Source organism: Lathyrus oleraceus, chromosome 1 (genome assembly GCF_024323335.1).
Source record: "Lathyrus oleraceus cultivar Zhongwan6 chromosome 1, CAAS_Psat_ZW6_1.0, whole genome shotgun sequence".
In the NCBI taxonomy this organism is placed as follows: domain Eukaryota; kingdom Viridiplantae; phylum Streptophyta; class Magnoliopsida; order Fabales; family Fabaceae; genus Lathyrus; species Lathyrus oleraceus.
Genome location: NC_066579.1, coordinates 403,242,403 through 403,314,491, shown reverse-complemented (window position 1 = coordinate 403,314,491; position 72,089 = coordinate 403,242,403). Strand labels below are relative to the sequence as shown.

The 72,089-nt window shown below is 38.0% G+C and overlaps 2 protein-coding genes across 3 annotated transcripts; one reads left to right on the top strand and one right to left on the bottom strand.

The window, feature by feature from the left end:
- Positions 1-34,655: 34,655 nt before the first annotated feature.
- On the top strand, positions 34,656-37,893 carry LOC127075516 (U3 snoRNP-associated protein-like EMB2271). Its single transcript, XM_051016980.1, has 7 exons — positions 34,656-35,202; positions 35,302-35,641; positions 36,120-36,344; positions 36,543-36,771; positions 36,990-37,168; positions 37,278-37,343; positions 37,584-37,893. The coding sequence occupies exons 1-7, from the start codon at positions 34,817-34,819 to the stop codon at positions 37,659-37,661; spliced, it is 1,503 nt and encodes a 500-aa protein (XP_050872937.1). The 5' UTR covers positions 34,656-34,816; the 3' UTR covers positions 37,662-37,893.
- Positions 37,894-50,535: 12,642 nt separating this feature from the next.
- LOC127075499 (uncharacterized) lies at positions 50,536-64,895 on the bottom strand. Of its 2 annotated transcripts, XM_051016966.1 has the most exons (19): positions 64,637-64,895; positions 62,434-62,537; positions 61,428-61,514; positions 61,263-61,338; positions 61,108-61,182; positions 60,449-60,502; positions 60,299-60,358; positions 58,856-58,972; positions 57,832-57,926; positions 57,514-57,716; positions 55,158-55,255; positions 54,862-54,965; positions 54,620-54,785; positions 54,351-54,473; positions 54,074-54,156; positions 53,415-53,565; positions 52,661-52,687; positions 51,602-51,672; positions 50,536-51,487 (listed from the first exon to the last, which is right to left on the bottom strand). In XM_051016966.1, exons 1-19 carry the CDS (start codon positions 64,673-64,675, stop codon positions 50,899-50,901), a joined length of 2,322 nt encoding a protein of 773 aa, XP_050872923.1. In that variant the 5' UTR covers positions 64,676-64,895; the 3' UTR covers positions 50,536-50,898. The 2 variants fall into 2 exon arrangements, with proteins under 2 accessions (XP_050872923.1, XP_050872929.1); XM_051016972.1 differs by lacking the exons at positions 60,299-60,358; positions 60,449-60,502; positions 61,108-61,182; ... (2 more) ...; positions 62,434-62,537; positions 64,637-64,895 and adding an exon at positions 59,177-59,264.
- Positions 64,896-72,089: the final 7,194 nt, after the last annotated feature.

Genomic DNA, 72,089 nt, shown 5'->3' with positions numbered 1-72,089 from the left:
GCCCTTTGAGCGTCATGAATTCACCTTGGCCGTTCGCCATGTGGGGTATTGACATGATTAGGAAAATTGAGCCTACTGCTTCTAATGGACATCGCTTCATCCTGGTTGCGATCGATTAGTTCACCAAATGGGTGGAAGCAACTTCCTATTCTAATGTTACCATACAAGTGGTTGCCCCGTTCATTAAGAAGGAAATCATCTGTCGTTATGGGGTTCCCGAGAGAATCATCACTGATAATGGTTCGAATCTCAATAACAAGATGATGAAAGAGCTTTGCAGAGATTTCAAGATTGAACATCACAATTCTTCTCCCTACAGACTGAAGATGAATGGTGCTGTAGAGGCGGCAAACAAAAATATTAAGAAGATTGTGCAGAAGATGGTCGTGACGTACAAGGATTGGCATGAGATGCTGCCTTTCGCTTTGCATGGGTACCGTACCTTAGTACGTACGTCGACCAGGGCAACCCCTTACTCCCTTGTGTATGGTATGGAAGCAGTCCTACCAGTTGAAGTGGAGATTCCTTCTCTGAGAGTCTTGCTGGATGTCAAGCTTGACGAAGCTGAATGGATTCGAACAAGGTTTAATGAGTTGAGCCTTATCGAAGAGAGACGGTTAGCAGCTGTGTGCCATGGGCAGTTGTATCAGAGAAGGATGAAGAGAGCCTTTGATCAGAAAGTGCATCCTCGAAGCTATCAAATTGGTGATCTAGTTCTGAAGAGGATCCTTCCTCCCGGTACAGATAACAGGGGCAAGTGGACTCCTAATTATGAAGGGCCATATGTTGTTAAGAAGGTTTTCTCCGGTGGAGCCTTGATGCTTACAACTATGGATGGTGAAGATTTTCCGTCCCCTGTTAACTCAGATGTAGTCAAAAAATACTTCGCATAATTTGACCCGCTGGACAAAAAGAATAAAAGAGTCCAGGCAAAAAAGGGCATCCCGGCGAACCAAAAAAGAAAAAAAGAAAAGGTTCGGGCAAAAGCTAGGGATAAAAATGAAAAGAATTGGTACACCCGGTAAGTCGAAAACCCGCAAGGGCGGCTTAGGCAAAAATGGGTATCCTGGTAGATTGAAAACCCGAAAGGGCGATCCAGGCAAAAGAGGGATTAGAGCGAAGACTACAGTCTGAGTTATCTATACTTCATCGCGCTTCGTCGTCTACCGTCTCGAAGGATAGGATCGGTCCAGTCATTCTTCTCAGAAAGCAAGGAATTCGGGAGAAAACTGATGATCTGTGAGTTATAACAGAATTGGGAAATAGTGGATGCCGTGTTCACATTGCCTTTAGGATAAATTTTTCCTTTTGTGCGCAATTACCTCTTTCTAGGAATTGCTTCCCGATGTATTCGCCTTTTCAGGCCCATTTTCAATCAATAAAAGTCGTTATTCAGATAAATTGCTCTCTTGTTCTTATTTTTACTGTTTTGTTTGCAAAAACGTCCGAATTTTTGATAGACATTGCATATAAAAACGTGAAGGCTAGACAATAACGTGTAGAAAGATAAAACATTTGAAAATCATTTTTAATGTTGAGGACACTTGAGCGTATCTTGTCCATGCAACCCCCTGAGGCATATATGTCGTGCTGTTTTGCAGGTTGTTACCTTTGATTCTTGGCTGAAGCAGAAAAGCCACGGTTCGTTCAGGGATGTTGTCAGCACTGTCCAGTAGTGTAAGAGGATGGGGATGTTCCCCAGCAGGTGAAGCAAGCTTAGGGCTTGTCTCCAGCATAGTCAAGATCAGGGATTCCCCAGCAAGCTTGTTTGAGGATGTTTCCCCAAGCAAGTCTGAAGGTTATCAGAACTATTCTCCCCTGCAGAGGCGTCCGTGAATGGTGTCCCTCAGTAGCAGGTCCAAAGGATATTCTGTCCCCAGCAGGTCTAAGGATTGTTAACTCCCTCGGAGGCCTGGAAGTGGTTTATCCCCACTGAGTCTGAAGATTTTTTTTATCCCCACCGAGTTGGAAGGATGTTGTATCCCCAGCGAAGGTGTCAGTGGAGTATTTCATTCCGTAGCAGTCGGATTTGAAGTACTGCTACCCCCAGCACGGTCGTGAATGCTTTTCCCCGGCAGGGTCGTGGATGCCATTCCCCAGCTTGGTCTGGTCTATTATTTCCCCAGAGTTATGCCTCTCCCTAGCAGAGGGTTGTGTTGATAGTTTTCCCCAGCAGGTTCCCCGAGTGGATCAGGTTCGGTGAAAATCATCTCCAGCAGAGTTTGTAGCACCTCAAATTTGCACCTATCATTGTACATACATTCTCATATTAGGTCATAACATAACATGGTCCACTGCATAGCATTGCATTGTCCCTTTTGCCCAAGTGCAAGATCATTAGGAGAATTAGGTCAAACTGATCAGGAGATCAGTCAATCAAGCAAGCAAGTGTGTTTTTCATTGAGCCAAGGCCCTAGGGTTGGTCCAACATGTTCACATGACTTGGGGGTCCATTTGAAGTGTTTAGGTCAAAGATTGGAGGCTCAGAGGTCATCAGTCAATGCACAATCAGTCAGAAACCCTAGAAAGTCAAACTTGGTCAATTGTGACTGATTCTATGGTTTTAATGGATAGATTTGGTTTGAGAGAGCTTATTCATGTCCAAATAGGCCTCATGTATCATGGCAAACAACATCATTGAAGAATTTGAAGCCAATCAGAAAATTTCCAAAAATAGAAACTGGACCTGTAATTTTAACTGCCAAAAATGGAAACTTCTTGATCTCAAACTTACATCATGATACAAGCTTCAAATGAATTTTTGCCCAACATGAAAGTTGAAGATCTTGTTCTCCCATTTCCAAAAAGTCCAAGAACTCTCAATTCCCATGTATGGTTGGCAAGATATGATCAATTCATTTTCAAAAATTCTTGAACTTCAAAAGGCCATATCTCTCAAACCATTTGGCCAAATTTGGTGAGGTTTTTTCCAACAAGTCATATTTAACCTCCTCTTTCCAAAAATGTAACTTTCATGCACCAAAACATTACCAATCAAAATGGCATTTTTGAACCTACATGGATTATTTTCAAGTGAGGTGAAAAATTGAACTTTCCAATTAGCCATTTCCAAACACTTTTACCATTCAAATGTGATCTGAAATGATATTTTTGACTTGTTGGAAGGCCCAATTCGTGGTCTTTGCTTATGCATCATCCCATATGGTCAAATTTGGCAACTTAGCAATTTGCTTCATTAAGTAAAACATGCTTAGCATCTCATTAAACAAAACTTAAACAGCACATAAAAACTCATTTTCTGATCATTTGGTAGCCCTAGCAGCCACAAAAACACAGAAAATTCACTCACTCTCTCAAGATCTCATTTTCTTACCATTTTCAAAATCTGCAAAAAACTCCAAAAGGCCACGAGCCAGCTTTGTTGTTTCATCATCCAAACAACATTGTGAACCTATTTCGACCACCATTCCACATCTGTAAGAAGCCTTTGCTCAACTGTTCTTCAAAGCATCTTCCATGGCAGAACTGGTGTCGAGCAAGAACAAGCTTCATTGAGCCAAAGCATCTTCACCATTCATCATTTGGAGCATAAGTCTACATCTGTTTGAGCTCATAACATCAAAACAACCACTGCTGCATTCCTTTCTTCAGAATCAAGTGCTTTTAGTTGCTCAGTTCCTTGTGAACTTTTGCTTTGCTTTGCTTGTATAAGCAATTTGTATTGAGGTATACTTCTAATCTTCATGTAGTCTGGAAGACCTGGCCTGTTACTTGGCCAGGCAACTGTCTGAAGTCCTCCTTAAGAGGCAATGTTTTTGTTTGTTTACAATTTGTCCCTGTACATAGTCAAAGACCTCCTAAGTGAAGAGGCAATTGGCAGAACCCAAGGGATATGCAACCTATCCCCTGCTATTCTGTGTGTCATCTGCTTTGCTCACACCACTGTGTTGATGCATTGCAGATACAAACCCAAGATCTTGTACAATTGTACAGTTGAGTCAGTTTTCAAATGTGTAGAAGGGTTCCCACCTTCTGAACCCACACATTCTTGTCTTAAGCTCTCCCAGGCCAGGGATAAGAGCTGTGAAGTCCTATCTTCACTCGCCTTTCATCTGCTTCACCTTAGCCCCTCAATGGCAAGGTTAAGAGCACCATTCACCCCGTTCCAGAGGTTTGTTTGTTGAGGTTGATATGACCCCTCGACTAAAACCTAACCTTGATGTTTGAGCCCCTTGTTGGTGTGTTTATTTTATGCTGTATGTGCTTGTGTGTGCTTGTGTGGTGTGATTGTATCCCCTAGGTTTGCTAGACTCCGCGTAGTCTCGTTTGCATGTCAATTAAGGTAGCACGGTTCCTTCGTATATGACTTCCTTTCTTGCTTGAGCTTTCCTAAAACACAAACAAACATCATCCCCTCTTAAGGATACGTTAACTCCTTCTACTACAGGTGAGTAAGTCTCCAAAGGTCGAGCATCAGGTAGATTGCGCAGTGACGTTGTCCACTTAAAAAACACAAACCAACGGGAATAGTTTAGCCGAACTACGGCAACTCTGATTCTCATGTCCAGATGAGATACGTAGGCACGAGATGCGATGTCTTGTCGAGTTTGACTAACAACTAACACTAATTCTTTTCTCTCGCCCCTCGTTGCGATTGAGACCTCCCCTTTCTCTTGCCCTAGTTGCAATCGAGACCCTTGCTTCCTGTGCAAGTTAGGTTTGTGTGTGGCTTGCTTCCTGTGCAAGTCATGTTTAGGATAGGCTTGCTTCCTGTGCAAGTTAGCTAGAAACCTTAACTTAGGGACGACTTTGCATGACAACATCTAGGCTCGAGTCGTAGTCTCCCTAGTGTTGTGTCTCCCTCTGTTATCTGGTTAGGCTAGTCCTTCTTTTTTCCCTGCGTAGGGGAACTACGTCGCCCTGATCCTCATACCAGATGAGGTACGTAGGCAGGAGATGAGCTGATCTCTCCGGGCGCCTTTTTTCTTTTTGTGTGTTGTTTGACAGTTGCTAGGCTCGAGTGCCTGACTCCTTAGCAATTTGTTGTCTGTTTGTTTGAGTGTGTGCTTGACAGTTATAGGCTCGAGTCCCCGACTCCCTATTAACTTGTTGTGTTGTTGTGTGCTTGGAAGCTGATGTAAGTCCATATAGTGGCATTCGGGTTCCAATGTGTGTTTGTTTCGGTTCGGATGCTGATGTAAGTCCAGTGATTGGCATTCAGGCTCCACGTTTGCCTTTGCCTGTGTTTGTTTGAGTGCGTGTCAGCCGAGCTACGAATGCTCTGATTCTTCTTCGTCCAAGAAGATACGTATGCATAGGATGCGACATCCTAGCGAGCATGTGTCGTTTCCCCAGTCCGAACTACTTCGGCTCTGATGTCTATGCCTGATAGACTAAGTAGGCCCAGGATGCAATATCCTGCCGAGTCATTTCCTTGTCTGTTTTCTTGTGTCTCTTTCAGCCAGTGTGTGTGTGTGTGAGCAGTGTTTTAGCAACCATTCTCCTTCCTATTGTGCGTGGATCCCGTCGAGTACGACGGATGCGTAGGGGTGCTAATACCTTCCCTTCGCATAACCGACTCCCGAACCCATTATCTTTGGTCGTGAGACCATGTCTTTCCCAGGTTTACTCTGAGCGTTTCCTTTCCCTCTTTTGGGATAAATAACGCACGGTGGCGGCTCTGTTGTTCCTTCTTTTCCCGCCGGTTTTTCGCGTAATGCGACAGCTGGCGACTCTGCTGGGGATCTAGAGAAGTTGACCTGTGCTGGTCCGTCTTCCCTAAGCGAGTCTCTCCTAGCGCTCTCTAGGTTAGGGTTTTTGGTTGCTTTGTGCTGCTTTATTTATTGCATTCATTTGTATATATTTGCATTTACTGTTTGCGTTTATTGTTCGCATTAATGTTTGCATTCATATTCATCTGCTGGCTGTGCTGTGTCTCTCTGTTGGGGTGGGAGTTACTCGAGGTAAAAGGCCCAATACCCAGGCTATGAGTGAAATCTAGGAAACCTAGGAATAGAGTGATTCATGGGAAGCGGGTGGTGTACGCCACTTAGCGGAACATTGATATCACGAGCAGTTCAGACCCTGGTGGGATATTATCGGTGCATACATCGGGTGTGCACAGGATGATATTCTGCGAAAGGTTATTTATGCTGCGTTTCTCTCGACCTTACCCTGGCCTAGATGACACCCGTGAGTGGGGGGGATTGATCATCATTACAGGTACCGTTGGTGACTTTTGGTTCTGATGGTGACTTTGAGTTCCGACAACAGTGTGTTCAGTTGACCTTAAGTTGGATTTGGGTTCTGATTTCGACTGAAGCTTCGACCTAGTGATCAGAATTGCACAACCAGCCAGTCCAGTCTGCATCATTTGCATCATAGCATATTTATTTTTCAAAAGAAACGCGAAAGAAAAAAAAAGAAAAAAAAAGAAAAAAAGAAAAGAAAAAACTAATCCCTGCATGCATATCATTTCTCAGGTACATTCCAGAGTTTGATTCGCCGATAGAGATGGCAGCAGTCCCAGAGCCGAAGCGGAAGACTTGTTTCTACGTTTTTCACCGTGAGCCTTTGACGTCTCTGATTGAGTTGAGCAGTTTTGTGACCGGTGATCATCAGAGGAGGTTCATTGACCAGTATGGGGATCTGTTGACTCTGTTAAGGATGGTAGTTGACCCAGTGCCGTTGCAGACTCTTCTTCAGTTCTATGACCCGGAGCTTAGATGTTTCACTTTCCAAGACTATCAGTTGGCGCCTACTCTCGAGGAGTATTCTATCCTGTTGAGCATCCCGATTCAGCATCAGGTTCCTTTCTTGGACGTACCAAAGGAGGTTGACTTTAAAGCTGTTGCCAGAGCTCTCCGGTTGAGTGTTAAGGAAGTTTGTGATAATTGGAAGCCCAGTGGGGGAGTTGTGGGTCTTCCGTTGAAGTTTCTTTTGAGAGTTGCTAGAAATGAAGCGGAGAAGGGGAATTGGGAAGCTTTTTACACCCAGCTTGCTGTTATGAGCTATGGGATCGTCCTATTCCCAAGCATGCCCAATTTCGTTGACCATGTTGCCATCAGTGTCTTTATTGGAGGGAATCTAGTCCCCACTCTGTTAGCTGACACTTACTATGCCATCCACAGTAGGCATGGTAAGGGTGGAGCTATCAGATGCTGTCTGCCTCTTCTGCTCAGATGGTTCATGTCCCTTCTGCCAGCTAGTGGACCCTTTGTGGATACCCAGAGCACTCTTAAGTGGACTCAAAGGGTCATGTCGCTCACCTCCTACGACATCAGATGGCAATCTTACCGGATGGACGTACGGAATGTTATCATGAGTTGTGGAGAATTCCGGAATGTGCCACTCGTGGGGACCAAGGGTTGTATAAATTATAATCCAGTTCTTTCTCTTCGCCAGTTAGGTTTTGTTTTGAGTAGAAGACCACTTGAAGCTGAGATAGCTGAGAGTGTGTATTTTGAGAAGAAGGATGACCCTGTTAGATTGGAGCGGATAGGAAGAGCTTGGAAGTCTATTGGTGTTAGAGATGGATCTGTCTTAGGGAAGAAGTTTGCCATTGCAATGCCCGATTACACTGATTGGGTAAAGAAGAGAGTGGAAACTTTGTTGCTACCCTACGATAGGATGGAGCCGTTGCAAGAGCAACCACCCTTGATTCTTGCTGATAGTGTGCCTGCTGAGAACTATAAGCAAGCTCTGATGGAAAGTCGCCGTTTGAGGGAGAAGGAGCAGGACACTCAGATGGAGTTGTACAAAGCTAAAGCTGATAGTTTGCACTTGGCCCATCAACTCAGGGAAGTGCAAGGAGAAGATGCTAGCAGAGCAAGGAGCAAGAAGAGATCTTACGAGGAGATGGAGTCCATGTTGGATGCAGAACATAGGGAATGTTTGAGGCTGCAGAGAGCAGAAGCCAACTACCAGAAGAAAATCAGAGACCTAGAGAAGCAACTCAAAGACAGAGACGCCCAGTTGAAGAAAGAGCATGATTTGAGACAGACATCAGAAGATTATCTTGGAGGAGAAGTCTTGGAGCTCAGAAGACAGTTGAAGGAGAAGATCACTCCTCTACCAGAATGTTCAGAATGCACACAGTTGATAGACCAGTGCCATTACCTGAAGACCCTTATTCCGGAAGACCATCTGTCCTAGTTTGTATCTTTGTTTGTATTTGTTGAGAATCACCTCCAGGCTTGTTGGATGGGAGTCATTTGTTTGTAATCCGTCTTTTGGATCTTTGTTGTTGAGAATCACCTCCAGGCTTGTTGGATGGGATTCTTTTCTTTGTACTCTGTTTATTCGAATATGCTGTTGACTTGGTTGTATGACCTTTTTACCCTTATGTATAGATAAGGTTGTCAGTATTTCCTATTGTTCTCGCATTTCCCTGTATCTGTTGTTCTCTTGTTGCTGCAGGTTGCCATCTTCTGAGGATGGGTCAGGCTCTTTGAATGCCTGAGAAACGAGCATATCATGTGCATCATACGCATCATTAACATCATACTCATTTCATTTGCATAGCAGGTGTTCTTGTGCCGTCTTCTCACTTTGGTTCCTGTGTTCAGGCAGGATAGCTGATCAAAGACCGCACCGCTACTCAACGCGACTCAACCATCAACGCAACATGGATCAAGTACAAGCTGAGTTAGCTGAGATGAGGGCTAACATGGCCCAATTTATTCACATGATGCAAGGGGTTGCGCAGGGACAAGAAGAACTCCGAGCTCTAGTTCAGAGGCAAGAAGCTGTAATTCCACCGCCCAACCAGGCTTTGCCAGAAGGAAATCCAGTTCCTGACACTCCTGCTGCTGCTATTCCCGTCAACAACTATGCTGAAGGAGAAGAGTTGAGGGGTATTCGAGTTAACGGTCAACCAATTGCTCCAGATGCTGCTAATGCTAGATTCATCCATGCTCCGGCCCGTAATAGAATTCCGATTGTCGACAGACAAGAGGATATGTTTACTCTACTCAACGAAGACGAAGACATTTTGGGCAGAAATGATGCGAGAGATCGTAAAGTTGAGGCCCTTGCTGAGAAAATCCGGGCAATGGAATGTCAAAACTCCCTCGGTTTTGATGTTACAAACATGGGATTGGTTGAAGGCTTGAGAATCCCGCACAAATTCAAGGCGCCGTCATTTGACAAATATAACGGTACCTCTTGCCCTCGCACCCATGTGCAGGCATACTACAGAAAAATCTCCGCATACACTGACGATGAGAAGATGTGGATGTATTTTTTCCAAGACAGCCTATCTGGGGCGTCTTTGGATTGGTATATGGAGTTGAAGCGGGATTCCATCAGATGCTGGAGGGACCTGGGTGAAGCGTTCCTCAGACAGTACAAGCATAACATGGACATGGCTCCGACCCGGACTCAGCTGCAGAGTCTGTGTCAGAAAAACAATGAGAGCTTTAAAGAGTATGCCCAGAGATGGCGCGAGCTGGCTGCAAGAGTTCAACCCCCTATGCTGGAAAGGGAGTTGACTGACATGTTTATCAGCACTCTTCAGGGCGTGTATATGGACCGGATGGGAAGCTGCCCATTCAGAAGTTTTTCTGATGTCGTCATCTGTGGCGAGAGAACCGAAAGTCTGATCAAGGCCGGTAGGATTCATGATACGGGTTCTCCTTCGTCATCGAAGAAACCCTTCTCTGGGGCACCTCGCCGTAGAGAAGGAGAGACCAATGCTGTACAACACAGAGGGGATGTGTACAGAGGGAATGTGAACAGAGACCAGTATCGTCCGGTAGCTGCAGTGACTATTCCTGCACCTCAGCCTCGTCAACAACAACAACCAAGGGTTCAACAGCCGCAACAACAACAACAACAGCAGCAACGTCCGTATCAACCCAAGCAGAGGATGGCTGATCGACGTTTTGATCCATTGCCAATGTCGTACGCTGAATTATTGCCCGAACTACTCCGGTTAGGGTTTGTTGAGCTGCGTACAATGGCTCCTCCAACAGTGTTGCCTCCTGGTTATGATGCGAACGTCCGCTGTGACTTTCATTCTGGGGCACCAGGCCACCATATCGAGAGATGCCGGGCTCTCCAGCACAAGGTACAAGATTTGATCGATGCTAAAGTGATCAACTTTGCTCCGGTACCAAATGTGGTGAACAATCCTATGCCTCAGCATGGTGGGCATAGGGTGAATAATATTGAAGGGGGAGAAGTTGAAGATTTAGTTGTTGATGTTGAAGATGTTTAGACTTCTTTATCAGTTGTGAAGGACCGTCTGTTGAAGGGGGGTGTTTACCCGGGTTGTGACGAAGGATGTTTGGTTTGTTTTGAAGCTGACAATGGGTGTGACCAGTTGAAGACTGGTATTCAGAGATTGATTGATGAAGGTTGTCTCCAATTCAGTAGGGCTGTCAAAGACAATGGGTCGGTGTCTACTGTCACCATTTATTTTAAGCCGTCTGAAGGACGAGGACGAGGGGTTGTTGGTACATCAGCAGCAAGCAGTGCTCCGGTTACCATTCCTGCTCCGGTAACCATCAGTGCTCCAACTACTATCAGTGTGTCTGGCAGAAGACCGGTTGAAAATAGTAGGGTTGTTCCTTGGAGGTATGACAATGCCTATCGCAGCAATCGGAGGGCTGACAATCAGACAAGGCCCGTTAGTCAAGCGCCTGTGACAATCAGTGCACCGGTAAGAACTCCTGTGGTTGCAAGTCCTGTGGTGGACAATGTCAGTGGACCAGGAGGTTTTACCAGGAGTGGACGACTGTTTGCTCCTCAGCCATTGAGAGATGCTAATGCTGAGGCATCTGCTAGGGCTAAGGGTAAACAAGTTGTGGTTGACGAGGAACCGGTTCAGAAGGAGGCTGAGGGTTCTTTTGAAAAGGACGTCGAGGAATTTATGAAGATCATAAAAAAGAGTGACTACAAGATAGTGGATCAGCTCAACCAGACTCCGTCTAAAATTTCAATACTCTCTTTGCTATTGTGCTCTGAAGCACACCGTGATGCCTTACTGAAGATGTTAAATATGGCATACGTACCGCAAGAGATCTCCGTCAACCAGCTGGAGGGTGTGCTAGCCAACGTGAGCACCAGGCATGGTGTAGGTTTCACTGACCTAGACTTAACGCCTGAGGGTCGTAATCACAACAAAGCCTTGCACATCACTATGGAGTGCAAAGGTGCTGTATTGTCTCACGTGTTGGTAGACACCGGGTCGTCCCTGAATGTCCTACCAAAGCAAATTCTGAAGAAGATTGATGTTGAGGGAGTTGTGCTCACTCCCAGTGACCTTATTGTGCGTGCTTTTGATGGATCCAAACGTTCTGTGTTTGGTGAAGTTACCTTGCCGGTAAAGATAGGTCCGGAGGTATTTGATATAATCTTCTATGTGATGGACATTCAGCCCGCCTATAGCTGTTTGTTGGGGCGTCCGTGGATACACGCAGCTGGGGCAGTCTCGTCGACTCTCCACCAAAAACTCAAATATGTCTGGAACGGTCAGATTGTGACCGTATGCGGCGAAGAAGAGATTCTGGTGAGTCACCTCTCCTCGTTCAAGTATGTCGAGGTAGATGGCGAGATCCATGAGACCTTGTGCCAGGCATTTGAGACTGTGGCGCTTGAGAGAGTAGCTTGTGCTGAGCAGAGGAAGCCAGGTGCTTCGATTGCATCCTATAAGCAAGCCAAGGAGGTGGTTGATTCCGGTAGAGCCGAGGGCTGGGGCAAGATGGTTGACTTGCTAGTTAAAGAAGACAAGTTTGGAATCGGTTTTGAACCTCTTCAGGCAGAGCAGAATGTGGGTCCGAGCACCTTTACCAGCGCTGGGCTGATGAACCATGGGGATGTCTTTGCTACTGATGGTGAAGACTGTGGTGGTGATGATGATTGGGACATCTGGGTCCGCCCTTGTGCACCAGGGGAGTCTATCAACAATTGGACAGCTGAAGAAGTGGTCCAAGTTACTCTTCTGACAGAGTAATTTTCCTTTGTTTTTTTTCATTTTGCATGAAAACCCTACGTTCTGCCCAAGACGTAGTTGGTTCATTGTAGGGCCTCATCATGTTTTAATGATTATCATAAATAAAGGACGTTTTGCAATCAAATTTTGAGATCTTTGTCTTTCTATTTTTGTTTTCACTTTTTTCAAAATAATAAAAATGGCAATGTTTTTGTTTTTCGTGACTTTATTGAAATCTTTTTCTAAAAACAAAACATTAAACATGCAGAAGTGATATTTTGGCATCCACTGTGAACGACTCTGTTATGGCTCAGTATGATTTTGATAATCCCATCTACCAAGCTGAAGAGGAGAGTGAGGAAGACTGTGAACTCCCTGCAGAATTGGTCAGATTACTGAAGCAAGAGGAAAGGGTCATCCAACCTCATCAGGAGGAGTTGGAGATTGTTAACCTGGGTACTGAGGACGCCAGAAAAGAGATCAAGATTGGGGATGCTTTAGAAGACTCTGTCAAGAGAAGGCTGATTGAGATGCTAAGAGAATATGTGGAAATATTCGCCTGGACATATCAAGACATGCCCGGGCTGGATACAGACATTGTGGTGCATCGATTTCCTCTTAGAGAAGAGTGTCCGTCGGTCAAGCAGAAGCTTCGCAGAACTAGTCCTGATATGGCTGTCAAGATCAAGGAAGAGGTTCAGAAGCAGTGGGATGCAGGTTTTCTGGCTGTTACCAGATATCCACCGTGGGTTGCCAACATTGTTCCCGTGCCGAAGAAGGATGGCAAAGTCAGAATGTGTGTCGACTACCGGGATTTGAACAGGGCGAGTCCGAAAGATGATTTCCCATTACCTCATATTGATGTATTGGTGGATAATACGGCTCAATCCTCGGTATTCTCTTTCATGGACGGTTTCTCAGGCTATAACCAGATCAAGATGGCGCCAGAGGACATGGAAAAGACGACATTCATTACACCTTGGGGCACGTTCTGCTACAAAGTGATGCCATTTGGGCTGAAGAATGCTGGTGCTACCTATCAGAGGGCAATGACGACTCTCTTTCATGACATGATGCACAAAGAAATTGAAGTGTACGTGGATGATATGATTGCGAAGTCGCAGACAGAAGAGGAGCACTTGGTAAATTTGCAGAAGTTGTTTGATAGACTGGTCAAGTTCAAGCTGAGGCTGAATCCGAACAAGTGTACGTTTGGGGTGAGATCAGGGAAGCTGTTAGGCTTCATTGTCAGTGAGAAAGGGATTGAGGTCGATCCAGCAAAAGTCAAAGCTATTCAAGAGATGCCTGAACCGAAGACGGAAAAGCAAGTCCGTGGGTTTTTAGGGAGGTTGAACTACATTGCAAGGTTCATATCTCATCTAACTGCTACATGTGAACCAATTTTCAAACTACTCAGAAAGAACCAGGCTATCAAATGGAATGACGATTGTCAGAAAGCTTTTGACAAAATCAAAGAATATCTACAGAACCCTCCAATCCTGATCCCTCCAGTTCCAGGGAGGCCATTGATAATGTACCTGTCGGTTACCGAGACTTCGATGGGGTGTGTATTGGGTCAGCATGACGAGTCTGGTCGAAAAGAGCATGCCATATACTACCTAAGCAAAAAGTTTACCGACTGTGAAACAAGATATTCACTGCTCGAGAAAACTTGTTGTGCTTTGGCCTGGGCTGCTCGCCGACTAAGACAGTATATGTTGAACCATACTACTCTGTTGATTTCTAAGATGGATCCAGTAAAGTACATCTTTGAGAAGCCGACTCTCACCGGACGTGTTGCTCGTTGGCAAATGATCTTAACAGAGTATGACATTCAGTACACGTCACAGAAGGCCATCAAAGGTAGTATTATGTCAGACTACCTTGCCGAGCAACCGATCGACGACTATCAGCCTATGATGTTTGAATTCCCCGATGAAGACATCATGTATCTGAAGATGAAAGATTGTGAAGAGCCGCTTGTCGAGGAAGGACCGGATCCTGATGGCAAATGGACACTGATGTTTGATGGGGCTGTGAATATGAACGGTAACGGTGTTGGTGCAGTGTTGATCAATCCCAAAGGCGCTCATATACCTTTCTCTGCCAGATTGACTTTTGATGTCACCAACAATGAAGCTGAGTACGAGGCTTGTATCATGGGGATAGAAGAAGCCATTGATCTGAGGATCAAAACACTTGACATATTTGGAGATTCAGCTCTAGTGATCAATCAGGTCAATGGAGATTGGAATACGAACCAGCCGCATTTGATTCCATATAGAGATTACACCAGAAGAATACTGACGTTCTTCAAGAAGGTGAAGTTGTATCATGTCCCCCGGGACGAGAATCAAATGGCTGATGCTCTGGCCACTTTATCCTCCATGATAAAGGTTCATTGGTGGAATCATGTACCACATGTTGCGGTGAACCGACTCGAGAGGCCTGCGTATGTGTTTGCAGCCGAGTCTGTTGCGATTGATGAGAAACCGTGGTACTATGATATCAAGAACTTCCTCAAGACTCAAGAGTATCCTGAAGGTGCGTCAAAGAATGACAAGAAGACCCTGAGAAGGCTAGCTGGAAGCTTTTACTTGAATCAGGATGACGTGTTGTACAAGAGGAACTTTGACATGGTCTTGCTCAGATGCGTGGATAGACACGAAGCAGGCATGTTAATGCAAGAAGTGCACGAGGGTTCATTTGGTACCCACGCTGGTGGTCATGCAATGTCGAAGAAATTGCTGAGAGCCGGATATTACTGGATGACCATGGAATCCGATTGTTTCAAATACGCTCGGAAATGCCATAAGTGTCAAATCTATGCTGATAAGATGCATGTACCACCAAGCCCGTTGAATGTCATGAACTCGCCTTGGCCGTTTGCCATGTGGGGCATTGACATGATTGGGAAGATTGAGCCTACTGCTTCGAATGGACATCGCTTCATCTTGGTTGCGATTGATTACTTCACCAAATGGGTAGAAGCAACTTCTTATGCCAACGTCACCAAACAAGTGGTTGCCCGGTTCATCAAGAAAGAAATCATCTGTCGTTATGGAGTCCCTGAGAGAATCATCACTGACAATGGTTCAAATCTCAACAACAAGATGATGAAGGAGCTTTGCAGAGATTTCAAGATTGAACATCACAATTCTTCTCCTTACAGACCTAAGATGAATGGTGCTGTAGAGGCAACAAACAAGAATATCAAGAAGATTGTGCAAAAGATGGTCGTAAAGTACAAGGATTGGCATGAGATGTTGCCTTTCGCTTTGCATGGATACCGTACCTCAGTGCGTACGTCGACCGGGGCAACCCCTTACTCCCTTGTGTATGGTATGGAAGCAGTCCTACCAGTTGAAGTGGAGATCCCTTCTCTGAGGGTATTATTGGATGTCAAGCTGGACGAAGCCGAGTGGATTCGTACAAGGTTTAATGAGTTAAGCCTTATCGAAGAGAGACGTTTAGCAGCTGTTTTCCACGGGCAGTTATATCAGAGAAGGATGAAGCGAGCCTTTGACCAGAAAGTGCGTCCTCGGACATTTCAAACTGGCGATCTAGTTTTGAAGAGGATCCTTCCTCCCGGTACAGATAATAGGGGCAAGTGGACTCCTAATTACGAAGGTCCATATGTTGTGAAGAAGGTCTTCTCCGGTGGAGCTTTGATGCTTACAACTATGGACGGTGAAGATTTCCCGTCCCCTGTTAACTCAGATGTAGTCAAAAAATACTTCGCATAAATTGACCCGCTGGACAAAAAGAATAAAAGAGTCCAGGCAAAAATGGGCATCCCGGCGAACCAAAAAACAGAAAGAAAAGGTTCGGGCAAAAATTAGGGATAAAATGAAAAAATTGTACACCCGGTAAGTCGAAAACCCGCAAGGGCGGCTTAGGCAAAAATGGGTATCCCGGTGGATTGAAAACCCGAAAGGGCGATCCAGCCAAAAGAGGGACTAAAGCGAAGACTACAGTCTGAGTTATCTGTACTTCATCGCGCTTCGTCAGCTGCCATCTCGAAAGATGTGATCGGTCCAGTCATTCTTCTCAGAAAGCAAGGAGTTGGGAGGAAACTGAGGATCTATGAGTTATAACAGAGTTGGGAAACAGTGGATGCCGTGTTCACATTGCCATTAGGATAGTTTATTTTCCTTTTGTGCGCAATTACCTCTTTCTAGGAATTGCTTCCCAATGTATTTGCCTTTTCAGGCACATTTTCAATCAATAAAAGTCGTTATTCAGATAAATTGCTCTCCTGTTTTTTACTTTTACTATTTTGTTTGCAAAAAAACGTCCGAATTTTTGATAAACATTGCATATAAAAACATGAAGGCTAAACAATAACGTGCAGAAAGATTAAAACATTTGAAAATCATTTTGAAAGTTGAGGACACTTGAGCGTATCTTGTCCACGTACCCCCTGGGGCATCTGTTGTTCCGTTGTGCAGGGCGTCACCTGTGAACATTCTCCAGCATTTATTTCCCAGAACGAAGTTTTTCTCCCAGCTATGGATTGGTTAAGTCTTCCCCAGCGAAACAATCATTTCTCCAGCAGAATTCATCCTACCAGTGGATTCAACAGATTTCGGTAGCAGGTCGATACCTGCATCCCCAGCTGAGTTGATTTTACTTGTGAGTTATGTGGGTCGTCCCCGGCGGAGTAACAGACATTTCCCAAAGCAGAGTTTTTTCGTATCTGAGGTTTGTATGAGCCTTATCCCCAGAGAGTTACCTGGTTTATCTTCCCCAGCGAAGCAGTTATTTCCCCAAGCGGAGTTCTTGTGAATTGATTGGGATATCTTCAGCAATTTACTTTTGTCTTTAGCAAGTTGTTTGCTTACTCCCCAGCGAGTTGCCTTGTCTTCCCCTAGTGGATTTGTATTGATGGTTCCCCAGCAGTTGTATTGTTTCCCCGGCGGAATTGTATTGAAGATTTCTCAGCACAGTCGTCCTGTGTACTCCCCGACGGAGTTCTCATCATTTTGCATTTTGCATATAGTGATCATTGCATCCTCAAAACTGCGTAGCATTTCCATCCTATATGGAGCATTACGCCATAGAAAAATTCAAACATATGCATTCATGTGTTCGAAACCCCACCAGACCGTATCCCCAGCAGAGGTGGATCTTTTTTGTTCAACATCAGCACAGCAAGTCTGCTACAGTGGCTTCGACAGCCTTCAGAATTGGTTATCCCCACAGAGGTTTATTTCCTCACCCGATGGTGACAGAAAGTTTGTTTCTCCTCAGCAATTTCCCAGCAAGTGATCAATCGTGCCTTGACATATCTAAGATGTCCGTTCTTGTAATACCAGTAAGTATCATGTCAACACCCGCGTGTGTTCTATCTCATTTTTGGTGTCGGTAAACACCATTGTTTCGGTGTCAGTAAACATCGAGTCTCACCCAGTCATCGGTAAATGTCTGGTCATTTTTGGTGTCGGTAAACACCATTGTTTCGGTGTCAGTAAACATCGAGTCTCACCCAGTCATTGGTAAATGTCTGGTCATTTTTGGTGTCGGTAAACACCATTGTTTCGGTGTCAGTAAACATCGAGTCTCACCCAGTCATTGGTAAATGTCTGGTCATTTTTTGGTGTCGGTAAACACCATTGTTTCGGTGTCGGTAAACATCGAGTCTCACCCCAGTCATCGGTAAATGTCTGGTCATTTTTGGTGTCGGTAAACACCACTGTTTCGGTGTCGGTAAACATCGAGTCCCACTCCAGTCATCGGTAAATGTCTGGTTATTTTTGGTGTCGGTAAACACCATTGTTTCGGCCTCGGTAAACATCGAGTCCCACCCCAGTCATCGGTAAATGTCTGGTCATCTTTTTTGATGTCGGTAAACATCATCTTTCGATGTCGGTAAACATCGAGTCTCACCCCAGTCATCGGTAAATGTCTGGTCATTTTGATGTCGGTAAACATCATCTTTCGATGTCGGTAAACATCGAGTCTTTCCCTCAGTCATCGGTAAATGTCTGATAACTCCCCAGCTAGAAATCCCCAGTAGAGTCATCGGTAAATGTCCTACCTGGTTTTCAGTTGCGAATATTTGTTTGTATCTCCCCAATAAATTTCTCATTCCCAGTCATCGGTAAATGTCTGGTCATTCTTTTGATGTCGGTAAACATCATCTTTCGATGTCGGTAAACATCGAGTCTCATCCCAGTCATCGGTAAATGTCTGGTCATGCTTTGTTTTCTTGTTAATAAAATCAAGACCCCAGAAGTCGTCGGTAAACGTCTTGTCTGGTTTCACCACAAAGATTTTGTTCCTCCCCAAGCAGAGATGCCATCGGTAAATGGCCCAGTTTTCTTCGATATCGGTAAATATCGAATTCCCAGTTGCAGCAGCCATCGGTAAATGGCCTTGTTGAAGTTGATATCGGTAAATATCAAGTTGCTTTGAAGCCACCATCGGTAAATGGTCTTGCTTCCTTTCTACATCAAATTATTTCCCAGCAACCATCAGTAAATGGTCTTGCTGAAGTTGATATCGGTAAATATCAAGTCTCCAGTTTCTAACCATCGGTAAATGGTTTTGTTTTTCAGAAGTTGTTTTCCCAGCAGCCATCGGTAAATGGTCTTGCTGAAGTTGATATCGGTAAATATCAAGTTTCAAGTTTTTAACCATCGGTAAATGGTTCTGTTTTTCTCAAGTTGTTTTCCCAGCAGCCATCGGTAAATGGTCTGGCTGAAGTTGATATCGGTAAATATCAAGTTTTAACCATCGGTAAATGGTTTCGCTTTTCAAAGTTTGTTTTCCCAGCAGCCATCGGTAAATGGTCTGGCTGAAGTTGATATCGGTAAATATCAAGTTTCCAGTTTTTAACCATCGGTAAATGGTTTTGCTTTTCTGAAGTTGTCATGCAGTTGTCATCGGTAAATGACATGGTTCTCCCTGTATTATATCCAGTCGGTGCAAATTTCTACGGTTCTTTGGTATTCAATCCCTGTTTACCCTGAAAGTCTGACAGCCATTGCTATCATCCGTTCGGGTTCCCAGCTGATTGAATAGGGGCAGCTGTAGCACCTCAAATTTGCACCTATCATTGTACATACATTCTCATATTAGGTCATAACATAACATGGTCCACTGCATAGCATTGCATTGTCCCTTTTGCCCAAGTGCAAGATCATCAGGAGAATTAGGTCAAACTGATCAGGAGATCAGTCAATCAAGCAAGCAAGTGTGTTTTTCATTGAGCCAAGGCCTTAGGGTTGGTCCAACATGTTCACATGACTTGGGGGTCCATTTGAAGTGTTTAGGTCAAAGATTGGAGGCTCAGAGGTCATCAGTCAATGCACAATCAGTCAGAAACCCTAAAAAGTCAAACTTGGTCAATTGTGACTGATTTTATGGTTTTAATGGATAGATTTGGTTTGAGAGAGCTTATTCATGTCCAAATAGGCCTCATGTATCATGGCAAACAACATCATTGAAGAATTTGAAGCCAATCAGAAAATTTCCAAAAATAGAAACTGGACCTGTAATTTTAACTGCCAAAAATGGAAACTTCTTGATCCCAAACTTACATCATGATACAAGCTTCAAATGAATTTTTTCCCAACATGAAAGTTGAAGATCTTGTTCTCCCATTTCCAAAAAGTCCAAGAACTCTCAATTCCCATGTATGGTTGGCAAGATATGATCAATTCATTTTCAAAAATTCTTGAACTTCAAAAGGCCATATCTCTCAAACCATTTGGCCAAATTTGGTGAGGTTTTTTCCAACAAGTCATATTTAACCTCCTATTTCCAAAAATGTAACTTTCATGCACCAAAACATTACCAATCAAAATGGCATTTTTGAACCTACATGGATTATTTTCAAGTGAGGTGAAAAATTGAACTTTCCAATTAGCCATTTCCAAACATTTTTACCATTCAAATGTGATCTGAAATGATATTTTTGACTTGTTGGAAGGCCCAATTCGTGGTCTTTGCTTATGCATCATCCCATATGGTCAAATTTGGCAACTTAGCAATTTGCTTCATTAAGTAAAACATGCTTAGCATCTCATTAAACAAAACTTAAACAGCACATAAAAACTCATTTTCTGATCATTTGGTAGCCCTAGCAGCCACAAAAACACAGAAAATTCACTCACTCTCTCAAGATCTCATTTTCTTACCATTTTCAAAATCTGCAAAAAACTCCAAAAGGCCACGAGCCAGCTTTGTTGTTTCATCATCCAAACAACATTGTGAACCTATTTCGACCACCATTCCACATCTGTAAGAAGCCTTTGCTCAACTGTTCTTCAAAGCATCTTCCATGGCAGAACTGGTGTCGAGCAAGAACAAGCTTCATTGAGCCAAAGCATCTTCACCATTCATCATTTGGAGCATAAGTCTACATCTGTTTGAGCTCATAACATCAAAACAACCACTGCTGCATTCCTTTCTTCAGAATCAAGTGCTTTTAGTTGCTCAGTTCCTTGTGAACTTTTGCTTTGCTTTGCTTGTATAAGCAATTTGCATTGAGGTATACTTCTAATCTTCATGTAGTCTGGAAGACCTGGCCTGTTACTTGGCCAGGCAACTGTCTGAAGTCCTCCTTAAGAGGCAATGTTTTTGTTTGTTTACAATTTGTCCCTGTACATAGTCAAAGACCTCCTAAGTGAAGAGGCAATTGGCAGAACCCAAGGGATATGCAACCTATCCCCTTCTATTCTGTGTGTCATCTGCTTTGCTCACACCACTGTGTTGATGCATTGCAGATACAAACCCAAGATCTTGTACAATTGTACAGTTGAGTCAGTTTTCAAATGTGTAGAAGGGTTCCCACCTTCTGAACCCACACATTCTTGTCTTAAGCTCTCCCAGGCCAGGGATAAGAGCTGTGAAGTCCTATCTTCACTCGCCTTTCATCTGCTTCACCTTAGCCCCTCAATGGCAAGGTTAAGAGCACCATTCACCCCGTTCCAGAGGTTTGTTTGTTGAGGTTGATATGACCCCTCGACTAAAACCTAACCTTGATGTTTGAGCCCCTTGTTGGTGTGTTTATTTTATGCTGTATGTGCTTGTGTGTGCTTGTGTGGTGTGATTGTATCCCCTAGGTTTGCTAGACTCCGCGTAGTCTCGTTTGCATGTCAATTAAGGTAGCACGGTTCCTTCGTATAGGACTTCCTTTCTTGCTTGAGCTTTCCTAAAACACAAACAAACATCATCCCCTCTTAAGGATACGTTAACTCCTTCTACTACAGGTGAGTAAGTCTCCAAAGGTCGAGCATCAGGTAGATTGCGCAGTGACGTTGTCCACTTAAAAAACACAAACCAACGGGAATAGTTTAGCCGAACTACGGCAACTCTGATTCTCATGTCCAGATGAGATACGTAGGCACGAGATGCGATGTCTTGTCGAGTTTGACTAACAACTAACACTAATTCTTTTCTCTCGCCCCTCGTTGCGATTGAGACCTCCCCTTTCTCTTGCCCTAGTTGCAATCGAGACCCTTGCTTCCTGTGCAAGTTAGGTTTGTGTGTGGCTTGCTTCCTGTGCAAGTCATGTTTAGGATAGGCTTGCTTCCTGTGCAAGTTAGCTAGAAACCTTAACTTAGGGACGACTTTGCATGACAACATCTAGGCTCGAGTCGTAGTCTCCCTAGTGTTGTGTCTCCCTCTGTTATCTGGTTAGGCTAGTCCTTCTTTTTTCCCTGCGTAGGGGAACTACGTCGCCCTGATCCTCATACCAGATGAGGTACGTAGGCAGGAGATGAGCTGATCTCTCCGGGCGCCTTTTTTCTTTTTGTGTGTTGTTTGACAGTTGCTAGGCTCGAGTGCCTGACTCCTTAGCAATTTGTTGTCTGTTTGTTTGAGTGTGTGCTTGACAGTTATAGGCTCGAGTCCCTGACTCCCTATTAACTTGTTGTGTTGTTGTGTGCTTGGAAGCTGATGTAAGTCCATATAGTGGCATTCGGGTTCCAGTGTGTGTTTGTTTCGGTTCGGATGCTGATGTAAGTCCAGTGATTGGCATTCAGGCTCCACGTTTGCCTTTGCCTGTGTTTGTTTGAGTGCGTGTCAGCCGAGCTACGAATGCTCTGATTCTTCTTCGTCCAAGAAGATACGTATGCATAGGATGTGACATCCTAGCGAGCATGTGTCGTTTCCCCAGTCCGAACTACTTCGGCTCTAATGTCTATGCCTGATAGACTAAGTAGGCCCAGGATGCAATATCCTGCCGAGTCATTTCCTTGTCTGTTTTCTTGTGTCTCTTTCAGCCAGTGTGTGTGTGTGTGAGCAGTGTTTTAGCAACCATTCTCCTTCCTATTGTGCGTGGATCCCGTCGAGTACGACGGATGCGTAGGGGTGCTAATACCTTCCCTTCGCATAACCGACTCCCGAACCCATTATCTTTGGTCGCGAGACCATGTCTTTCCCAGGTTTACTCTGAGCGTTTCCTTTCCCTCTTTTGGGATAAATAACGCACGGTGGCGGCTCTGTTGTTCCTTCTTTTCCCGCCGGTTTTTCGCGTAATGCGACAGAGTTCATCCTACTTGTGGATTGGCAGCTCTCCCCAGTAAAGTCGCCATTGGCTATTTCCCTAGCAAAATCCCCGAGTGAATTGTAATCGGTGAAGGTTGTCCCCGTTGGGATCCTTTCCCCAGCAGCAACGCTATTCCCCAGCATGAGTGAGAAGTTGGTACTTTTCCCCCGCAGAGCATATTCCTCAGACAGAGTCTCCCCGCAGAGTTGGAGAATTCATCAGTTTGTGTGCTCGGCAGAGCAATTCAGTTGCTCCCCAGCAGGAGTTTTTCATCATTTCTGCATCTTGCATGTAGTGATCATTGCATCATCAAATCGCGTAGCATTTCCATTTAATATGGAGCATTACGCCATAGAAAAATTCAAACATATGCATTCATGTGTTAAATCTAATCAGACCATATCCCCGGCAGAGGCGGATTGTTGTTCAAACATCTGTACGGCACATTTGCTACAGTTGCTCCTGACAGCATTCAGAACTGATACTCCCCAGAGAGATTTATTTCCTCACCCGTCCGTGAAAGGGAAGCTTGATTCTCCCCAGTGAGATCCCCAGCAAGTGTTTAGCCTTGCCTTGACGTATTGAAGATGTCGTTCCTGTGATACCGATAAGTGTCATGTTTGCGCCCGTGTGCGTTCTTTCTTTGGTGTCGGTAAACACCATTGTTTCGGTGTCGGTAAACATCGAGTCCCACCCCAGTCATCGGTAAATGTCTGGTCATCTTTGTTTGATGTCGGTAAACATCATCTTTCGATGTTCGTAATATCTGTTCTTTCCTTCCCCAGTGAAGTGTTCACCTCTCCGTTGGTGTCGATAAACGTCGAGTTTTTCCTATTCGTCCGTTGACGTATAGTTGTATCCCCTTCCCATTCATCCGTTGATGTCTGGTCACCTCTCCGTTGGTGTCGATAAACGTCGAGTTTTTCCTATTCGTCCGTTGACGTATAGTTGTATCCCTTTCCCATTCATCTATTGATGTTTGTTCACCTCTCCGTTGGTGTCGATAAACGTTGAGTTTTTCCCAATCGTCCGTTGGCGTTTGGTTGTATTAGCTTTTTCCCCCAGTAAGTTCACCTCTCCGTTGGTTTCGATAAACGTTGAGTTTTTCCCATTCGTCCGTTGACGTCTGGTTGTATCTCTTGTTCCCCAGTCATCGGTAAATGTCTGGTCATCTTTTGTTGGTGTCGGTAAACATCATCTTTCGATGTCGGTAAACATTGAGTCTCATCCCAGTCATCGGTAAATGTCTGATTGTTCCCCAGCCAGAGATCCCCAGTAGAGTCGTCGGTAAACGTCATGTCTGGTTTCCGGTTGCAAGTACCTTTTTTCCTTCCCCAGTGAAGTGTTCACCTCTCCGTTGGTGTAGATAAACGTTGAATTTTTTCCATTCGTCCGTTGACGTTTGGTTGTATCGCTTCCCTTCCTAGTCTTTCGTTGATGTCTGGTCACCTCTCCGTTGGTGTTGATAAACGTCGAGCTTCTCCCGTTCGTCCGTTGACGTCTGGTCGAGTCTTTCCCAGTCATTCGTTAATGGTTGGTCACCTCTCCGTTGGTGTCGATAAACGTCGAGCTTCTCCCGTTCGTCCGTTGACGTCTGGTCGAGTCTTTCCCAATCATTCGTTGATGTCTGGTCACCTCTCCGTTGGTGTCGATAAACGTCGAGCTTCTCCCGTTCGTCCGTTGACGTCTGGTCGAGTCTTTCCTTTGATAAAAATCAAAATCCCAGTAGAGTCGTCGGTAAACGTCTTGTCTGGTTACTGTTGCAAATGTCTTGTATCATATCCCGTAGTGTGCAAATTTCTACGGTTCTTTGGTATTCAATCCCTGTTTACCTTGAAGGTCTGACAGCCGTTGCTCTCATCCGTTCAGGTTCCCAGTTGATTGAATAGGGGCAGCTGTAGCACCTCAAATTTGCACCTCCCATTTGTATATACATTACATGTTTAGGTCATTAACATTGCATTATCATTTGCATAAGTCCATTGCATTGCATCAGTCAAGACTGGTCAGGAGATTCAGCTATGCAAGGCAACAAGAGCATTGTCCATGAGATCAAAGCCCTGGGGTGGTTCCCATGAGTTCATATGATTCAAGGATCATTTTGAAGTGATTTGGCCAAGTGTTGAAGGCTCAGAATTCATCAGTCCATGTACAAATCATCTGAGGCCCTAAAAAGTCAACAAAAGTCAACTGCACAGTCCACTGTGGATTTGAAGGTGGGAAGTGGTTAGAGATGCTTCATTCATGATCAAACAAGTCTCATTTGACATTTCAAACATCAACATTGAAGAATTTGAAGTCAGATCAAGACTTTCTAAAAATAGCAAGTGACCTGTAATTTGAACTTTCCAAAAATGGAAAGATTTTGGACCAACTTCAACTCAAGATTACATCATCAAGAAAGCTTCAAATGAAATTTTGTCCAACATGAAAGTTGAATATCTTTCTCTCCCATTTCCAAAAAGTCCAAGATCATGGATTTCTCATGTGTGGTTGAGGAGATATGGTCCAATCATGGCAAAGTGTGTTTTAAACTTCAAATGAGCATAACTTTCAAACCAAAACTCCAATTTGAGTGGTTCTTTTTGCACTTTGATCCTTGTAACATGTATTTTCCAAGCATACCATCATTTGACATGAATTTCATTTGCATAGGCATTGGTGCATTCATGAAGTTTTGGGAAGAAAATGGCATAACATCTTTTTGAATGATCATGAGCATACCAAATCAATTTCAAACCTTGCATGGGTTGTTTTTAAGTGGATTTTGGGCCAGAACATGTACTGTTCACATGCATGGGGGTGCATGAAGTGGAAAATGCATTTTTACACTTACACCACAAAATGGATTAAACTCTTTTGCATTGGTCCTAAACATTTCCTAAACATGATTAGCATAGAGTATAAGTGCTTAATCCTAACTGTTTCACATCATTAGCAGATTTCAGATCTAGATTTCACAAATTCTCCAAATTTTTCTCTCACATTTTTTCCAAAATTCTTCAAACCTAAGCATTTTTTATTGATCAATTCATCATTCTGAAGTACTGTTGAGAGGATTTGGACAAAAATTCAAGAGAAATCGTGACTGGTGGAGCTAGGTTCAAAGCTTGAAGGTGCCATGGTGATTTCAAAACCTGTTGGATTCGTGCATGTTTAAGCTCCACATTCAGCACCAATCACATCAACAAGCATTATAGAAGAACTCTGAAGCATTGCCAGGCCTTGAAGCAAGCTGAATCGACTTCTGTTCTTCAACAGGTCAGAATTCGAGTTCCTTATTTTTGCAAATCTTTGTGATATTCGTGTAGATCATAGTTTGTTGATGATGCTGATGTAAAATTCGAGTGATTTAGTGCAGTATTCACTGAGTTAGGCTTGGTTGAAGTTTTGTAGATCTACTTTATTTTCTTCGATTCTCTTAATATGTGATGAATTAGAGCAAATTAATGTTGGATTTGGAACGTGTGCACGATAACGAGTTGATTGGTGTTAGCCTTGTTGAATTCTGGAACGATTTTTGGAATTCTGGAAATTCCAGATGAAGATCTTCATGATCTTCATCGTGCATGCATGGTGTTCTTCGTTTTCCAGATTGCTTAGGATTTTCCTGCGGATTTGGTTAGGAAACGCATGTGTTTTGCTACGGATTTAGCTAGGAGTTCATGCATTACCTGCGAATTCTGGAGATGTGCAGCGCTTAGGGTTTATGACCAATACACGGTCGTTTTGAGCGCGCGCCACAATTCAAATGTGCGCCAGGTTCGATCATGGCCGAGTCCATATTTTCAAACTGCAAGGCATTTATCCACTTTCCCTCCAATTTTCCATGCTTGCTCCATTTCATTTTTTTATTTCTTTCATGAACTTCAAAAATTCACCATAAATTGAAAATTGATCCAAATGACCTCTAATTTTTTGCATTATGATCCTCATGTTGTCTACTTTTTTGTGACTATTAAAATGCAAGTTGTGCTTGGCTGGATATTTTTTGGTGCTAGGATGTTTGAGAACATGTCCATATTTGACCTTGCCTTGGTTATCATGTTGTGAAATGCTGGTCTTTGATCCAATGAATGTGAAATTTTTCATGCTATAACTAGACATATTGCTTGACATTTTGGTGTTGATTTGGTATTTTTATCACTTGTCATTTCTGTTTTATGAATGTGCTAAGTTGGTGTGACAATTTGTGTCACACCTTGTGATGTTCAACTTGAATGATGTGTTCACCATGCCAAATGATCTCCAATTGCCCTGATTTTTTGTGTGATGCATGTTATAGATGTTGTGATTGCTCATGAATTTTGTTGGAATTATTTGAATCATTTCTGATTTAATTGAGATTTTTCATTCTGGTTGATCACATTTGAGCTTTGAAATTGCCTTGAACTTCAATTGATCATGAAATGCTTTTGGTTAATGATTTTTATATGGGACCTTTTGAGGTTTGTTCTTGATTGAATGAAGATGATTCATGTTAAATTTCATGTTCTGTTTTGAATGTTTGACCCTCTTTTGACCCTAGGCTTTGACCTAGTGGTTTGGACTCACTGTTTGGATTGTGAATTTCAGGTTCAAAGGCACATTGCCATGAATGGAGTGGCTCATTCATTTGAGTTTGACTAATTGGTTGATGATTGGCTAACCTTGTGTTGTTTTGTAGGCTGATGCTAACTCATTTGAGTTTGCCTTGTGGCTTGCACATTGTGAACATTGTTTGTCTGCTTGTTATTGCTTGTTGATTGTTTGTCTGTACAGTTGAACTGATTAGTTTAGATTTTTCACAGGTACCTAAGTTGCTTTGAGTTCTTTTGAACTTGCTTTTGCTTTGCTTGGTTGCTTAACCATTGAGGTATAATTTCTCTGACTTCATGTAGTCTGGAAGACCTGTCCTGTTATGTGGGCAGGCACCTGTCTGAAGCCCTCCTTAAGAGGCAATGCTTGTGAATGTTTACTTTTGTGCCAAGCAGGTAAAGACCTCTTAAGAGGCAATTGGCAGATAAAAGGGATGTGCAATCCATCCCCTGCTATTCAGTTGAGTCATTCATCCTGCTCACACCATTGTGTTGATGCATTTTGAATCAAAACCCAAGATCCATGTTGTGTCAGTCATACGTGGAGAAGAGTTCCTACATTCTGAATTCCCACACTTTCATTTGTCTGAAGCTCTCCCAGGCCAGGGATAAGAGCTGTGAGGTCTTACCTTCACTTCCCATTTCCTCTGCTTCACCCTAACTCTCAATGTTAGGGTTAAGAGCCAATTACACCCCCTTCCAGTTGGCTTGTGTTTCACAGCCTAACCTTGTATGAGCCCAATCGTTTGCATATAGTGTGTATGCTTGCTTTTTGTGCTTGTATGACTTTGCTTGTGTTGTTTAGGATAGCTTGCTCCCTGTGCAAGTTAGATAGAAACCTTAACATAGGGATCGTATGCATGATAACTTCTAGGCTCGAGTTGTAGTCTCCCTAGTAGTTTGTGTCTCCCTTTGTATCTGGTTAGGATAGAAGTTCTTCCCCTGTTAAGGGGAACTACGTCGCCTTGATCCTCATACCAGATGAGGTACGTAGGCAGGAGATTGAGCTGATCTCTCTGGGCACTTTCTTTCCTTTTTGTGTGTGTTTGTTATCCCCTTTCTTTGTTTGGAGTCTGACGTAAGCCCATCGATTGACAGTTGGTTTCCTGTGTGTGTTTCTTGGTTCGGAGTCTGATGTAAGTCCAGCGATTGGCATTCGATTTCCATGTTTGCCTGTTTGTGTGGAGTCTGACGTAAGTCCAGCGATTGGCAGTCGGTTTCCTGTTTGTGTTCTGTTTGGCGTGCGTTAGCCGAGCTACGAGTGCTCTGATTCTTCTCTGGTTAGAGAAGATACATATGCATAGGATGCGACATCCTAGCGAGCACGTTTCCCCTGTCCCTGAACTACGTCGACTCTGATGTCTGTGTATGACAGACTACGTAGGCCCAGGATGCGATATCCTGCCGAGTTACCTTCTTCCGTCTTTCATCTGTGTCTGTTTCCAGCGTATGTGCAGTTTTGAGCAAGTTCTTTAGTAACCTTCTTTCTATCCTTTCGAGCGTGGATCCCGTCGAGTACGACGGATGCGTAGGGGTGCTAATACCTTCCCTTCGCATAACCGACTCCCGATCCCATCTTTCTCTGGTCGTGAGACCATGTCTTTTCCAGGTTTACTTCGAGCGTTTCCTTTCCCTCTTTTGGGATAAATAACGCACGGTGGCGGCTCTGTTGTTTCGTTTTCCCGCCGGTTTTTCGCGTAATGCGACAACTATATACCAAAACCTTCCTTTTGGAGCCACAGTAACCGATTATTTAATGCATCTAATTGATTAGCCTAATCGATTAGGCTATTAATTTGACCCATGAATTGTTTCCCTTTTGAGACAAAATTTCTCTTATATGAAGGAGGCATCTCTTCATTTCATTTCACACCAAAATTTAGAGTTTTCTTAACTCGTTACGTTTTATTACTCTCCTTTATCTATTTAAATATTTTCTTCACCAAAGTTGCCTTAGTGTATTGCGAGTGAAAATTACTTGTGATGATGTTTTTGTACCGGTGGTGATGCCTTGAAGTTTCTATCTCTAGGAATGTGTTCGACATTAACCTTATAAAATTTTATTACTACCTTTTTCATAATGGTCAAGTATTTATACACAATCACATCCATAACTTCATATTCCCTTTTAGTTTAGGATACCACCAAGTGGGAATCCAATTTCAATACCATGACTTCTACCCCCATCTCCATGGCCACGTAGAGTCTTATGACATAAGCTACGTATTATGGTTGGATGTTAGAAGTGGAAAAATAAATTTTCAATAACCATCGAAAAACACTACCCACCTCGAGGGTGCATTTGGTACGCCTAACATTGTTTAGGCTATGAAGTCAGCCAAATCTTAAGCCTTAAGAGCTTTACATAACTCATATATGATGTAAAATTCTGAGAGGTTTACATGTTACTTCATCATTCTCCCATGCAATTCGGGTTTAAATTGTATTTAGTGGATCGTGTAATCATCCATTGCTATGATGATATGTGCCAAGAAATGTCATATTAACTTGTGGGCAGTTGTAACCAAAGCGGATGCCACCTTCTCTATCTTATGATATATTGTTTATGAAAATTTAAATACTTAACTAATAAGATAAATTATCCTCTATGACTCTTCTTATTCTTATACTAAAATGTCTTTGAGGGGTTTTGAGAAAACCTATTAGTAAACATGTAGGGTTTCACCTTCCATGGCATGGTTAACACAAGTGGTTTGGAAACTACTTATTTTAGCATGGTGATTACGTTTATGAATTATAATGTCCATCAAAATTGTCTCCTTTCTCAAGAGCTTGTAAAATGGTAACATGTAATGGGTTAACTTGATGATAAACTTAGAAAGGGAAGTTCACATCATATGCAATACCTTACATAACCCGACGATAAACTTAGGAATGGCAGTTTTCATCATATGCAATACCTTACATTTATAATGTTAACTTCAATGGCTCTTTCTATTTGGTAATACCCTGAAAATTTCTCAGTTCAAACTCTACATCTACACTTCTTTGGGGTTAACCTCTTATTATGTTTTCAGACCTCTTGAAATAGAGTCCTTATGTGGGCCACATGGGCCAGTTCTTGTCCAGACTTGACTATCATTTCATCCATGTAGAATTCTAACATATCTACAATCTAGTATTTGACGATTTTTTTATCATTATTTTGTAGTTTGTGTCATTATTCTTAAGCTTGAAAGATATTACCTTGCAATAAACATTGATGTTTTCATCTACAAAGATTGTTTGTTCACAATCCTTAAGGTACACATGTATTTAGTTATAACTAGAATATACATTAATGAGATATAGGATTCTAAACCCGAATGGATTATTTACTAACTTGTCATTATTAGGGTGAGGGTGGGTGTGTAACACCCTACTTCCCGAGTCAACAAATAATTAAATATAACATGTATAACATGTATAACACGTAAATCCCTTAAGTAGGATGTTACTCATACAACAACAAAACATTCATGAACCATATAATTGAAAATTAGATCATTTGATAAGCAGCGGAATTTATAAAATAGTTGGCATAAAAAGCCTCAACAATAATAAGTTTGAAAAATGGTTCAACATCAAAATTAAAGGAAATATATGAAATATAAATCAAATAAAATAACACCTCTTTCCCCCTCGTGTTACATATCAGAGTGACTCCAACTATAGATTCGATCGACAATCAACTAAAGACGCACAACACCATCCTTTACTTCAAACTCCTACTGAGGTACCTAATTGCATGTACTACATAGGAGCACGGATGAAACAACATAAAAAGTGGGTGCAAATATGTTCAAATAATACTCGACATACAAAACAATCAAGGTATATTTACACGTCACAAATCATACGCGTATCAAACATGCACCATAATATCACATATTCATATTTCACCCACATTACAATCAATATTCAATCACAATGTTATTTATCACATTCAAAATCACACAAATCTATATGATCGCATTCAACAACACTCAAACATCTCATATGCACTATCGTTATATAATGCAATGCAACATCAACTCAACTCATGCATGTGGTACCGACTCAACAAATGGTTCTTCATACAAACCGGGTCCCCTCTCTGAACCCCGATCCCCCACTTTGAGCTCCAAGTCTCCAATATGAGCTTTGGACAAATCACTAGTCCTCTTTCTGAACTCGTGACTTTCCTCTTTCACAACACGATAACATATGATGTCTGACATGTAACAATGTAGTGACAATAACACAACAAATGAATACAACCCCACATCTGACTATAAACAATCATGTAACAACAACAAGATAATAATGAATACAATCCCACTTTTGTCTGTAAACAATCATGCATTCAATGCATCACCAGTATTTCTCACTCCGAACTACTCATCTCATCAATTCATCATCAAACATGTACAATAATTCACATAATCACACTTGCATTTCACAACACACATTCACACATTGAACATACATCCAAACGTCACTCAAACATGTCAATTTATCTCAAAATTCACTACCATAAGGTAGCTCTATGCATTAGCTTTCTAACATTTCAAATCACACCTCATTTGGACTTACGGAACTAAACTTATGGCAAAAACAATTGGGTAACAAAATATGATTCATTTCAGTAAATTTTCAAAAATCAACTAGTGTCAATCGATTGACATCAACCCATATTACATTCTGCCTTTTCAATTTTTCACATTTTGGCTGAGAGCAATCGATTGATTTAGAGAATCAATTTATTGATATAGTTCATTTTTTAGATTTTTCCAAAATTACACGCATGCAATCGATTGACACAGGATGTCAATTGATTGACATCAGCCCAAAATCCAAATATCTCAGTTTTTCACATGTAACTTTATCTTCCTCATTCCCTATCTCTCATACATCATCCCAACTCTTATTATAATATTCAAATACATCATATACATATCCTCATATGATCAATACATCAATTGCCGGCTGATTACACATTAATCCATCACTTTTATCATGAATTAACTCAATAATGTTCATACCCTAAAACACCCAATTTTAACACAAATTCATTATTTCATCAATTAACTCATGAATATAAAGCAGCATGATATCAAACACGAATTTTACATCAATTCATGGTATAAAAATAGAATCACAAGCATCACTTATCACATTAACATCAAACAATAGAGAAAAGAGAACCCTATTGGAGGTTAAGGGAAACCTCTCTATCATTTCATGATTAAGGCACCTTTAGATGAATAATCTCCCATACCTTGTAATTTCAGCAAGTAAAACAAGAAATCTTATATGGTCTCCTCTCCCAAAGCCCCAGCTCTCCAAGACTCTTACATTCTTCTCTTTTCATGTTTACCGACAATTGCTCTAAAAATACTTCTCTCTTTTAATTCTCTGAATATATATTATAACTTAATTTAAGTTCTTATAATTAGAATATGGCCCAACTAAACAAGAATCTCTATCTACTAACCATTTAATTTTCTACTATTTACACATCTAGCCCAACTCTTAATATTCTACCAATTTCCTAATATTTAATTAATTAAAATCCATTAAAAATCAAATTAATTATGCACAATTCACAACAAGTGTAGTCACCGTCCAAACACGTCATAAATCCCATAAATCGATATTTAAATTAATTAATTAAATAAATCAAGAAATAAATACATGACTAATTAAATCAGGATATTATAGGGCGTCCTTTGGAAAAGCTCGATTAAGGTCAAATTAATTAACATGTATTTGCCACTTATTATTATATATCTTAACAAGCACAAAATTTAATGGCCAAGTTATATACTTGACTTCTATTCTGAACTCGTCATTAAAAAAGTCTTTTACTGCCTCATTGGTGGCTTCAACCTTCTTAAGAGACTACTTTCTACGATGATGAGCCATACAGGGTGAATTATTCTGAATAGACATGGAATGTCAAAAAATGTCATGGTTAATACTTAACATATCATCAATTGTGCCTCAAAATAAGTTTGTATTCTTCTGAGGCATTGAGTCAATTGGTCTTTTACATCTTTAGGTAAACTTTCCTTAATTTTCACAGTCATGGGCTCTGATCTTTCAATCTTATTTTCTTTCCTCTAGGAACAAGGCCTGCTCGTCCTTACTCTCGTCTTCGACGGATTTCAACTCTAATCGCGCGTCAAAACTAGTAAGGTACATATCTAGAGCCTTAAAGGACTTAGGCTCTCTATCGATTTTTTAAGCATTATGATTCATGTTTCTCCAACCATCTACAACCTCGTTTTAGCTCTCGAATGAAGCAAAGAAACATGAGTGAGAATCTTCCAAATTGACCTCAATAATGGCCACCTTATTCTAATATGTGTTATAGTTCATCTTCAATTGAACTGTTAACGATATCTCCTCTAATTCTGCCAGAGTTGGGAGTCATGTGATACAATTGTGCACATATTTGCAATCAAATACTAGGATCTGAGTTTTAACAACCCTTATAACTTTTTTTATTTCTAAAAGTCATCAACAACTTTACATAACCATGGATCTTGGTTGTTCAACCCCTATATGTCACAATTAGGCATGGCAACAGGGTAGATCGAAATTGTTTGTACCCCCCTCAAACCCAAATCAAACTCCCCAAACAATCTCAATTCCTTGTCCCAAATCCCAATGGGGATGGATAATTAAAACCCAAATATGTCTCAAATGGGTTCGGGTATCCCCATCCCGCCACCATCTATTTAGTGAAATCAATTTTTTTTAATAAAATATTTATTTATTCCAAAAATCAAATTACATTACAAATGATAAAATAAAACAATCTAAAAAAATTCTATAAATACATTTCAAATATTTTAAATAATAAATACAAATCAAAATATTGACCACATTCTTAATATTCTAAACTATCAAAACTAATTAATAAAATAAACAGGGTGATTCGGGGGTGGGTACTAGTGTCCCCATTACCCGACCGTCCCCATGTTTTGTAATCATGTTGACATTCATTGATCCATAACTCCTAAGGCGGAAAGTGTACATGCGAACACTTTGACAATCAATCTAGTAAAGGTCATAAGTGTAAAATTCAGGGTTAAAAATTGTGCTTATTAGAGTCTGAATCATAAGTTAAACTTTATAGCAAAAGGATTAGGATTTTAAATCCTAAAACCTTTTCTTGGAGAATTGTCTTATTAAGACACATGTTAAAAGATCATTTAAATGATGGTCAACAATGATCATTTGTTTCTTATATAGTGTGCCTTTAGGACATACTTATTTATTGGTCTGCCTAAATCCCAATGACTTGTTAGGATAATCCAATCATAATGAAAACGAGTTTAACCTAACTTAGAATAATTTGTTAATTTATCAAAATACATTATCAAAGACAATATATTTTATGCAAAAATAATCACTTAAAGTACACTTTAATAAATCTCTACCTTTTCTTAAAAATCAAATAAGATTAATCTCTCGAATTAGAGAGGACCACAATAGACAATAAAATTCTTCTATTTCAAGGGAGTATATCAGTATTCTTTGAAGAGAATAACAATTTGGTATACTCAACGAGATAAATCTCTATGTTTTATGAATAAATAAAGTTTTTTTTAAGTAAAACATTTTTTAAATTTGGTTAATTATGATTTTAATAAAAATTAAAATATAAGTAAAAAAATTGTGAAAAACATTTGTAAATTCTGCACCGTTCCGCCGATAAACATAAACCCACTCATCTCTAGCGTTGTTGAAACTTAAACCCTAGCAGCAACCTCAGTCCCCATCTCATCAAAAACCCTAAAACTAAAAACCCAACTTCCCAATCTCTGAAAACTCTAACCATTCATTCATTCAATCATGCCCCCAAATAAGAGCCGCAAGAAGAAGTTTCGTGACCCTTTTTTCGATGACGATTCCACTAAACGCCGCAAAGTTGCCGCCGACGAGGATCAAGACGCCGAGATTGACAGTGAATCCGACGAAGACGGTGTAATCTCATCCGGAGATGAATCGGAACAGGAATCTGAGAAGGAAACTGTTGACGAAGCTAGGAAGAGAATCGCTGAGGACTATTTGCGAAAGTTTCGTGAAAGTGCTAAGAAAGAGAAGGAGCAAAGAGATGAAGAAGGTGAAGGAAGTGATGATGAAGATGATGAAGGAGCAAGAGATTCGCTTTTAGCTCAGAAAATGATAAAGGAGCAACAAGAGGAGAGTGGGCGCATCAGAAAAAACATTGCTTCAAGGTCTGAACTTGAGCTTCAATTTTATACATTTTTCATTAATTTCACATGTTTGCGTTTCGTTTTCGATTTAAATGTGACCCTTTTGGTTTAATTGATTAGGGTTGAATTGGGTGGTGATGGTGGATTTGAAAATTTAGTGAAGCATAAGCAATGTGTTACTGCCGTGGCTTTGTCTGAGGATGATGTAAAGGGGTTTTCGGCCTCGAAAGATGGAGGCATTGTGCAATGGGATGTTGAGAGTGGGAAATGTGATAGGTATAAATGGCCTAGTGATTCGGTTCTCAAGTCTCATGGCTTGAAGGATCCTCAAGGTTCTGCAAAAAAGCAAAGTAGACAGATATTGACTTTGGCTGCGAGTTCCGATGGTCGATATTTAGCTACTGGAGGCCTTGATCGCCATGTTCATATTTGGGATACCCGCACTAGGGAGCATCTACAGGTTTTTGCCTCTTCGTTCTCTTAAAATTTGAAATGGACAACCAATGTTATAACGTGAGCATATTCAAGAATAGAATTGTTGGGTGTTTTTCTGGGGATAGGACTGACTAGTACAGCTCTTGGTGCAGTGTGAGATGATTTATTGTTTGTATAAATTGATCAAGGGAATTTTTACACTCTTTTGACTTGTTTGGTGACATTCATTCTTTGATGAAAATTTCACATGGCTGTTGTTATATCTATTGCTATATCGAAGTGCTTCTGATATATTTGTTGTGAATTGTGTGTTTATGGGTGTTGGGTCGATTCAAACTGAGCAATGTAAAGCAATTAACTTACTTTAATTTGTAGATTTTGTATTACTTGGCAGTTGCAATATTACAACCCTATTAATTAATGGCCCAATATTTATGATCTTGAACTGTTTACCTGGAAACTTGCTACTGTTGGTGTTTGACTTTGTCTGATGTCTTTTACAGGCTTTTCCCGGTCATAGAGGCCCTGTTTCTTCTCTGGCTTTTAGGGAAGGAAGTACTGAGCTATTTTCTGGTTCGTTTGATCGAACAGTTAAGATATGGAATGTTGAGGATAGAACTTACATGAACACTCTGTTTGGCCACCAAAGTGAAGTATTAAGTATTGATTGTTTACGCAAAGAAAGGGTATTAGCTGTGGGACGTGATCGTAGTATGCAGTTGTTTAAGGTAATCTAATCAAGGTGAAGTGTCAAGTATTTAGCTACAAAACTACATTGTATATGTCTCACAGTTGCTCTGTTTGTGGAAAACAATCAAGTGTCAATTAATGGGATACTCTATCATCAAAAGCTGTTTCTGGTTAATTCCATTTCCTCAGTAGACTTGTTTCTGACTATTTACTAATGTGTATTCTCTCTATTTTAGGTTCATGAAGAGTCGCGTCTTGTATTTCGTGCTCCTGCATCTTCCTTAGAATGCTGCTGTTTTGTTAATAATGAGGAGTTCTTGTCTGGTTCGGATGATGGAAGCATTGAGCTTTGGGGTGCAGTACGAAAGAAGCCAATTCACATTTTGAGGAATGCTCACGCATTACTTACAGATAGCAAGAAATCTGACCTGAAAGACGATGAAAAACTCCCAAACGGTAACCTAGGTAAACCTTTAAATACTGTGTTTATATAAACCTTTCAAAATGGTGTTTATATATTTTTCTAGCAAGTCTATTGCATCTAAATGTTAATAGTTCCTTCAGATCTTTAAATTTATTAGTTGTAGCCATTACATAAATATATGTAAATTTGTAGCTTGGCTGAGTTAACTGTTAGCACTATGTTAGGATCATAAAAGAATACTGTTATCTTCATTATGCAGAAAATGGTTACCACCATCTCGAGAATCATCATTGTTTGTCAGTACACTCTTGGGTCAGCGCAGTTACTGTTTGTAGGAACAGCGACCTTGCTGCATCTGGTGCTGGTAATGGTTTTGTTAGATTATGGGCGATTGAAAGTGAGACCAAAGACATTAAATCTCTTCATAATGTACCTTTGGTAAGTTAACAGAATAGCAGCGTAACTCAGTTATGGGATTGACATTCATGCTTAGTTTTATTTGCAGTTGAAAACTTCACTGGCATTTAATAAATCTTTTGTTTCACAGGCTGGATTTATTAATTCTCTGGCTTTTGCAAAATCAGCAAAGTTCCTAGTTGCTGGAGTCGGCCAGGTACTTAAAGTGCTATATTCTGCATGTATTACCTGCTTTTTCCTTGGTATACATTTTACTGAATTTTCTCTTAAAGTCTATTGACAGAAAAGCAATATAAGCCTAAATAAATTATACATCTGATTTTTTTTTACAGAATGACTTTGTTTGCGTGACTGAAGCGTCACTTTCAATTAATACCCGATTATTTTTGTTCTTCTTCAAAATTTCCGCACCACTAATAAAAATATCTGTTTACAGGAACCTCGTCTAGGAAGGTGGGGCAGAATACGTGAAGCTCGGAATGGAGTTTCAATCCTTCCACTTAAATTGTCATGAGATGTGAGGCAATGAATATTGTACCTCTTCAATTTTGACTTTAATTCCTAATGCAACATTGAGTTGAAAGATATCTCTGTTCGTGATCCTAATTATTTGTTGCAATTACAGTTGTTATTAGTGCCCGATCGTTTTAGAATTTTGAATCATGAAATACCATTCCTCCTTTGAAAAATTCTGAAGGACTTGTGTTTAATTTATTTGGATACAAAATATCACTCATCTTTACTTAGCCTTCAGGTTTTGTTTGGTTCTAGTGAAAGTCAATGGATGGAAAGTTCATAGATGGAAGAAAACAACAATAGCAAAGTCTTATCCCATTAAGTTGAAAACAACAATAGCAAAGTCTTATCCCATTAAGTTGAAAACAACAATAGCAATGGGTCGGGGTCTGATATACGAATTAACATCTGCCATGATATTTTATCTATTATTATGTGTCTATTCTAAGTGTTAATCTAAAGAGATCTTAGAATAGATTTTCTAGGTCTATTTTTTACCTTTAGTTGTAGGACTCAACTCTATCTAATTTTTTTTTACCATAAAATTTCAAAGTCTTTTATCTACACGTTCAAACAATAAGTTAATTTTCTGCCATCGTATCTATGTTAGAGAAATAAAAAGTGAAATTGGGAATTCTATTTTCATGAAAAAACTTTTTGATTTTTTGAAAAGTTAGTTAAAAAAGGTAGCAACTGTTTGCATTTATAGTAGCTTCAAGCGGGCAACTCTTAGTCTACAATCATACCTATCTATTGTTATCATGTTACATTTTGTGATTTTTAGTTAAGTGAAAAGTCAATAAATTGATGATCAAATTACGCTGTCATTATTAAGTGTCTAAAAACACAAGTCAAAATAGTGGCTCTATTGCTAGTGGCTCTATTGCTCGGTAGGTTCGACAGAGTCTGTAAGAGAAATTGAGAGTAAGAATTGTTTGGAGGAGTCTTAGGAACAAATTCACGAGATTAAAATCACTTTCTCTTTCAAATATGTTTAGAATCTTGAAAAATCACATAACAACCCTTTGACACGAAGTCAAAGTCGACATTTTTGCCCTCGATAAGGGTAGATAACACTTTCAGAAATAATTATTAGTACAATTATCGTCATGTTTGTTTGATTTTTCAGAGTTATATCCTTGAAGACACGTGGAAGCAAGTTAGAGCACGAAGACCTAAATAGTGGGATACGTGTCATATTTATAAAATTTAATTGTGGTCGACAGTTTATCGTCATGTTTGTTTGATTTTTCAGCAGTTATATCCTTGAAGACGCGTGGAAGTAAGTTAGAGCACGAATACCTAAATAGTGGGATACGTGTCATATTTATAAAATTTAATTGTGGTCGACGATTTTCTTTGTAATAGTACATAATGCAGTGTAATCGGAGTCATAAATTTTCACCAATTCTCTATAAAATCAAAGTACCTAAGTCACATAGTGAAACTGATCGTGAGACATGCGAGTATGCGTCTACCATTTAAACTTTTCACAAATCTTTTGTATTCAAAGCATTTACATTAAATGCCATTTACTTCATTTACTTAGATTATTGTTTATTACTTTTATCTAAAGTCTATATTTTGCATTCAATTGGTCATTATCCAAACATATAAATCCAAATCACATACACTTTTCAATATAATTTGTCTTTTCACAAATTGTTTTTGAGATTTCGAGTTAATCTTTTAAGTGAACTAAACTTATGATTGTTTATTAAAATACCGGCAAACAAATCCACACACCCAATGAGACCCTTTTGTGTAAAAAGTTTAAATTTTACAAAAAAGTTGTATTCTTTTGTCCAAAATTTAGTTCTTCGTTTATGAAATGGCTTCGTTGTCGAGTGTGTATGTGTTTGAGGAGTGACAAAATTCTTCTTGAAATGACATGCCCACCATCTAGAAACCTTCCACCTCCCTAGAACAATGCTCTGAATTCAGAAGAACAACCAGTCGAATCGATGACTGATAATATATGAACTTTAACTCCTGTTAGAGAAATGCATACCTAGTATAAGTCAGATAACGATGTCGATTGTATCGCTAGAAATGGTGGTATCCTTACCACAAGTAACGAGTGTGGCCATTACCCTTAGGGCTACGCAAAATATGATAGGAGACCAAAGGCCTCGTTTTCCCTTGAGTTTAACATTACCTTTAAGTGGTAGGGAACAATCTTATGTCATGCCAACTGCGATGATGGCAAGCATGCACCCTAGTAAATTTACGTATGCAGATAATGCAACAACGATTAGCAACTTCGGTCGAATGACACAAATGTGAGTGCAACTTCCCATTAGATGTATTATGTATGATGTCAAAATTCAGATACTTTAGCGTTTATGTATATTTGATTGTATCCTCTGAGTCTTAATGTGCATATTAGCATTAAATGATTCTACATGATTTAGAAAAGGTTATAAATGATTCTGCATGACAAAAATTTGTTTTTATGCAAGAAACAAGCTTATGTGTCGACACATGCTGTTAAGTTTTTAAGTATGTAGCTTCTGATTATGCATGTGCCGACACATGCAGCATACAAGTCAACACATAAAAGAAAATTTTATTCTATGAATCGACACATGCAAGGTATGAGTCGACACATGTTGATGAGTTTTAAAGTATGTAGCGTATGTTTGATCTATCGACTGTGGAGGGGTTTCAGGTCGACACATGGAAGAAAATTTTCTTCTATGAGTCGACACATGCTTCGAAGGTGTCGACACATGATTTACATATGTCGACACTTATGATGCACTTTTCCAAAAATTCATGAATTTTTCAAATCTTTTACATTTCTTTTGCCTCTAACTTGCACACATATATATACCTCATACATGCATCTTTTGAAACATACGAAACCAGGAATATATAAAGAGTTATCTTCATCTTCAACCTATGTTCTATGCATACACACAAACAAATTACACATAATTATTTTTTGTTTGGGTGCCATCTAGAATCAGAGTTGATAACGTACAATTTAGGTTGTTAAATTGTAAATTGGATTGAGAATCTTTGAGGGTTTCAAATAAGAAAACCAAGCTAGGGTTTTCCTTCAAGATCAATTGGTGATTTGAAGGTTTTGGACAAGATTACGCAAGTTGGATTCAGCCGAGTGAAAGCTTCAAAGAACGGTGGCTTCGGTCGAAGGAGTAACAATAACAGGAAGATCATCTTGGTAAATCTTGGGTGACAACAATTTACAATTTGGATTGGATCGAGTGAAAGCTGAACGAGATTTCTTGCAAAGGAGTAGCATGAGACGGTGGATCAAATTGATATTGTTGGGTGACTTGATCAAGCTTAGATAAAAGGAAGAGAAAGTGTTAGAATCAACATCAAACATAGGGTTTGTGGGGGTTGTATTGCTACATTTCTCTTGTAAATTACAATTGCAAATGTTAATTTTCATTATCTCAATTCGAGTTCGAATTGAGGGCGGACGTACCCATAGCGATACCGATTGGGAAACTGCCTACACAAATACTTCTCTCTCTCTCTCTCTCTCTCTCTCTCTCTCTCTCTCTCTCTCTCCCTCTCTATTTTTCATTTGCAAATTGTTGAATTTGTAGATTGTATGACCAATACATTTGGTTAAACTTTTGTAGATAACATTTTGAAAACGGTTTTGTTGTGTTGATTATAATCCATTAGAAAATTCTAAACGAAATTGATTGCATACAAGGTGTTCGATAATTTGCCACAATTACGTTTTTGTGTATTTTGTCATTGGAAATAGACTTCACTTTTATTGTAGCATTCAAGTGATTGTTGTTAAAAGTATATTGATCAATTTGTTCTCATTATCATAACTTGGTTCTATATACACATATCCGGGCTTTTCGATAGCGATTCGGTTTAGACGATTCGATAGCGGTTCGTATAACAACAATTGTCATGAGGTTAAGCATATATTCCTCCAGTTATGACTTCTTTAACTAATAATTCTCTCCAGTTTGTGAGACAACAGACGGACGAGAGTAATCATGAAATGGTTAACATGTTAATACAAAAAATAAGCACAATGTTCAAGCCTTTGATTCATAACACGAACCACAATTACCAACAATTGGCACAATAAATGGGTTGAATTTTTTATTTCTTTGGTTCTCCTCCAGCGCTTATTTAGCAGGTGCCTGATAACCAGATACCACCACAGATAATACCTGGCGAATCACCCATACCCAGGGTAGACGAAGGAAACGTATGCCAAAATGGCCCTGATGTAATAATGGTGCATATAAACCAATATGTTGACTTGGTAGTTAGAAATTTCCAACATAACAGTTTTGCGTGACAAAACGATATAACTAATATGGTCGAACAAATTTTGGCCCAAAATGGCCTCAATGTTGGTCTGTATAGGCCAAATTTTGTCTCTGTACTATCTGATAATGTGTTGCAGACTGAATTACCAAGGGGTTGGGAAATCCCCCAAATTCACTAAGTTTGCGGGGATACTAACGAGTCCATTGTTGAACATGTGGTGCGGTATCAGTCAGAGGCAATAGACATAGCCAATATAGAGAATTTGAAGATGAATTTATTTCCAAATTCTCTCACAAAGAATGCTTTCACATAGGTTACCACCTTACTCTCACGCTCCATATGCAGTTGGAACCAATTAGAAAGGATAACATGAACAATTTTACATGGGTCAATCCAAGATTATCCTAAAAGAGTTACCTAGTGTGAGGCGCAAGATGGCCGAATCAATAAATGACTACCTCAACAGGTTCAGGATATTGAAAGTGCCTGAGCATGAATTAGTCGAATTAGTCGAAGGAGGTCTAGATTATTCCGTTAGGAAGAAATTAGACACCTAATATTTAAGAGACATGACTCAATTAACAGATAGAGTCCAACAAGTCGAACACTTGAAGGCTGAAAAGGCCAGTCAAGCAAATAGCATTAAAAAAAGTAGCCTACGTCAAAATAGAAGAAATTAACCAAAGATATGATATAGATGGTGTTGAAGAAAGTGAGCTTAATCTGGATAAGTTAAATCCACGATCACCTTACGTTTGTAAGTTGTTGAAGCCTTCAAACGGGAAGAATCCCATTGAACCAAGCAAAAACGAGGGATTTGTCACAAAAACATACACATTTGATGTAACTAAGTGCGACAACAATTTTGAATTGTTAGTTTCTGATGGCTAAATCATAATCCCGTAGAGACTTAAAACTCCACCATTAGAATAAAAAAAGAAAAAAGGATTTTGTAAATTCCATAATTTTCTTGGTCATAAAACTTTTCAATGTGTCATTTTCAGGGATTTGGTTCAGAATACGCTGAAGGAAGGGATACACAAGTTTTATGAAAAATAGAAGTCCCAGAATGAAGTTGATTTTGATCCCGAAGTAGAAGAGGCCCTCTTTCTAGAGTTTGTGGAGATAATAATGGTCGATGTAACTGACGACCTAAACACCAGAACTTATGAGGTGAACATGCTCAACTACAACGAGAAAGTAAATATGGTATATCATAGGGTTGAAGATGAGCTGATAGATTTCTTTAACCGGTGTAAGCTAAAATATACTGAGGTTATGCTTTGCCCCTGCTGCAGTTTAGTTTTCAACAAGAAAGCTACCAAAGAGGTGGAAAAAATCATACCTCAGACTTACCAACCAAGGAGGTCTGGTAAGCAAGACAAGCAAGGAACCTTTATCTTAGATAAAAGGGGAATCCCTCATAGAGTACAATAAAGTAAGACCTGCGTCCCAAAACCCAATGTTCCCTTAGGGTAAGTGAGTTAGTCATGCAAAGAAAATTGATAATAATGAATGTAAATGGCAATTAATCGAAGTTGGTACGAGTTAATCATACCAAGATAATTGACAAGTCTCCAAGAAGTATTCTTATACTTCTAAGAATTAGCTAGGCAAGAATTCAATGACTAGGACACAATGGAGGAGACAACAACGTAAAAAGAAAGATGCCTTAGAAGTAGAAGGTTCAACCAAGAGAGGTAGTGTTCAAAACACCAATGAAGTCCAGTCGAGCAGAAGGTATGTGAAGCAAAGGTTATTTCCCCCTTTGTAACCTAAGGTGAAGCCTTGGGAGAAATGAGTTATGCATGACCAAGATGAGGACATATCTACTGACAACTTCAATTCTGATTCAGAGCCTGAGCTAGAGATTATTGTAACATGATATCATTGTTACCGATTAAGTATGATACGATCACTGAAGTTACCGAAGAAGAAGATGATGAGTTGGCAGAAGATATGTCAAATCATAAACCCTTGTGCTATTATGTAATGGAATACGACCTCGTCGAAGAAGAGAAAGCCATATTCGAACGACCTGATATGTCCATGCAACAACATCTAAAGTCCTTATTCATATGAGCTAAAGTCAAGAACATAGGCATACACAAGGTTCTAGTTGATGATGGAGCTTGTATCAACATAATTCCACAATCCTTGCTAAGAAATATTGACAAGTGCGACACAAACTTAAAGCCTCACAACATGGTCATGTCAAAGTATGAAGGAAAGACCAGTAAAACATTTGGGGTCATTCAAGTAGAAGTGATTGTGGGGACAACCCCTACACCTACTTTATCTGTGGTCATCCCCACCAAGGCCAATTACAACTTACTCCTTGACAGGGATCAAATCCATGGGTTGGGGCATTCCATTCAACTATGCATCAGCGAATCTCCATCTAGAAACCTGATGGAATTATCAAACTTATAAAAGATATTTATGGACTCAAACAAGCTCCCAGAGCTTGGTATGAGATATTCACTAAATTTATCACTAAACATTAATATTTTCTTTGAGGAATTGACAAAACTTTTTTTGCGAAGAAGGGCGAAAGGAAGCTTATGATAGCTCAAATTTATGTTAACGAAATTGTGTTTTGAGAGATCTCAAGCAAGATGGTAGAATATTTTGTTTAACAGCTGGAATATGTATTCGAGATGAGCTTGATAAGTGAATTCACCTATTTTCTTGGTTTTCAAGTGAAGCAGATGAAGGATTGCATCTTTATCTCCCAAAGCAAGTATGCTAGAAATATTGTGAAGAAATTTGGGCTAGAGAATGCAAGGCATAAATGTACCCTAATAATTACTCGTGTCAAGCTCTCTAAAGATGATCAATGAGTAAATGTTGATAAAATCCCCCATATAAGTATTATTGATAGTGTCTTATATCTCACTTTCATTCGTCTTGGTATCACATTTCCAGTTTGGGGTGTGTGCTCGCTATCAAGTCAGTCCTAAGATCATTAATATTACTCAAGTAAAGAGAATCATTAAGTACATAAATGACACATCTGATTATGATATTTCGTACTCTTTTGGTACCAACTCCTCTCTACTTGGATATTGTGATGCTGATAGGACAAGAAATGAATATGATAGAAAAAGTACTTTTGATTGATATTTTTTTCTAGGGAACAATTTAATTTCTTGGTTCAGTAAAAAGCATAATTGTGTTTCCTTTTGTGGTTCAGTAAAAAGCACAAAACCCCACTGATGTTGACCCTAAAGTTAGTTGTGAAAATATTGCCAAAGAAGGTAGTAAAGGTGTTACAAGTGATGTCTATAAAGAAAGTGATGATGTTGCCAATAATAACGATGGTCGAGTAAACAATGTAGATGTGATTAACAATTTGAATGCTAATAAGGAAGAAAGTCAAGAAACTGGTAAAAGTACTAGTAGAGATGATAGTGTTGATAACAATAAAGATAATGATGTGGAAGTCAGTTGGGATATAAGTATTGTTGTCAATGACATGGATAGTGTCATTGAAAAGGATGATGATGTATAAGTCATTCAGGATGTTATAGTGACATCGATGACATGGAAGGTATCATTGAGAAGAATGATGAGACTGAAAAAATTGTGAGTGAAGATGTCTAGAATAATGTGAGCAACAATACCAATGACATTGTAGATATGATTGAAGAGATTTAGGAAGTTAGTGAAATATGTAAACAATGATGTTGACAACATAGTTTATCAATCTATTGTTACAAGAAAAACACAAAGAAACATCAAGAAGGTTACTGAAGTGACTACCCATGTTGTTAAGAAGAAAAGTAAGAATAATGCATCTAAGAAAAATGTGTTGTCTGAAAATGAAGAGAAAATCTCTAGAAAGAAGAAATCAATTGTACAGAAGAAGAAGAAGAAGAATGAGAAAAATACAAAATGTTTTGAGAAGAAGATTGACAAAAGCAAATCGCTAAAGTGGAAAAGGACTATTGCTAACATCATGTCACTAACTTTTTAGATTACATTATAGATTAAAATGTTTTTGGTGAAGAATGTGATGGGTGGGAAGAAGCTTCCAAAAAATATTCATGTTGTTCCCTCGGGCAATGTCTCTTTTCACTCTAAAGAGAGTGTGGCCAAGTGGGAATTTTGGAGCGTAAAATAAACATTCATGTTGGTTTCTTCTAGTTTGAGCGTAAAATAAACAATTATGTATAAGATCCGAGTAAAAATTTTGGATTACTCCTCCCACAGAACATGTATTACCCCAAGTCTTGTTAGACTTCTATATCATATAGATACTATGGTTGCCTTTGATTTTGGGGAGTGGATCTTTGAGCAAGTGGTTAAACATGTTGAATCATATGTTGTTAAACTTCCAACTGGATTTTCATTATTAAATTATGGTATTTTAAGTGGTCAGAAAAAAGACCTTATCACTAGTGAAGATGAAGATTTTGTTACTACCGGATGATGAACTTTAACTAAAAATTATTTGGTGTACTGAAACATTCTAGAAAAGAAGTGTGTGAAGGTATCATCAAAATATTGAGCTCTCAAGTTGTTGGTACCTCTTTGTCTTAAGCTATTGTCCTAGATGTTGTACCAATGGATCAATATAAAGGTATGCCAAGTGCTTACAAGGAAGATGAGAGTGAAAATGCGTATGAAACTGCTTCAGAGGATGACTCTTCTACTCCATTTTGTGTGATAGTTTTTAGTTTCCATGAGGATTGTTTTTGTGTGCTGACTTATTTTGGATGATTTGCACGGATTGGTTTTGTTACTTTTGAATAAGTTATCTGACATTTGTCTCTTTTGAGGAAAATAGAGGGAGAATAAACGCATTCTATATTTATTTTTTTGGTGTATGGATGCTTGTTTTTGTTGCGTGAATGTTGTTGTCTTTGATCAGTTTTCTCATCTGCTTTCTGATTTGATTGATCAATTTTATTATTTGTTGTATGCCTTGATCTAGAAGGCGTGTGTTGATCTTTGCATTGTTGTGTTGCCTAAAAAATAGTCATAGAGGAAGTTCGTTATTACAAGATGATTGGCTAATTATTGTAGGCAAATTGTTAAGCAAGATGTCTTGACTTGTTATGAAACATTTTAAATCAAATTAGTCTGAATTAGATTTTATTAAATTCATATATTTTAAGAAGATTTTGATTGGATATGATTTAATAAGATATTTGGATTTCATATTATTAAAGAAGATTTGATTTTTTGTTTTCAAATTCAGCTTGTTTTTCATCAAACTCTATTGGACTTTTCTGCTGGATCGTATTTGCTATTTAAGGATATGATTCTCCTTACTTAAAGACTCATAGATTTTGAATATTTATTTTAAGAGTTGTGCTATGTTTACACCAAATTACCTACACCGTATCTACACACGATATCTTTATCAAAGTATTTTAAGAGTGACACAAAAATCAAGAAAAGGAAAAAATGATTAAGAAAACAAAAGATACATTATAATGGTATATAAATACGGTGTAGTTGTTATTTTAAGTGTCATCATATCATTTCTCTTATTTTAAGTGTCATATTTTTTATCTAGCAAAGTCTTTTGTGTTTACTTGTGTAATACTCTATTTTGAGAGTCTTTCTTATTTTAAAAGGATAAAGTATTTGGTTTATAAATGTGATTTGAATCACTCAATATAATTGTTTTCTTACAAACACTTGGAAAAATATTTAAGTAAAAGTGAGTGGATATTAGATTCAAAAGAAATTTGAATTGAAATTTACTAGTAGTATTAAAAAAAATCATTGAACTTGGGAGAGTTCCATGAATTATAATGTACTATTAATTATTTGAATCAGTGAATTTTCTTGAACTACAACCTTTTATACATAAATGACATTATACGAATTGAATTATCAATTATATATATATTTATCTTGTCTATTTGTTCATGATACTTTTCAATATCATATTGTCGCACACAATGTCTCCAACATTCTGTGTGATATCTAGTAGGTGACCGAACATAAATGAGACATATTGCTCATCTAATTTTTCGTTGGTGTGCGAAAAAAATTAGCACACTCACCATTCCACTTTACATTTGTGCAAACACTTGTTTTATAATGCATAATATCTGAAACCAACTCCCCGAAAATCCCACCCTCATTTAAAGTGTTCAAAATAAAACTCCAATTAAGCATATCATAAGCCTTAATAAAATCTACTTTCATGACAAAATATTTCTCCTCTCCTTACCTACGATTCATATTGTGTACCATTTCTAGAGTCACAATAATACTACGTTCCAGAACAAAACATGTTTGGAACGGCGACATAATAATTGAAACAGTCTCTAAGTCTATGGACAGCCACCTTACTCACTATTTTATATGTGAAATATCAAAGTGAGATAGGACAAAATTGATTCATTTCGGAGTTTTTACCTTAAGACAAATATCAGTGCAGTTTACTTCTTCCAACACACTATGATTACTCCACACTTTTCGAACAAAATTACAAACATCTGTAGGAATCACATCTCAAACTTGCTGATAAACTTGTTTACAATAACTTTCAAGAGCTTTAGATCTTCCACCCAACTACTGTCACCATTTCTAATGCACCTTCTTCTATTGATGGTTTTTAGATCATAATACTTGGCATTTCTATCACAATCTATCCACCATTGAGCTCGAGATCTCTGAAATCACAACAACTTCTCCTGAAAGAGAGAGCATAACTTAACTTCTTTTGAAGTCTTGCCTCAACTTCCAAATAATAATTATTCATGTCTCTCATACACTTTATTTTACTCCACTCTTCTTGACTTCCTCAAATGTATTAGTTTTCCATTCTTTAAGAGCAGTTTACATATAAAATATTATTATTACAAGTATATTTCACCAAAACAACTCAATATTATTACAAGTATATTTCACCAAAACAACTCAATATTATAGAGTCTGTCATTTTATTAACACGTTTTACTTTTCATTTTCTTCTCACTTCCATTCATGTCAAATACTTAAAGTATATTATTATTTAATTTTATTCTGTTAAGTATATATGTTTGACTTGTATATTAAACAAAAATTATTATTATTTTGATTTTTAAGAAACGAAGATTGAAAGAAACAGAACTATATATTTATGCTGTTTCGAATTGAAAGTCCCGGGAAAAGGAAAAAAAAAAGTGTTTGTTAAGGCGAGATGAAAATAAAGACTTTTTTATTCCTTTGTCCTAGTTCTGAAATAAAATTCTCCAACTGTTCCGACTTTGAAAGTGAAATCTCAAATTATCTCGACTTACATTGAATTTTTTTTAATTTTAAGCTCAACCAATGTATGAAGGTCATTAAAATTATATTGTTTTTTTTATTTTTTTTTTATTTAACAGCTTTGACCTCTTAGTCATTGAAAGGTCAAACTCTCTCTTTCAAAATTTTGACTTCGACCAATAAATGGTCGAGCTTGTTCAAAAAAGAGGATAGTCAGAGATTTTTTTTATCAATTTGAAGTATTTTAGAATTTAAATTTTATAAAAGGGCATCGAGATAAAAAAAGTCAAAAATAAACGGCATTTTACTTGCTATTAGAAAGTTCTTGTAGAGAATTATACTATAACTCAGAGTTCTCGATTTGCAAATATTAAGAAACTATTTATCACCGAACTTATAATCCACCTATATATTTAAATCATGAATTTAATTGATATACATTATTACTGTAAAAAAATTTTACACTGTCAATTAATCACAACCACTGATATATTTGAATTATATTAAATATTTAAAAAGTAATACAAACGAGTGATAGTGTAAAACTTTTTAGACTGACAGAACATAACAATTAATCTCTTAAATCATATTTATAAATCAACTTGCAAATATTAAGGAACTATTTATTACCGAACTTGTAGTCCACCTATATATTTATGTATGTGCTCTATCTGCATATTTTTATCCTTTCAATTTCAACCTGTCAAAAGAAGCCTAAGTCACTTATAGTCTGTCATTGATTTGTTTTTATATGTCTTTCTTTCAAATTTCTTAGACCTAGTTAAATAAACTTATTATTTTAGACATAAATAAATAATTAAAATAATATTTAAATAAACTAATAAATTAAAAAATCAATAATATTAAAAGTTTATTTGCATTGATTTATTTTAACTTATGAAAATAGTATCATCTTATTTTCATAAATTCTCCAAGATAACACAATTTTTATTTATGTTATCTAAGTCTGGCTTGTAGCCTATGATAAGCTTATTTTTATGTCTGAGTCGACATTTTCTAAGACCTAGTTAGCCTATTAACCTACATTAGAAACCTATTATTTTATATATATATATATATATATATATATATATATATATATATATATATATATATATATGAACAATTAAAATAATATATAAGTGGACTAACAAACTAAATAGCATTAGTAAGCTAGGCCCCTGTTATCGGCTTATCGGGTTGACCTATTTTCACCTCTATTCAAGAGTAACATGCCACCTCGCCATACTCAATATAATCTTTAGTACAATATCTGAGGACTTAGCTAATAGCATGACACCTCGCCGTACTTTAGTTATTACTTTATCCTTTCAGCATGATTAAAAAAAAATCATATAAAGTCAGTTTGAGAGATCTGATAAGTCGGACAAATTAATAATTTGCATGCTAAAAAATTTAGAAAATATGTATTCATATGAACATGAACAATTAAACAGTAAAAAGGGGGAAATTCAGTACCACCTAATTGGGCGAGCTAAATATTGATATGAACAGGTGAAGAATTCAGTAGCACCTAAACAGCATGAGCTAAAACATCATCAGGCATTGAATTTCTAGCTTCAGAAGTAGGTGGGAATAAAAAAAAAATCGATATTATTCCTATAAAAAATATAACAGCGTGCAAAGAGACTAAATACTCTTGCCGAGCCAGACTCCAAATTTTATCTTCCCACCTGGTTAATGTTGCATAGTCACCCAAAGCCAATTCAGAGGAATTTACATTAGCTATTCATTTGTTCAATACCTTTACTGTCATCTGTCGTGTCCTCGTTACTGTCTCCTCCAACTTCAGCCATTGCCCCATCCTCAGAACTGGATGCAGCCGAAGTTGGAATTTCACTTTCTGTTTGAGTTGGATCAGGGATACTGAGGTTTTCATCCAGAGATGCTAATGGTGCAGCATCAATCTGTTCATCCTTTGTTAATGTAACATTGGATGCCGGAGATGAAGAGTCGGGAGCATTAAGATCATTGTTCCCTGATTCTGACTCAAGTTCTCCATTGGGAAGAACCTCAGAAGGGTCACTGGTATCTAAAGACTCCCTCCACTCAACCCACTCGACAGGTTTATCAGTGCCAACAGGTTCTAATTGCAGTTCTGGTTCAGGTTCTGCTTCTGCTTCTGGAGAAGACGTTGCAGTATCAGCCAAGTCTTCATCTTCACTAGCAGCCACGTCTCCACTGGCATTTTTAACATCCTCCTCAGCATTAGGTGACGGAGAAGCAAGAGAGCCAGTTGACCTTTCCTTGGCTACTCGATCTCTATCATCCTCAAAAGCAAACCAGTTGGAATTTGTGAAGAGAGACCCACTGCTCTTACCAAGGCAAAAAATAAGGTAATATGTCAGGTAAAAACCACCTCATAATCAGGTACCAGGCATGACAGTTACACGTGAATGATCAACAAAGGAACACAATACTTACCTTTCATGGTCATCTCCTAACCGCAAAGAAGATATAACAACTTCCGCAGATTCATCATCAAAATAAACATCCTGTCGGATATATATTATATCAGATATCTTACAATTATCAACGAATCGAATTGAATCTCACCTGAAGATCATATGTGATAGAGATAAACATGATAAATCACCTCAAACAAAGCAAAAGATGTGTGTCCTACACTCGCAAAAGTAGTAGATAAACTAGAGATGACTAATATATTGGCTGATGAATGACAACTTGTGGCTAGAACTAATTATTTGAATTTATAATAAAAAAGATGTAGCTTCAAATATTGCTAAGATCAAATTACTACTTCAAACTTACTTTTTATTTTATGAAACTAACATCAAAGAATGAAAGAAAATAAACCCCAAAAAATCATTAGTTCTCTGATTCCATTTTGTACTCCATCGCTATATATCATCTATGCTCATGGACACAAGATAAATAACCATCTTTATTATTGTATCATTACTTTCCTGATTTTTTCACTTTCATAATCAATGGTTCAATCGGGTTTCTCTTTTTCCTTCTTCCCATCGGGTTCAGGCTATTATAATCATTAATAAATTACTGCAAACTAAAATGAAATTACTTCTAGAGAAGGTATTCCAACCCAGAGCTCAACAACAAACAACACAAGCTCAGCATGGAGGAAAAAGCTTAAACTCCACTTACATACTTGAGAAAAACATAGTTCTAACAAAAAGCTTCACAATGATTTGAGAAGCTACTACAATTTTATAAGCTTGTGAAAGAAGGGAAGGTCTTGGGATGTCAAAAGATTTAGAAACTGGATGATCAGAGTAATGTCAAGATATGAATGTACAATGTATTTGCAAGGTGAACCTACCTAGATATACTAACGATACAAAAATAGAATGAGATTGCGATCAGCTTGGTCTTGCCGTCTTAGGCTAATTGCTTTAAATGAGAAAAATTATCCAAGTTTTAATCTCTACATATTCAATCATGTGTTCATTCACATCAATTCCAACACTCCAATTATTATTTGAAAGGAAAATAAAAGCATACCTCATCGTCTCGTTCAAGAGAGTGAACCTGAAACACAAATATAAATCATAAATCCAGAGCTTATGACCATATCAATTGATGTCACAAATCATTATAAGCAACAGTACCAAACCAACCAATAAAAATTAGAGAAAAAAGCCATAGTCGAAGAATCAAGACAATTAAAACGTAGGTCACACCAGCAGGAATTTATCTTTCAATATAATAATTAAACTCCAATGCTACACATAAAAGATCAAATAGGCCGTTTGTTGTTGCAAAATTTTCACCAGAAATTTGGGATAAAATGTAGCAGCTGTTGCGATAGAATTTGAGAACTGGTTGTGTCAATTGTAGATAAATAACAACATTCCTACAAAAGGATGCTGAAGCCAATCAAATTCCCGAACACTGGAAAAACTAGTTATTTTCCTCACTACTCCGATTTGTTTATCCTTGCTCCCAACAAAAATATTACTTCTTTCTGTCTTCTTCAATTCAGACTGAACCATGCCCTTTTCAGTTAAATACACACAAATCGCCTTTATAGGTATTTTCTGGTTATTATGAAGAAAACTATCGAGAGCCTTTGCAGGCAGTGACTGCTAGGACACATCCAGAATCAATTCCAACTGAAATTGGAAAACTAATCCTCCATTAAATCCCAATAAGAATTTACAAATGTTTCAGTTTTCCATTCAGATCTGTAAAAAATTGATATTATAAAATACCATACAGCTGCAGATACAGAGCTGCTCCACAAAAATTACTGTACCTCATCCATGTCTTCATCATTATCATTATTATAAATGTCATAACGGAAGGCCTGACTTAAGTTATTTGCCAATGCTGCCACATCATAATCCCGATCCTGGAAATCATCCTCATCACTATCCCTATTTCTGTCATGCAATGCCGTCGGTCTCCTATAAGATCATAATTTTAAATCATCAGAAAAATCTTTAAAGGGCACAAGAAACAGTGTTCTGAGTTATGACCAATACAGAAGATGCCCAGTAACGAATCACAATAAAGCTGCCCCAAAATTTAAAAACCTAGACAATCTTAATACAACAGACACATACATTTTTTTCCTGAAAACCCACTATTAGATGCTTTGGAGCCCAATTTATCTAAGTGAGCAATGGTTTATGTTTCTAATAGAAAATATTAGTGTCAATTGGAGAAGATCAAGATATAGTTTGAAGGTTCTATCAATTGCATCATGTTAATTTTTTGGCTCAAGAAATGAGGATAACTTTTTACTATGGAGCGATATTTCTAAATATATGCTTACCAAAAAAATTTAAATGCAAGACGAAATTCAGAAAGAATGTCTATTTTTAATTTTTAAGCTCATTCAGATAGTGCAAAAGGAGATCAAGTGATCAACCATGGGATAGAAAAAGATGCAGGTCAAGAAATACGACATACCCACATGCCCATTGAGAGACATTTTCCACAGCATTCCGGTTTGATAAAACATTCATGTACCAATCTGTCCATTCACTAATTCCCTGTAGATTTGAAAAGTTTGAAAATAAGCTTCATGACTACACGGCTAACTTCTAACATTAATTTTCTGTAAAATATTAAAACAGATGACAACTATCGGGATTTGATAAGAGAACAAAATTGATCAACAGATGCCAAATAGCAGTTAGCAGTTTGAGTTTAAACAATAGAACGCCGTCACAGATTTGTAACAGACCTGCAGATGCTCCTGAATCACACTGTTGTTATTCCCTAACTGGATGAGTTTGTTACATATACGGGTCAAGTGACCTATGACTCCTATCCTGGGTGGTGATTTATCCTCAGCTGGTGATGTCGGCTGCATAAAAATATTTTGCAAAAGGTAACTTTACATTAAAATATTTATCATAAAAAAAAACATTAAAGAAGTTGATTCATTATTTCATTCACGCTGATACAATATTATTTTTCGGGAAAGGGGGACAAGGTGGAAGGGATCTTGACCTTGTTTGTACCAGCTTCTAATGTTAAATGCTTTTCCGCTCGAATAATTTTCCCAACAAAATCACAATCACGGAGAATATGTTCCTGAAGAGAAGATCTCTTGCTCTCCAAGCATGATATTATAATGTTTTCCACGTGGTGATGCAGAAAGTTATTGTAAGGATACCTGTGACATTCAAATAGTGTATCAAGGCATAAGATCAAATGACTTCAACACAAGATAACAGAAATGTTGAACGTACTCGAAGAACAAGTTTATAATTCTTTGTACTGCTCCAAAATCAATCAATTTCTCCTCAGCAGCTTCGCTACCAACAGTTAATAAGACTGATATAAACTCTACAATCTGAAATAACAAATGTTCAGTAAATACAACAGAAGTGCTGCAATATAACTTTCCAACATCTATAAAAATCATGAATAATATATGTATGAAAATAAATTAAAACTGTTGTGAAAGAAAACATTAAAAACTCAACAACCAGTTGTCAACAGAATTAAATAGTCAAATGTGGTAAATCCTGATTAATATGTTAACCTTCAAACGATGTTTTCCAAGAGGTGGTTGTAACTTGCCATAAGTAGTTGGCAAAAGATTTTCAGCAGAAGAAACATCTAAAAGCTTGAGTAGATCACCTGCAGAAGAAACATCTTTATAATTACACAGAGAGATTAAAACAATATAAAGATGCATATGAAGATGCAAGTTAAATAGCATAGTGTTCATTGACAAACTATCCTCCCTCATTACATGATGTCAAGCTGCTCAGATATGGTTCTATCATCAGCAATTGTGCACATATTAGAGTCATCCTCAACCCAAGAGGGCATATTATATTTGCATAGATCATCTAAGCAACCATGTAAAAAATGAAAACCTGCTACTATGGCCTGTGAGCAGCCATTTTCCATTTACAACATTTGCATGCTTCCCTTTGCACTGCTTCATTCAATGGTTTCTTTGAATTTTTCCCTAGTGGTCAAATTGCCCAAAAAAGTTGAGAATAGCCCAGCAAATTGGCGCCCACTTCTTAACCCTCTGCTATTTGTCAATCATTTGTTGACATCGAGAATCAACCCAACATGAGCAATATGGCTGGCTTGACCACCATGAAGCATGAGGAAACCTCCACACTGGTGTTTCCATGCAGTTTGGCTGAAATCTGGCCCCATTATCTGCCATGGTGGCAATTTAATAATGCCAAAGCCCACATACTTCAAAAATTGAAAATTATTGGAGTCACATGCAAACTAAAAGTGACAATCTTTTGGAACAAATTTTTTCTGCAAATATGACAATTATTATGGGACGGAGGGAGTGTTGTTTTATTTTTTATACTTTTGTATCCCAATACTTCTCAAATACTTCCACAGATAAGAGGAAGGCTCTTAAAAGGAATTGATACTTCAGAGGTCAATGTATCAGGTATTTTGATGTTCCAAAGGTGGACCTTAAAACAGTGCCAAGTGTCAACTATAAATGAACCTGCTCCTAAGGCATGTGTTGAAGCTACAATTCAAAGCAGTCATGAAACTCACGGTAAGTTTCCTTGCCCTAATACAGGACGTATTAGCCCCTACATCCCTCCCAGAAAGTGTGATAACCATATTCAGGACTTGATTGTTGAGGAATGAGGACTCTAACAAGAGTTTAGTTGTTGCGAGTGTTTATGGCAAGTCAATGGCAGATGGCGATGCCAACCATGGTTCCTTGGAGCATGTACCTAATCCTAAAAACGAGCACTCAAGTCCAGTAATCAATTATGTGAATCAGGGGCATGTGTGGGCAGGTATGGCAGCGGCTAGCCAATGCGGGCTGCTGCATAACACTAGTAATGACTCGGATGACAGTATTTGTGAAACCCCTGTTCAAATGTGAGTCATGGTATGAAAGTGCTTGTTGAGCTTTTGGGATGAGGATGATAATTCAACTGAGGTTGGCAATTTTAGTGGTTTTGTCCGATGCCTCAAAAGCATAACTTGAGAAAGAATAGAAAGACCTAATTATATATTTAAATGATTGGTCATTTTAGTGGTTTTGTCCGATGCCTCAAAAGCATAACTTGAGAAAGAATAGAAAGACCTAATTATATATTTAAATGATTGGTCATTTTAGTGGTTTTGTTCGATGCCTCAAAAGCATAACTTGAGAAAGAATAGAAGACCTAATTATATATTTAAATGATTCTTATTTATTTTGCATGGGTTTTGGTTTGTCTACGGATAGAATTATCACTCGTCTTAGATATTTCTCAAATACATCCAAAAATACAACTTCTCAACTAAGGATACGATTATCACCACCCTCACTTTTTTTGTTTTCATACTGTTGGTGGGGAGGAAGAAAAATGGGTCTAAATGGGGAGGAAACCTTTGGTTAACATATCAAGAATGTGGTACCTTGACAAAATTCTGTATCCAACATAATTGTAAATTTATGCTAAATAACCTACATGAGTGTCACCATGTGTTTGGGTGTGTGGCAACTTATCTAGGTTGTGTCTCATATCTTGGATTTTTAGAAAATTTTCAAGCCCATGTATCAATAACTCAACATTTGTATCATACACATCGTATTATGCATCTGGGATACTTATATGCTATATAGAGCTCATTCATGATAATACTAACCACATGATAAAAGTTAATGAGTTTAATTTTCATACACTAACAGAATAAAAAGTTCTACAGTATCAGCACATCACAATCATTCATATGTGTGACTTTAGAAGTATTATGATAAATAAAAGTCAACATTATTAAGGATATGATTGATTGACAGTGTGAAAACTCTACACTGATAGTTGATATGAATTAAATCCAAAGTTTATATCTAATTTCAGGCCAAAAAATAACAGGTTATTGGAAGGTCATGGTTGATGGGGGAGTCATACCTAAGCTTTCTAGCATGCCTTCAACAATCTTAGGATTTGCAGTTACAGTGGATTCGTTAGTCATTTGACGGTTATAGGAATGATAAGCTCCGAAAGAAATTCTCCTCGGGTCTAGCAAAGATATGCATATAGATAACGAGTTAACAAGAACGGATTTTGGCCGAGAAACTTCTAGAGCGTGACAGAATAATCTTCCTATAAAGCTGCAAATAGAATATGATATCAGTTATCACTCGGAGAAATAAATGTATCAACTTCAAGTTACAAGAAACTGATGTAGAATTGTATGGGTATAGTAAAACTATAAATGTTTTTTACCTTGGGCTGGAAATTTTGGCAGAGAGCCCCGCTGGAGCAAACCGTGTAATGGCACAGAGTGTTTCCGCTGTATTAGTATGCACTTCTGGAGAATCCTATGCAAGACACGCCAAAGGAATGTACGGTCAATAAGAATGTATGTCCTGGCCTTCTCAATAAAGAGGATCTGGTTATGCACAAGGTATGTTCTGGCCTTTGTAGATTGGAATGGGTTTAAAGAAGTTTTATCATAGGAAAGTGGTAGTATAAGTAACACAATGATAAGATACCCAGCAGTAGAAAAACAAAACTTCAGCATGAGTGAATATGGTCAACAGTGCAATACAGTTATTATTTAAATCCTATAACATAGGAATGCCAAGGAGAAAAGCCACCACACACACACACCTCCCACACAAAAAATATCCTAACAATCTTATTACAGCAGTAAGGAAAACAAAATGTACTACGTACACGAGCATTCCAATTTCCAATCCAACCAAATACATCACATATAGCATACAATGCCATGAATTTTCCAAACTCAAATGACTAACTTTCATGGAAAAATCCTCTGTTGTCTGATTAGGAGATGTGCATCACAAATATGATTTTAAATTTGATCTACATGAGTGTTTGATCTCAAATAAGGATTTTCTACAAGCTTTCATAGTCCCGTTTAGCACTTCTGTTATTTCAAGATTTCATTGCTTGATCTCTAATACTTAATTCAGACTTGGTTCAACTTGTTATTCCTCACACATAATTTTTATAAATAAAAATCCAACCACGTGAATAGAAAGTATATATCAATGAAATCAAAAACAGACAAGAGTATAACTGAATCATTCAATACTCGAACAATTATTATTTATTAATATTATTATAATGTATGTATTGAAAAGAGGCAGCAGCAGATAAAAATTATATAGCATCAATGCATATTCACATACTTACCCTATTTATTTGCATTACATGTGAACTTAATATACAAATGTTAACATGCCCAAATCCTGTAGACATTTTTAAAAGTAAGAATACTCACTGAAGAACTGAACTTGTCCACAATCATCTCAAGTACATCAGTATCTTCAATCCACTTCATCGCATCCACGTGATTTACATACATATGCTCATCTGCGCCAATCAAGCGAATCAAAACCTGGTTTGTGGAAGAGAAGATTCACCATTAGAATTAGCAAGCAGGCACACATTGATGTAAATGAAGATATCTAGTTTTTTTATTTGATAAGGGTTTTTAATTTCCTAATATTTATGGTTTGGATTTGGGATAAATCAATTTCGATGGCCTGATTTGTATACCATAATATATGTCCCAGCAAGGACAATTTGCAGACATTCTTACCAAAGGTTGAGCAGCCCGATTTCTGAGCGAATTGTATGAAATGGAAAGCATTTATTGAACAGCTTGAGAGGGGGGTATGGGAAAGTCTGTCTATTTCAGAAATGAATATGTTAGGAGCTGTAACTATGCTTAATTAATGTTGTAATTAGTGTAAATTCCACAAATCAAGGAATCATAACATTAACATTATTATTAGAATTAATCATATAATACTAGGAATCCTATAAGCACCAATCAAATCAAAATTTTAGAAAGTGAATATTATCCTAAAATTCTTGTTTATATCAATCCTTAGGCCCCAAATTACGTAGTTATAGAGTTGCCAAAAGTTGGGAAAGGGAAACTAGACACTTGAACCAATAGATGCGTTCACGATGACGAAGAAAGAGCTTTTTATCATAAACTCCTCAATGAAGGAAATAGTAATCTGAGTTCTAATAGACTTCAAATTCAAGGGGAGGGTCAAACTTACTCCTACTAGAAAAGAAAGTGATATTCTGAAGATAAAAGAAGCAAGGTTATTTCTCCTCGCCAGCCTATCGCTCCCGTGCCTTAACCCCTTTGTTTAAAACCTTAGACTCTAAAGGCTTTTGCTCCCAAATTATTTACCTACAGACTTCAAATGAAATCTCTGACTACAAGCTAGCAATGTGCATTGTGCTGCTCAATCTTTAAATGTGGGTGACTATGTTACAGTACATGTTTGATTTAAGATTGTTTATTGATGTTTGATATTTAGGATTTTTATTCTATTTTGAAATATCTTCTTCCAGATTAGAATAGGCTTAGCTTATTAATACCATTGGTTTGTTGATCTATAAATAGTTCTTAGTGTAAACATTTGGACATTTTTTATTTGATTGTGCTTTTGAGTTATCTTCCCTCAAATCGTATCTGGGGTCGGACGTTGGGAAGGAGTAATATTGGATTGTGTTGCACCACACTCACACATACACTCACATGAAAAGAGAATACAAAGAGGTGCAAATATTCAGTCACCAATGGAAGTAAACAATTATTTAATATTTTAAAATAATAATTCCAATACAAACTATTGACAACGAATATAGGTAAAATGATGATATACGGTAAATCAAAGAATAAATGTTGCCAAAAACCAACCTCCATGATAGATGTAATCCCAATCAACTCAACTAGTTTCTTCACAATTTCCTGGTGAGCCTGGATAACATTTAAATTGATAATTGCAACTCAATGAAAGCATAAATCAAAATAAACAAGAAAAAACAGGTTAAGATGTTCTGAACTTACTTGAACATATTGCATGAAAGGAACTGTCTTGCGTAACAACAGGCATACAACTACCTAGCAGCATAAAAACTTAATTAAAACAAGGGCGGGGATCATTTATAGTAGAGCTACATAAAAGTAAAAGTGGTGACTATTTTTAACCAATCTGATTGATTTGTAACTACCTAGATTTATGCCGGGTTTTTTGTCTGTAACTGCTTTATCAGTTTGACTTTTTTGTAACTGCCCATGGTGTGCCTATTTAAATAAAGTAGGGAAATAGAAGTTTTGGGAGTTAATTATTTCAGTTTGGTGGTTATTAGGGAGAGGGCAGGCTCTGAAACAACCTATGTTCTTTTGTAACATTTATGTTTTCATTTCAATTCGATAAAAATTCATTTGTTCTTCATTTAAATATTGTTGGTACCAGTTTCATTTTGGTGGTTATTAGAGAAAAAGGTAGAGAATTGAAAAGAACTTGAGTTCTGATTTCAAAGGATAAGTATTGGCCAACTCAAGCAGGATAAGTTTTCATTTCAAATAATCTAGTCAGAAAGCATGAGTAAGTCTCGAGCTGATGGGTTTTTTATGGGCAATATCAACTATCCACGTCCACGCCAAAATTAATTCTAAGCCATAACCAAATATGCAGGGAAATTACGATTTGTACAAAACGGTACCTTGCTAAAATATCCAGCTAGTAGGTTACAATGGGAGTGATTTGGCTCCAAAAAGGAGAATAACAAATTCATCGACTGCCAAAAAGTAATGCAGTCAGTCCATCAAAGATTAAGATCAGTAAAAAAGGTTGAGAAAACAAATTCTTGTATCTTACTTCCTCATCTTCTACAAGAGTTTTGAGTATGCTATCAACTTCACACGTAAATATCTCGCAAGCAATAAAAGGAAACCTGTTACAAGACAATAACAACAAAGATGCATCACGATAAAAATACAGCAAAACAGGAATTTAAATCAATCACCAATTTGTGCAACCTACTTAAAAGTCCGCTTCTTTTCAGCATCCTCAGAAGCCTCTTCAACAATGTATCGTACCAATTGTTCAACTCGTGCTTTGCCGGACAAACTACAATAGATAATATAAAATAGCAATAAGTGATATATAAAAACCAATACTAGTGCAGTCAGCTAATAAGAAAATTAGGAAATAATGTCATCCAAACATAAAACATATTGTCAGTATCCAAGCCAAAGAGCTACATAACAAAAAAGCGTGCAGAAGAAAAAAAATATTTCATAGTTTACTACATGAAAAACTACATTTTTCCACCAACAATCTCCTACAGGACGGAATGAGCTGTCCACCAAAGCATCCATAGATTTTTCAGTATGGAAAACAAGGAATTTTATTTACATCTTTATGAAATACATTCTTACTCGAAGCAGCTTCTCATTTAAAGCACTTTCTATATTTCTTTCATATTTTCAAATTTTGCAACAAACAGATGAAAACTTGTAAAAGTGATTATTTTGTTTTAAAAACTGTAATATATGGGCTCTAGGTTTTCTATATATGTTTTCACACTGTTTAGACAATACGATAATTTATTTATCAATCAGAAGAAATTTAACATTAAACCAGATGACAGTTTTCCAAGTCCAATCAGACAAGCAAAACTTATATAATTGCTGACATTCCAGGTTATGAGAGACTCACAAGTCAACAAAAATGGAAACTCAAATCTACACTTTGTTCCCAAATCTAATCTATTCGGATATAGATGCAAAAGTCTGATTTGTTAGAATATAAGGGATCATTTATTGATTTAAGCAAGTATCTTAATCTTGATTATAACATTCTTAGGTCTCACCCCTGATTCCAGAACAATACTATGAAGTCAAAAGTATTTATTCTCAAGTCAGTTAATAATAAACAGGTCTGATGAATAATATTATAATTCCATAGGGATAATTTCTTCAACGCCAGAACAGACCAGTAATCTCTAATAAGATATAAATCTGATGGTGGAAAAGAAGACCATTACAAATTTATAAGGCGACTATTAAGAGCCTTGCATTCTTGAATAATTTCATCCTCATCAAGTAGTTCCTCCAAAGTGAAATTCTCCCTATCCAAAATGGTCTCCACCTGCAGGACAATAATACACCAAATAACAGTCAAATCAACCCAAGAGGTATCTAAATTCCATATTAAAAGTTAAATCAAAGAAACATAATGGTATTCCAGCCCCCAAAGAAACATCAATCAATAAATATAATCCGAGTTGCGGAAAATAGCAAAATGCAAAAATTTCCCTATGTGAAAACAGCAGAGTGTTCCCAGAAAATAGTGGAAGTCTCATAGTCATAGCAGTAGAAATAAGTCAATCACAGAAAAGACATGCTGCATATAAATAAAAAAGGGAATGGAGGCAAAGAAGATTATACATATTGAAATATTTCTTACTTCGGTGAGTATATGAGTAATACTTACTGACCCTTCACTTTTCCTATTTTAAAAATAGGTCATGTGTACATGGAGACTCTAAAGTTTTATTATTTTAAAAATTCTAAAGTTCTCCTTTTCCATTATTGCTGCTACATCCGCTAGCCAAAACTAGCACTGCAGCCACTACTGCCCTATACTGAAATGAGGATAGCGTCGCGGTTTTCATATCGCATCCACCAAAATCCGCTATGCAATAGCCTTGCCATTTGACAATACTAACATAGAAGCCAGCCTGCTCTAATAACATCCAAACTTCATTCGAGGACAAGGAAAGGTATTTTTCAAGCACGACTTAACCACCCAAGTGACAGATAGGGGACTTCATTTTACAATTTTATGGTTCTCAAATATGCTTCTTCTTTTATCTATTTCAGAGGACTTCATATCCTCTTAATAGAGTATTTTCCCTATGTTTTCTAATAAATTTATTTTTACAATAGAACATTTTGCTTGCATGTAATTTACTAATCTATGGGGAGGAGAAAATAAAGATAGAACAAAGGAGTCAAAACTAACACGTCTATTACAAATAAAGAAAGATAAATGATATTTGGAGTTTCAGATAAAACATTAGAAATGCATGTGGTAGTGGTGCTTGTTAATTCGATTGTAGGAAATTTTGAGGTTAGGAACTACTACGGCAAATCTGGCAGAGGATGAGAAATCCTCCCAAAAAGAAATCAAAGATGATTGAGCCAATATTAACTTAAAAGAAACCCTCCAAATCTCTTTTGCATATCAATAAAGGGAAAAAACATCTAAAGTAACAAAAAGCATAACACCAAACTGAGGCAAAAAACAATTCTGTTTACCAAAAAGTATGGAGAAATGAGTCTATAAAAATGCAAGCAATTTCATAAAACCTCAGTCATACATATACTGGAAAAACCTTCAAGGGAAAATGTTCAAAAGGGACAGGTCAGACTACGAGCCCTCTGATTAAGGCAAGGAAAAGCTTCTAAGAAAAAATATCCACCACTCAAATATCTTCCCAAAATTTGAAACAAGAATGGAAAAGTAAAAAAAAAAAAAAAAGGTAAATATCCTTACTAAATTTTAATAGTGGAATAAAGTTACAGATTATTGCTAAAATCAAAGTTAACAAAGCAAAACTCCTCATTTATATCCAAACTTTACACCACAGAAAAAACGTAGATGAAACTAGTACTACTGCAATTCATCTACTCGAAAACAACAAGAACCCTAAGCCTTCCACACTCATTAGTGTCATTCATCTACCCAAAAACAAAACGCATCTTAAACCCTACACACTGATCCATTCATCATCTATCTATGTACACTTATCCACCATTATTTATCTCAACTAGAACTGTTCAAACCATTCAGAACAAAATATCAACTAATAGCAATCTCCTACTTCCGATAGTCCAATACTACACCTAAATTTAAAATAAATAAAAATCTCAAAAGCAGATATCAATTATCATCGACTTGATAAAGCAGTAACTACAAACTAGCCATAATACCAACACACGTCGCTGTATAATATAATCAAACAGGGAGGTACAAGCACCAATTAACAAAATCATAATCTAGAAATTAAAGAGAAAAGAACACTGTGGTAACTTCATAGCAAATCAAATACAACAATACTCCATTTTCAACATTTTCCCGAGAACCAAACGGAAAATCAAATCCTAGTAAAGACTGCGTCAGAAAACACACAATTCAGTGTCGTTGCAGCTTAGACGTAACAAAGTTGAGATTTCGGAACTCACCGGAGACGCGGTGGACAAACCAGCCATTCGCCAAAACATGTTGAATTATCTGAATAGAAGATGGATCTGGTAACGGAGAAACCCTAGAAACGGAGCGAATTGAAGGAAATGTTGTAATTGGATGGGAAACCCTAGAATCGGGAACGATGAGACTCAGGGAGATCCAATCGAGAGAGAGAAGAACACAACCTTCAATCGCGGGAGAAAGATCGTTTACAAGTGTACAAGAGCATTACAACCAGTATAATAAATAAATATCATATACTATTTTCTAGAATTTTAGTTAAATTTAAATATCCTTTCAAAAATAAACTTAAATATTAAATATCCTATTTTATTACACTCGTTAATTTTGAATACAAGTCAAAATAGATACTATTTAATTTTCGTCAAACGAAACATATATAAAATTAACGTTTTTATTATGATTATTTTATTGGTAGAACTTGTTACGTGTTATAAAAAATTTAGGAGATTCGTTGTAGGAAATAGAGCACATAAGAATGAGCACATGTTAGTAATAATTATATGATGGCATATAATTTTGTGTGTGTTCACTTTTTTTTTTCCATCTTCTCCTCTATTGAATGTGTCTCTCTTCACTTGCATCATCAATATTATCATCATATATGGTTTCTTGATTAACAAATCATATATATGTCTTTAGTATTATAGGTAAATATGATAATATTTGGTTGTATTTTTCCCTTTGTAGTATCAAGCACTCATCTTTCTTAATTCTTTAACTTAGTTATCAATTTTTCAAAATTATCATTCTCTCATCGATTTTATATTAAATTTTCACATCACAAAACAGATAGCTGAGAATAATCTTTGACTCATAAGTTGGTTAATGTTTCCCAAAACTGCAAAAAGAAAATATTAAAGATATAGTTGTTCAGATAATCATTTTTTTAAATTGTTTACTTATCACGTCATTTGTTTTATTTCCATGTAAACAAAATATGGATCTCAATTTGGGTTCGTTGAATTATATTTTCTATAATTTATTCTAGATGTGTAGAATAAATTGTGATGAGTCTGGTTGGTGTTAGAAATTTCGGAAAGATTAAAGGGATTCAGGCTTGAATCGTGAACGCAACACTTTCCTTATAGTATTTCAAGCACTCTCGATTGTCTTAGAGTTCTGATGCATAAATACCCAGGATAATTCAGCCTTATCGAGTTTGCGCAAGACCAGCGAAAACCCGAATGCAGGGAAGAGTGTCTGGAATTATTTAGGGGATTTTCGGATTTTGTGTGTTGTATTCTGAATCCGGATTTATGCTTTTATAGGCCATGTTGATATTGTTTCACAAGGTAGCGACCCTTGGTGAAGCAATGTCCTTTTCCAATAATCATAATGGTTGGCCTGCAGCATATTTCACCAACAGTTGCATGGTTTCGCCTTTGCAATATATAATGAAGAGTTGCAATCTCCGAATTCAAAATTCAAATCATAGGCACTGACCAAAAGGGAGTGCTCAAGTGCCGTCTACAAGCCGCCACTAGCGCCTTACGCCCACGGACCCGGTCCCGGTCCCGGAGTCGGAGTCGGAGCCGGAGCCGGTGTCGCCGGTGGCGACACCGGCGAGTGGTTGTAAGGTTAGGACAAGTGGCATAATGCTTTGGACCATCATATGTGTTCATGTGGCACTTTATCCTCTTTTGTCCTTTTGTTGAGTTAATGATATTAACTCTTTATAAGGACTTACAAAGTGAGTAAATCTTCCAATGTGGGACTTTATCTCATGCATTTATTAGCATTAACTCACTTCCACCATTTGTCATTTTGGAACACACTTGTATTTAATAAATTACAACAATCCCCCACTTGTTCTAATAATGACAAATCCAATTCCAGAATATAGAAAGCAAAAAGTGTTAATACAGTTAGGTATCTTTCGATTTGAACTTAACCTTAGTAAAGACAACGCAAAGCCTAATCGGAACATTAGGTAGTTATGCTTTGAACCATTATCCCATGTGATCATACTGGCGTTGCTATACACACACTTTTAGAGGTTCTTCGCCTACATATCTCGCCTAGCACTATTTATGGCCATGTGCTTTTCCTGTTTTCATGAATTTTTCATGAGAGAAACTCCAACTCTCACCTTAAGACGACACCATTTTGAAGTTCATATAGGTGAAGTTCAATTCGTATCTATTTCTTGAGATACGTATCCTCCTTGATACAGAACTCCATTAAGAGTTTCTTTGAAAACTCAACCCTCAGTTTGTAATCGTCAACATTATCGCGGAATGTTGCATAACCTTCTAAATCAACGACTTGTTGTTACCCATTGAATCTTAGGTTAAGATATGTTAACTTCAGATTGGGTTGCTATCATTGTCAGAACCCTTATTCAAGGAGTTTTAATCCCATACCTTTCGAGGTAGTCTTTACTAAATCTCTGGCCAGTGGTTTAGTAAATGGATCAGCCAAATTATAGCTTGTTTGTATATATGTTAGTGAAATGATCCCATCCTTTATCATTTTTCTCACGAGAGAGTGCCTAAGATCTATGTGTCTAGACTTTCCATTGTACACTTCACTGAACGCTCTAGCCAAAGTGGCTTGACTATCACAATGTATCAATACTTTTGAAACATTGTCTTTAGCTAACGGAACCTCCAATAAGAGGTCCCTTAACCATTCTGCTTCTTGTCCAGCAGACGCAAGAGCCACAAACTCTGATTCCATGGTTGAGAGAGTAATGCATGTTTGTTTCTTGCTTTTCCAAGAAATCGCACCTCTAGCTAATGTGAATATCCACCCAGTTGTAGATTTATAATCTCCAACACTTGATATCCAACTTGCATCGATATATCCTTCTAGTACGGCAGGAAACTTACCATAATGAAGGCCAAGATTTTTGGTCTTTAACAAATATCCGAAAATCCTAGTTATGGCCTTCCAATGTTCATCGTTTGGATTGCTAGTAAATCTACTCATCTTACTAACTGCAAAAGCTATGTCAGGTATGGTGCATTGCATTAAGTACATTAGACATCCAATTGCACTTGCATATTCCAGTTGTTCCACGATTCTCCCATTGTTCTTTTGAAGTTTGACACTAGGATCGAATGGAGTGTTTACTTCCTTAAAGTTTAGGTGTTTGAACTTTTCCAACATTTTCTCAATATAATGTGTTTGATTAAGTTCATAACCCCCACTATTTCGTTTTACTTTGATCCCTATTATAGTGTCAACTAGTCCAAGATCTTTCATCTTGAATGTGGAAGTCAAAAATTTCTTTGTTTCTAATATTCCATTCATTTCATTGCTGATAATCAACATGTCATCAACATATAGACATAGAAATATCACAACACTTCCGCGAACCTTTGTGTACAAGCATTTGTCACAAGAGTTTGGAACAAACCCATTTGAAATTATGGCGGTGTCAAATTTTTGATGACATTGTTTTGGTGCCTGTTTTAAACCGTATAAAGACTTAACAAGTTTGCATACCTTTTGTTCATTTCCAGGAAGCATGAAACCTTCTGGTTGCTCCATGTAGATCTCCTCATCGAGATCTCCGTTTAGGAATGTTGTTTTAACATCCATTTGATGAACAATAAGGTTATTCAAGGAAGCTAGTGCAAACAGGATTCTAATTGTCGTAGTTTTTGCTACCGGTGCATATATGTCAAAATAATCGACACCTTCCTTTTGTCTAAATCCTTTTGCTACTAGTCTAGCCTTGTAGGTGTTTAATGTATCGTTACTATGATACTTTTTTCTAAACATTCAATTGCATCCAATGGGTCTTGATCCCTTCGGAAGATCAACTAGTTCCCAAGTATGATTTGACATAATTGAATCCATTTCATCTTGGATAGCATCTTTCCAAAAAGAAGCGTCCCTAGAAGCCACTGCTTCTTTATATGTTTTAGGATCATCTTCTACTTGAAGAATAATAGGAATTTTATGAACATCATTCTTGCTATTTCCTTCAACTAAATAAAGAGAAATGAGTTGGGAATTGATTTCATCTGGTCCTAGATCCTTAGTTTTTTGTGCCCTTTTGCTTCTCCTTGGTTCTGATTGTGTTTCAACAATTCGTGTCGAATCTTTGTCACGAGATTCTTCAATTGTGGGATTTTCAGGTCCCTTATCCTTTGTGATGAGATTTTCAAAGAATTCCACATCTCTGGATTCAACAATTACATTAGACTCTAGATTTAGAAGTCTGTATGCTTTGTTATTTGGTGCATATCCTACGAAGGCACATCTGATTCCTCGAGGACCCAATTTTTTCCTTTTGGGATCTATGTTCTTGTAATAAGCTACACACCCCCACACTCTGAAATAACCAATACTTTATGGTCTTCCTTTTCATTTCTCATATGGAGAAATACCAGTTGTTTTTAAAGGAATCATGTTCATTATGTGACATGCGGACAATATTGCTTCACCCCATAAATTAAATGGTAATTCTGAATGCATTAATATAGCATTTATCATATCTTGATATGTTCTATTTTTTATTTCGGCCATGCCATTTTGTTGTGGTGTGCGGGGCGCAGAACATTCGTGTATGATGCCATATTCTTCACAGTATGCATCAAATTCTACTGAGAAATATTCTCCGCCTCTATCGCTCATAAGTACTTTTATAGTTGTACTTAATTGTTTTTCTACTTTTGCTTTATATGTCTTAAAGCCATTAAAAGCATCACCTTTATGCTTTAAGAGATATACATGTGTGAACCTAGAGCAATCATCGATAAACGTTATAAAATAACGGTTCCCCCCACGGGTCAACATACCATTAAATTCACACAAATCAGAGTGCACAAGATCTAACACGTTTGTTTTTCTTTCAACACTTTTGAAAGGTTTCTTTATCATTTATGATTTAACACATATTTCACATTTTCCGAAATCATGAATGTTGCATGATATCAAACCGGATTTAATTAGTCTATTCATAGTACTAATACCAATATGTGCCAATCTAGAGTGCCATAAGGAAATAGATTCAAGCATATAAGTAGAATTAGAAATTTCATTAATAATGTTGTCGGTAGTACAAAGTTTGATCATTCCTTCAGCGGAATATCCTTTTCCTACAAATATACCATTACGGGTCAATATTAATTTGCCCGATTCATATACAGATTTAATACCTGGTTTTCCCAATAAGTCCCCACTAACAAGGTTTCTATTCATATCAGGAACATGAAGCACATTAACAAGAGTGACTTTCTTTCCGGAAGTGAAGTTGAGTTCGACGGATCCTGTTCCAACAACTTTAGATCGCACTTCATTTCCCATTTGCACTTCTTGTCCATCATTGACTTCGATATAGGTTTTGAATGTTGTTTTATCATAAGATACATGCACAGTTGCACATGTGTCATACCATCATCCTTGCACTTTGCCTTTGATTTCCATAATTTCGCTTACCGTAGCGATTATGTCGTCATCGGCATGAACAACATTGACCTCATTTTTGGACTTATTGTCCCTGCAATCTCGAGCATAATGTCCGGGTTTTCCACATACATAATAACCATTTTTAGTACCTTTTGGTCCGCCAAAATTTTTGAACTTGTTGTGTTCTTTCCTTGGGACGAGATGGTTTTTCATGCCATCATATTTTTTCTTTCCTTTAGCGGCAACAGCATTTGCTTTAGCAAATCCAGCAGACTCAGTTTTTTCTCGATCCTTCGTTTCCTCCTCGATACGAAGGTGTTTCTGAAGTTTCTCCAAAGAAAAGTCCTCAGAACTATGCAGCAATTTCTTTCTGTATCCTTTCCACGAAGGTGGAAATTTTGCTATTATTGCACCGACTTAGAATGCTTCAGGAATGTCAATTTTCACGAGTTTTATTTTATTCACGAGAACCTGTAACTCGTGTACTTGTGCAAGAATCGGCTTGGAATCCAACATCTTAAAATAAAAGTATTTAGATATTAAAAACTTTTTCGTACCTTCTTCTTCGGCCTTGAATTTGAATTCGAGTGCGTTCCAGATTTCCTTTGCGGATGCAGTATTGGTGTAGAGATCATAGAGACGATCAGATAATGTGTTCAAGATGTGTCCACGATAAAGCAGTTCGTCTTCTTTTTGTTTCTTTCTCTCCTTTTTTACTTCATTAGTGTCATTATCAGTTGGTTCTAGAATTGCCTCCAGATCAGGATCCAAGACATATTGAATTTTCAGGGCGGTCAGGAGAAATGTCATTTTATCTTGCCAGCGGGTATAGTTTATTCCATCGAAACGATCTAACTTAACAAGGTCCTGGTTCATCAGTTTGATGCTTGAAACAGAAGCGTCGGTGGCCATGATTTGAGATACTAAGACTATTAGAAATTTCGGAAAGATTAAAGGGATCCAGACTTGAATCGTGAACACAACACTTTCCTTATAGTATTTCAAGCACTCTCGATTGTCTTAGAGTTTTGATGCAGGAATACCCAGGATAATTCAGCCTTATCGAGTTTGCGTAAGACCGGCGAAAACCCGAATGCAGCGAAGAGTGTCTGGAATTATTTAAGGGATTTTTAGATTTTGTGTGTTGTATTCTGAATCAAGATTTTGTGTGTGCGTAAGACCGGTCCCGGAGCCGGAGCCGGTGTCGCCGGTGGCGACACCGGCGAGTGGTTGTAAGGTTAGGACAAGTGACATAATGCTTGGGACCACCATATGTGTTCATGTGGAACTTTATCCTCTTTTGTCCTTTTGTTGAGTTAATGATATTAACTCTTTATAAGGACTTACAAAGTGAGTAAATCTTCCAATGTGGGACTTTATCTCATGCATTTATTAGCATTAACTCACTTCCACCATTTGTCATTTTGGAACACACTTGTATTTAATAAATTACAACAGTTGATATCAAGTAGACTTGGTTATGATTTTTAGAATTGATTCAATTTGAAGTTATAATTTATAACTTTTGAGTTTAAACGTATATTTTACACTGAAATTTACTGTTCAACTCACTTTTACAAAAAAGATTCTAAACAAAATTATTTTATCTTCAACTCACTTTTAAAAATTAGTTTTACAAAATCAATTTATTCAAAATCATTTTTCTCATCACTGAATCAAACACACACATCAAAACAAAGATATATATAAAACATATCATGTGGGGAAAAAAAGAGGGAGGATGAAGAGAGAACCACTTAAACGGGAATGTTTATATATATATATATATATATATATATGATAACTCGAAAACGTATCATATTTTTGGCCCTATATGCACTGCTTTTTACTCGATTAACACTATTTATTGCACAGTATTTTATGTTCAATTGTAGGTATTCATCGAATAAAAGGTTTACCGCAAGAAAAACGGGAAATAGCAAAAAGGAAAGAAAAAGACAAGAAAAGAGAAGAAAATGAACCATCCAATGGGATAATGGGCCACCAAAGCACATGCGCTTGTGGCGCCCATTATCCAAAGGATGTGGCGCCTGCCACATTGGG

Coding starts and splice junctions, on each gene's coding strand:
- LOC127075499 (XM_051016966.1), bottom strand. CDS start 64,675: ATGTTTTGGCGAATGGCTGGTTTGTCCACCGCGTCTCCG. Junction 61,515..62,433: donor AATAGTCGCCTTATAAATTT/GTAATGGTCTTC, acceptor TATCTATTGTAG/TTTGTCCGGCAAAGCACGAG. Junction 54,786..54,861: donor ATTATAAACTTGTTCTTCGA/GTACGTTCAACA, acceptor TGAATGTCACAG/GTATCCTTACAATAACTTTC.
- LOC127075516 (XM_051016980.1), top strand. CDS start 34,817: ATGCCCCCAAATAAGAGCCGCAAGAAGAAGTTTCGTGACCCTTTTTTC. Junction 35,642..36,119: donor GCACTAGGGAGCATCTACAG/GTTTTTGCCTCT, acceptor TGTCTTTTACAG/GCTTTTCCCGGTCATAGAGG. Junction 36,345..36,542: donor GTAGTATGCAGTTGTTTAAG/GTAATCTAATCA, acceptor TCTCTATTTTAG/GTTCATGAAGAGTCGCGTCT.